Here is a 72,089-nt window from a genome sequence, read left to right as displayed (position 1 = left end):
CTACTACGTAAATGCAAGTGCAGTGTAGAGTTTCTATCAGTGAGATGTAGGTGTTACCTAAAGGCAAAAACAGGAAATGTTTTGTTCACAGATGTTGGTTTCACCTGCACCTGAGCTGGTTGGTACATGCCTTTAACAATTCATCAGAGCAGCACGTAACAATGCAGCAAAAAAAAGAATGTTGAGCTTTAATAAGTTGGGAAAAGTAGAGGCTAACAGTGCACACAGTCGCAGTCTGGTGGGGATGTGTGAGGAAAATGACACCGCATTTTAAAACATCCCTTTTGTTATTTCACAAACCTTTTTTTTGTTATTACACAGAGAGAAGTCAAGTTTACATGGTTTGATTTGATTAGGTTTGATTTCCTGTTTTAGAGATTTTTCAAAAGTCTTTAAAGATTTAAAGGCTGTGTAAGAATATGAATAAAGACAATGTAGTGCTGATAATAGGGACAATAGTCACCCTTGACGATAGGTACAATGGGCAGTTTTTAAAATGTATTTTCTTCACATGTGAATGGAAAAACAAAATGATTTTAAAAAATCAGTAAATCAATATAAACTAAGCACAAAAAGTAAGGAAATTTGTGTTTGGTAGAATATTTCTTTGTAACAATGCTTCTTGGCAATAAATCTTATACCGTTGGAAAGCCTGTTTAGTTTTTTTGTTTCAGCAGAGCTGAGTATGTGGGTTGCGCCTATGAAATATTTTTCATTCATTCATTCATTCATTCATTCAACCTTTATCTAATCTTGAGAAATCATTGAGGGACCGCCCTTATTTACAATGATGTCGAGAGCACAGTTACAACAGAATACATATGATAACAAAACAAAGCAAGAGCAAACATATACATATATACACATGCAAATACATATACACATAAACATAGGTAGACACAGGCTTGTCATCACTGGAGGCAATCTCAATGCAGAGAGATACGGAGATGAAATTCTGCAACCATTGGCAATCCCATATCTCCAGAGTCTGGGACCAAACTCTATCCTCAAAGATGACAACGCTCGCCCCCCTCAGAGCGGAGTTTATCAGAGACTACCTCTAGAATTTGGGAGTGGAGAGGATGGAATGGCTTGCAAGCAGTCCTGACCTCAACCCCATTGAACACTTGTGGGATCAGCTTGGGTGTGCTGTTCATGCCAGAGTGACCAACACAACCATGTTGGCTGACTTGCGACAAATGCTGGCTGAAGAATGAGATGCCATCCCACAGCAGTGTGTGACCAGGCTTGTGACCAGCATGAGGAGGAGGTGCCAGGCTGTTGTGGCTGTGTATGGTTTTCCACATGCTACTGAGGCTGCTGTTTGTTTAATGAAAAAATTGTTAGATTGCAACTTTCTTCAGACGTCAATCATCCAATCCACCAAAAAACACCAAACAAGAGTTAACAGCAAAAACAAAGCTGTTCGGCATTAGCAGAGAAGAGTTGGCAAATTTTTCATGGGCGCAACCCACATACTCACCCTGCTGCTCATCCCACAGATGCATGTTCCTCACAAATGTGGCACCATTTAAAAGGGAAATAAACAGGCTTTCCAACGGTATAAGATTTATTGCCAAGAAGCACTGTTACAACAAAGAATAATCTACCAAACACAAATTTCCTTACTTTTTGTGCTTAGTTTATTTGTCAGTATTGTGGTCTTGCCTGGTCCTGGATTAATGTACATATAGTACAGTAGTTGTTTGAGACTCACTGTTGAGGGTTATATTCTGTGGATGAGGCTGCTCTGTGATCAGGGAAAGCTAAACAGGTTTAATTTAACACTGACTTTACATAAATTCAAGGCCATTTAAACTAGTTGTTTCCAACTGGTCCACCCACAGAGTCCAGATTTCTCCTTATTCATTAGTTCAAGGTCTGTGCAGTTTAATATATTTCGCTTCATTCATGTGCTTGGTCATGTCATCAAGCTACTTTGCATCTCTGTTAAGTAGCTGTCAGTTAGTCACTCACTCTACAGCAGGAAACAGCACCTCTGTGCCAGAAATTTGCTGTACTTCAAAATAAAGGTGTTTTTTTTTACAAACTTGACACGTTTGCGTGTCACTTGCAGCCCGTTCAGAATGGACCCAAGACCCATCGGTTGGAAACCACTTAATTAAACAATGATCAAATGACTCACTGAAACATTATTTTGGTCTGTGTTGATGGTGGGCCAGTTTATTGAGTCCACATCCTGGCACATCAACTTTTATTTTTTCTGTTAATCACATCATCATATTAAAACTAACAATAACGTTGGTGCAATGATTTTGATTCTGTGCAATAACGAGGAAGCTAAGAACAAGATAGAATGATAGGTTGTCACAATGACAGAAGTTGCGTATTATAGCAGAATAATTTGTCATGTATTATTAACAAGAAAATGTGTCATTATTACTAGGGATGCACAATATATATCAGGCCGATTGATTATGGGAGATTTATATTATTATTCATTATTCTGATAATAAAATCATAGCCGATAAGCAGCTGATATTACAAAGCCAAATTGCTTTCATCAACTTAATTGACGCAGTACATTGCCAATAAACACAGAGGAGAAGAAGAAGAAGAAGAAGAAGAAGAAGAAGAAGAAGAAGAAGAAGAAGAGCGGCATGCTAACTAAAGAGGCAAACATGTTGTCAGCAGTATGGACATTTCTCACAGTTACAGAGGAAGCACGATTGTGCCGGGGGCCATGAGGAGTAGGTTATTATCGATTATTGGCTGAAAAAAAAATCCATATCGTGCATCCCTAATTATTACATGAAAATATCTTGTTGACACATGAACATTACGTTATGAGAATTTGTCTTGTTATAAACAGAAACTATTGTTTTTTTCATGGTGGCAGCAATACACTATTATACATGTCTTTCAAAACTCCACATAGTCAAACATGGTGCTATAGTAAATGATCAAACTGGAATGTAAATCTACATACTGTAGCTTAAACATGAGTAAGTGTTAAGTTTTTTTTCTACATAGTCAACCCGTTAAATGATCAAGGTGTACTGCACTTACTATGATATTGTGGCTTAATTATGTCAAAAGGTACCTCAGGGGGAAAAGAGCCAGAACTGAGGTAGTTGATTGCGGAGGGGAGGGTGCTCAGTACATCGGTAGGTAGGGAGGTACAGTTGGTATGAGATTTGCTTTGACTACATAATCTCTCTGCTCCATGAACTACAGTACTGTCCTTACTTGCTGGTCTTTTAAACCCATACTGGACATATGTAAGTCATCAGATGTTTAAAAAAATGGGAGGAACGTCCTGTCCTCCACCAAAGAGTGAGAGAAGTTTCTCAGTTCTCTGGGGTGAAATACTGTCTTGTATCCGAGGAGATTAAGAAGCGGTTGGCAGGCAGTCTGTGTGTAAGCCACCATGTCAAAGGACAACTTCACCCTCCAGTTCTCTGCATTAGCTGCTGAGTCACGAACGGTGGTGAACTTCTGCCGGGATGACAGATCGCTGGTACCCCGGGTGTTGTTAATGATCCAGTCCTCCACATTGTGGTCCAGAACTAGACCAAGGAAGCTGTAGAGCTCCCTGGTCTTCTGGAGAGGAAACCTGGCCAAATCTTCATACCTAACCAAGGACAGGAAAAGGAGATGTCTGTAACAACATGGATGCTTCACACACATCTTTAATCCCGCAGCACAGAAGCTCTATACAACCAGCACAGTTTCAAGGTGGGCACCCAAGATTAGTGTCACCAATTCAGTATCTGACCAAATGTCTCCCCTTCTGTTCCTGAGATATGACATTGAGTAATGGCCAGAAAAGCGTTTTATGCAGAACATTATGATGTCACAGTGAAGATGATGTTTGACTTTTTGGATATAAAATGTTGTCACTTCATTACTTTATCCTGTCAGACATGTGCATTAAGTTTTGTCATTTTGTTGAATTATGGCCAAAAATATATCTTTTGAGGTCACATTGACCTTGACCTTTGATCTTTGACCACAAAATTCAAATCAGTTTATTCTACAGTCCAAGTGACATTTGTGTCAAATTTAAAGACGTTCCCTTACCGTGTTCTTGACATATCATGTGAATGAGACAGATGCAAGATCATGCTGACCTTGACCTTTGACCACCAAAATCCAATCAGTTCATTGTCAAGTCCAAGTGCACATTTGCGCCAGATTTTAGGACATTCCCTCTTGGTGCTCTTGAGATATTGCATTTACGAGAATGAGATGGATGCAAGGTCACAGCAACCTTGACCTTTGACCCTTGACCACAAAAATCTTATCAGTTCATTCTCGAGTTCAAGTGGACATTTGTGCTAAATTTGAAGAAACTTCCTTCAAGGAGTTCTTGAGATATCACATGCACCAGAATGAGACAGACAGGGTCACAGTGACCTTGACCTTTGACCTATTACCACCAAAACGAATCAGTACACTGTTGAGTCCAAGTGGACATTTGTGCCAAATTTAAAGAAATTCCCTTGGGGTGTTCTTGAGATATCATGTTAACAAGGATGAGATGGTACAGACAGATGGACAACCCAAAAACATTATGCCCTGGCCATGACTATCGCCAGCACAGAGGCATAACAATGTGGGAGATCAAAAATGACTAAGAGAATTTTTAGGGCTAATCAAAATGTAATGTATCAACTCTCTCCAGAATATCTTTTAAAACTAGAATTAACACCTTATGATTGTACGCCTCTGTGAATCAGTCAAGTTGCACTTACAGTTTACATCCATGTATCTCCAGATCATGACAGTTGACAGTGCTTTGAATATACAAATATTGATATACAATGATTAATAAAGATAAATAACAGCAATAGTTACAGTGATCCCATTTCATATTTAAGGTTCTGCCTGCTATATTTTATAATTCATAATCAGTTTTTATTCTTTCAGCATTTCAACCTTCCTGTACAGTAACAAAAACATTTGTCATAATTAGCACATAAATTCTTGAGTTATGGCCACATTTTTTTGTTTTTTTGTTTTAGGTCACAGGGACCTTTGACCACCCCAAATCTAACTAGTTCATTCTTGAACCCAAGTGGACATTGGTGCCAAAATTAAAGAAATTCCATCAAGGCATTCTTTAGATATCTGGGACAGAAGGACATATGTGCGAATAGACAACCCGAAAACATAATGGCTCAGGCCACTGCTATCGCTGGCACAGCAGCATAAAAAGGTAAAAAAAAAAGCTTTCATTCAAAAAAATGGCCTCCCTGTCTCCTGGTTCAGATGTTTTGAGTCAAAACATATAGGAATGTATGAACCACATGTGACACTGTCTACACCAGAAACTGACCACCTGTAACCAAACTTGTTGTCATCTGACAGACAAACAGCCCCCCTGGTGAATGTGAATTCATCTGGGTAGTTCCTCACAACTGAGCACTGAGGTTTTCACAATGAACACAGACTGCTTGTCCATTAATATTCTCCCTATCCTTCTCACCTGAGCAGCATGTATCTCCCTCTGAGCCAGGCGGGTCTGGACAGGCCTGTGGACACAGACCTGAGGAAGTCCTCACACACAGTGTTGATCTGTCCCAGGTTCAGGTTGTGGGGTCTACGTCCAGTCGCTCTCCACAGACGCCACAAACGGTAAGTGTCTCGAAATGTCTCAATACGAGATGCCAGGATGCCACGTGGATCTCGAACAAGCTGGACAACCTGATGATAATGATCATGATGATGAATAATGAAACATATTCACCAAGAATACACTTAGGTTAGCAGCATGTGTTTAAAGGTTTCTGGGCGAGCTCAAAGCAACAACAATAATCTATAAGTGCAACAGTACTACTCATGGTCGCAGTGGAAGACGGTAGTAAGCTCATTTGAGATGAGCCAGACCTGCACAGAATCAATCACCAGCTCACTTGCGATCACTGCACAATGCATTCTGGTTTGATCTATATCCAAGTTGATCTCAACTTGCTCTGATGTCATGCACACGTTGGCAGCAATAACATCACAATATCGAGGCAGCCGCAGTTTTTAGAGCTGAGCACCGCAGCTGGTCTCCACCATGTGAAACACCCAGGGGATGATGGGAAATGCCTATCAAAGAGCTCAATGGCTCTTAGTTTAGTGTATGTATTGTGCAGGAGAGGTTAGAAGCCTAAAATGGCTTATGAAGATACCTCGGCCATTAAATAACAACAATCATACATAAAAAGGAAGAGATAAAAGCAAATTAGCATAATTGAGTATATAGCATAAAGAGTTCCAGACTAAGAAGCAATACAAAATTGTTAGATATACAATTTACAAAAAAACAAACAAGCAAATTAGAGTCCTTTTCAGATGTTTTTTGAATAACGATAATGTAGATGATGATTGTAGAGATGGAAGGAGGTTGTTCCAAAGAGATGGTGCTCTGTATTTCAGTGAATACTGATCAAGAGAAGTCCGACAATATGGATGATAAAAGTCCACAGAGTGTCTTGTGGAATATGAGTGAATGTCTGAGGAACACTCAAAACAGTACATATTTATACATGAATACACAAGTCTAGTACATGTTAACATTGAAAATTGATAAAAGTTGATATTTTCTAAGGAGAGAAAAAGATGATTTGCATTTTTTAGCAAAATTAGCTCTCGAAAATTTCTTCTGAATTAGAAAAATCGTATTGAGATAGGTGGGACATGTGGCAGCCCAAGCGGTATTACAATACACAATATGAGGGTAAATTAAGCTGTAATAAAAAGTTACAATACAGGAACAATTGACCAATAAATGAACTGTACTTAAGATACCAAGTGACTTCATTGTCTTTTTACAGACAAGTTCAATATGGTATTTCCAAGTTAGTTTTTCTTGTCTACTATGACTCAGAAAGACCCAGAAATTTAATATAAGGAACCTGACTTATTTCTATTTTGTCTGTGAATGTTGAGCTTTATCTTTGTTATATTCTACATTTTTGTTACAAAATATCATGAAGTTCAACTTTTCTATATTGAGAGAGAGTTTGTTCATCTGAAACCATTTAGAAACCCTGGTCCCTTTTACTAACCTGGTGTAGCTACACATTCACATACACAAATAAAGGCCTGTCTCAGTTGGAGGCCTGGTCTGGTTGCCAAGCAGTTCATTTTTTTTATAGACGTTCTTTAGATTGACTTAGACTTGTATAAAAGATGTATAAAAGCAGGTTGTTGGCTAACTCAAATTAAGTCTATTACCCTGTAAATTATTCATATTCCTTTCGTCTGTGAGGGTCCTCAGATCAAAAGAATCAAAATGGTTTTTCATAAAAATTAATCCAAGTTGTGAGTATTTTTTAACAGGATAAAGTAGTGTTGTGCCTTAATCCTTGAGTGCCGTAACTCACTCACTCTCTGATATGCTGTCTCTTGGAGCTAGATCAAATGAATGATTCATAATTCATATGTTATCTGAATTTGATTGTATTTCCTGATCTTTGCTGAACAGTTTTATGTGAAAGGAATTAAAGGCCTGTCCCATATATAAACCTGTTGATTTCAGTGATTTAAGCAAATAATAGCCTGGGCTATTACTTCAAGTTTTAAAGTAGATTATAGCTCTTCATTTGCCTCTCCAATAAGTGTGCTAAAATTTTCATGTGAAGATGCCAGACATGTATCATCAGCAAATAAAAAAATGCAGTACATGTTTGCAGACCCTAGGTAGATCATTTATATAAATCAAAAACAAAAGAGGTCCAAGAATGGAGCCCTGAGGTGCTCCACAAAGTAGCTTATCTCTATCTGAGTCATACCTATTAATAGAGACATACTGCTCTCTGTCCATTAAATAGTCAAGCAGCAATTCCAAAGCAATGAAAGCCATATTTATCTAATTCTGCAAATGAGACATTGTGAAGAAAATGGCAAGTGTAATTTCCTTGTTGTCAAACGTTGTATTGATTTCATTAGCAAGCTGCAAAAGAGCCACTTCTGTTGAAATTTTTTCTGTCCAAAAACCATATGATGGCTATTCAGTATGTTGCTCCCATTCATATACTTTTTTTTCATTCTGGAATGAACTAGTTTTCAGAACATTAGAAAAACATTGTAAAACAGATATAGGATAATTGTTAAATAAGCTGGCATCACCTGATTTGCTAAGCTACTTTCAGGTCACTTGCTGAAACACCTGTTCTGAGCGATAAAGTTAAGACATGCATGAGAGGCTCATTGATAGACAAAACTGCTTTCTTTATAAGGCTAGATTTTTTTGTGATCATGAAATAAGATCACAAACACTTGAAAATTGTAATTTTTTCTGTGCAATTACAAAATGTATGATGCCCAGCCAGCCAGGCCAATGCAGACACAGTCATTTTATAATACTGCCTATCACATCAGAGTGAGCACAACAAAGGCTACTGGCACAGCACCACCACTGTTCCGTGAGCCTGTGATGGGTCCATGTGTCTGTACATGTGTTTGGAGCATCACTGAGGACTGCAGTCATTTTCGATACATGTTCAGTCAATACTGTACTATTTTAGAACTGCATTGATTGGTCATCTAACCTTTCATAACCCTGCCAGCTAGTGAAGCTGGTGAAGTGCTGTTAAATGCTGCGGATAGGTTACAGCGGGTGAGTAAAATCATACAGGAAAATATTACTTACACGCTCTAAAATGTGAACATAGAAGAGCAGAGCTGCAAAGCTTCTGTCCACTGTCCATCTGTTTGTTATTAAGCAGGTTAGGCGGTTTTAATTGGTAGTTTTATCACTGAGCAAAAATCCCCTAATAACTGCTGATCATATTTTAATTTAAGTGGTCTGGGAGAAAACTTCTGCACCTTCTTTTGGCTCTGTTTTCAGGCTTTAGATAATCTAGCCAGTGATGGGAGAGTTTGGCCAGAGGGCATTCCTATTGGCTGTTCTACAAATCTAGATTCGTATGTACGTCCCAAATGGTGAAAGCCAGATTCAGTGGCTGAGGATTCTGTAGAAAAAATGTCTGTTACAGCATTGGCAAATACTGCCTACACTGCAAAGCAACCCAAAAAAGGAAGACGAACTGGTCAAAAAAGAATCTGAAAGAGAGTCTGACAATAAACCAAATAAACCGTGTCAATACTGATGAAGCGTTTCGGCAGCAGCTTCCCACTCTTTTCCGGGCAAAGCAGTAATAATGATAATAATAATAATAATGATAATAGTAATTGTTGTAATCATTTATCTACCTTCAAATTGAGTTTGGGGTCCTCAATCAACGCTCTTAGGTCACTGATTTGGGGAATCCGGACCGTCTTGATGGCTGCATGGCGCTTTGCTCTACAGGCATCAGCAGCCAACAACACATTGAGCGGTCCACACCTCCTCACACACTCCCCTTCATCAGTCAGCACCAGGCTCTGCTCCTCTGGGCCCAGAGAAGCCTCACATACAGGGCGGGTGCACAGAGACTGACCTAAAGAGAGGACACATACAATAAAAAAAACCATAACACGACATTGCAAAATCAGCTACATACATCAAATATTACTGTAGTATCAATACTGTTATGTCAAAGAAAGCAGGACAAGAGGACAGAGTCCTGACACGTGTCCCTTACTAGCTCCTCGTCTGAACAGCTTATCAGTGGAGTGGTTGGCAGGACGGGGCCGTATGTAACCCTCCAGACTTTTGAGGTGACAGTTGTACAAAGACCTCAGTAGGTCTCTGGCTGCTCCCAGCATCACTCTCCTTTCAGCCAAGTTTCGACTCTGCGACAGCCGGGGAAGCAGCGCCAACTGGACGTGGTACAGAGGCTCAAACAGGTAGAAGACCTGGGATATGAAAAAATATCAGACAATATGAAAGTTACAGTGGACCTCCACACACACAAACTGTGTAACAGGTTGTCGTTCCCAGGTGTACTCAATAGGGTAACCTGTCATCTACCTAATCAATTAGGTAGATGACAAAATTCTACCCTGGTGATGTCACAAGCTCATTCAGGAGTGTTGCAATTTTCTCTAGGAAGAAGGCTGAAACCCTTTTTTCCACTGACTGATCCCTTTCTCCACCACAGTATGTTTTGTGGCAAATGGTTTGGAGATTGGTAGGGCATTCAGTGAACTGACTTGGTCTGGTGCTAGGCCAGGCTTACTGTGGGCTGTAATGGGCCTAAGTTTATATGTATGTATATATACATATATCCCCCATGGAGGTGGTGGTGTGTCTTCCTCAAACTTGGGTTCTCTACCAGAGGCCTGGGAGTTTGAGGGTTCTGCGCAGTATCTTAGCTGTGCTTAAGAATGCACTTTTTTGGACAGAGACCTCAGATATTGTATCTGGAATCTAGCTCCTCTTTCAGCCCAGCCCTACATCTATATATATATATATATATATATATATATATATATATATATATATATATATATATATATATATATAATGTAGCAGCTCATGCAGCAGCAGAAAAAAAAACAGGTCTTAGAACATTTGGAACATTTATGTGCGACAGTTACCCTTACTTAAGTACTGCATTAAAGTAAATGATAGCCAGTGACCTCAGTGTATGAAGAACTAAATCAATGGTTAGCATCCACTGCTTAAAAAAGAGCTAAATAAGAATCTGTATTGTCGTGATGGCCTAGTGGTTTCAGGCAGATGTCCTGTCACTGCAAGGTCACAGCTTTGGATCCAGCTGGCATGTGCATGCTCCTGTTTCTCTCCACTGTTGTGAACGCTGTTTGCACACATTGACATTTATGCTTTGAAAGTTGTTTAATGCATATATGTCATAACAATGTGCTCAAGACCCCCTTTACTGCTGCTTGCAGCTTTATTTGTTTGGAACTATGCCCCACTAAAGCAAATAATCTTCTGAAATAATAAGGGCATTACTACGTGTGTTGCACCCCACAGGTTATTTTAGCCTAGAGTGTTAATCTAATCATGTCAGTCTGTGGCCGTTGTACAGCTTGACTTTAGCTCTGACCTACACCTCAACAGACATTTCTGGATTATTTCCAGTGAACTGCATAAAATAATAACGTTTTAGACGCTTGTGAAAGATGATCGAAAGGAACAAGATAATGGTTCTTAATACATTTTCTAACACTGACCTAACACTGAAGTAAAAAGTAAACTATGGGTGTTTTTTAAAAACAGTATTCTTTGATGACAATTTGATATAAAATGGGTAATGCGTATCCATGACATTCTAACCTCTGGATGCTGGTTGAACAGCTGACCCACAAATGAGGATCCGCTCCGCGTGGTGGCCAGAATGAGGATGTGGGTTCTCTTGCTGTTATTTTCGGAGGTAAAGGACAAGGACGGGGTGTGGGAGAGGATTTCACTGCAGCCTCGGTCCGTGCCCTCAGCTGTCTCCCGACCCAGTCGTGTCAAAACTTTTAGGCTGCAGTTGACAGCACCGTCTGTGGGTGCCAGGCCCACAGAGCTCAGCAGGCTCAAGGGCTTGGCGGAGAACGTGCGGATGGCCGTGTACTGGATGGCTATAGAGGCTAATGCTAGCAGCACCATGGACTTCCAAGAACACTGCATGGTGGCTGGACAAATGCATCAGGAGGCCACAGCACTGTCTGACGGAAAAGGGGATGGAAACATAAGGAGGACAGGAGACAAAGAGATATAAATATCGTTCTTTTTTTTTGCTATTTTGATTCCCTCTCACCATTTCATACCTCTGATAAAGCCACTGTACACTACTTGCCAAGCACCAAACAGCAGGCAAACTCAGTTAGCAGCTACTGTTGCTGGTGAACATAATGTCGCATTTAGCAGCTAATGAGCCTGGCATGTTTCTCAGGGGTTGGTTGAGATCAAACCAGAGCTAAAAGGGGAGTGAATATTGGACTGAAATCAATTAGGTGGACAAAAACACAACTCCAAATGAATGCTAATGTTTCTGTGTCTGCCGATTTGTAAGCTGTTAAAACTGACACAAGGTTTGTGTACTTTTTATGATAGACCCAATTCTGTTTTTTCAGCTTGTTTTGTCTTTCCTCAAGTAATATACAACATAATCAGTACTGCAGCTTTAAAGGGATTCACTGTAAACCCCAATCCATCCATGACACAAAGTTTTAATGAAAAGTCTACACAAATGCCCCAAATTGTCAAAATGACATCAGAACTTAAGTTCATTTGTCACAAATACTCATCCCTTGTGAGCTTGACTTAATTATTTCATGTTAAAACAACAATTTTTGAGTTAATTTTTCTAAAATCTGTAACGCTGATTTCACCTAATTAGTTTAAGGCCAGTAAACAACACTTCCACTGTGCGCCTAACATATTGTGGCATGTTGGGGCTTCCCAAGTTTCCCAGCATGCTGTGAGGCAATGCGTTTTAAGGTCACAAGCCAAAAACAACTGTTTAAACGTGCCCTTACTCACTCATGTTACCCATTACGCAGTGATTAATGTTCATGTATTTCACAATGGTTCTAATGGGTTACTGTTAATGTTGTAGTAAAAGACATTTTGTACCATGAGTTAAGTCGTACACACTGTTAGTAACCTCAGCAACAATGTTATGCTTAATGTGATGGTCTCACTCTCTACATTGGGGGTGTGTGTAAGCAGGTTGCTGGTTGGTCTGCTCTATGTTCCGGGTTCAGCAGAGGTGGGACTGTCATGAGGAGATGTGCTACACCTGGGCCCAGTGGAGTGCATTTATCCCCATGCTGGTTGAGACTCTTGTCTCACTCCATCCATGCTGTCAGAGGGGGGATGCATGTGTGTGAGTGTGCGAAACAAAAAGGAAAAACAGAGAGCACACTCTCACACATGCATCCACACCCGCCTACACTACTGATCACTGATACTGATCGTTTGCCTTATTTTACTATGTTTCAATAAACATGTCACTTTTGTATTGGAACTTCATCTCCCCTCCCGTTATTGGTTGCAGTCCCCGAGCCGGACTGTAACATTAAGGTGAAACAAAGAGAACTTCTTAGAGCAGAATTAATCTGTTAGCCTTATTTGCGTGAAACCTAAGCTCACCACAATACTCTTAGTATAGCACTTAAGCTGTTATTAATTGTTTTAGGTGGATAAAATACAATTTCTTGCTGACCCCTCCACAGCAGTACATTGCTTAGCTTCTGTGCCAGACTCCAGTCTGCCTCTCCAAACTGGGGGTGTGTCCATTGACATTTGCTGTATGTAATATATTGTCTATGGATAAGTAATCCTTACAACCCCACTTACAAAAAAAAACTGAACTATCCCTTTCAGTCCATTTTTCTACTAATAAGACTGTTAACAATGTACAGTATGAAGAGTAATATAATATATTTATTATCTAAATTTGCACCCACAAACCATTCACTATTATTACTATTATTAAATGTTTCTGTTTTACTCTCTGAGCCCTAAAATTGTTTTTTGTTTTATTTTGAGGGAAAAAAACAAAAACAAACAAAAAAAAAATCCAAATCTGACCTTCAGTGACCCAAGGTGTATTCACCTTATTATGGAAAAACTGTTTTTGCATGTGCTCTGAATGTATGTTGAAAATTAAATTTTGAATTTTAAATTTGTGAGCTGCACTGACAATGGCCACAGCCAATTGCTGTTGTCCACTATTTGGACTAATTAAAATGGATTAAAAGCAAATTACTACCGAAATTATAAAATTATACAGTGACAAATTAGCCCCATAACAAGACTAGAGAAAAAAAGATATTTGCTTGGTGAAATATCAGCATGCAAATACAGCTACTAGATTTACCAGGTAACAGATTGAGTTTCTCAAATGTAGCAATTTACTACCAGCACAAGAGTAATGAAACTTCACAGACTTTTTTCGAAATTTTGTAGTTTTTTTCTTCTTGTCAACAAACCCCATGTGCAGACCCAAAGCATCCATCAACTGATCCAACTAACAAGTACTGTCAGTGTATTAAAGCCTGCACTTTAGAAACCACTGCACTATCATTTTAAATGTGTGTAAATCCACTGCTGAAAATAGACCCCAACATATGCATTTCTTTTTGTTTGATTTTCTTTTAGTAAAATTACTAATTGGTTTTCAAAAATTAAACTATCTGGTAGCTATTTTATAAGATTTACATCTTAAGTTGGTTTTTGACCGTGTCTCAAATTAATCCCATGTTCACTCAAGCACTTTTTCCTACAAAAGCACTGGTCAGCGTACTCTGCATTGTAACAAATACATTTTTGCCACTTTTTAATTCACTTCGCCTAAGTACTAACAGGTATGTTGGTGTATGTAGTTTTTTTTATACTCATGACTTCAGTACTTCTAAAATCCTGGCTACAGCCCTGATTGTATTTTTAGTAGGGATGCACAATATTGGATTTTTTGCTGATATCTAATATGCTGATATGTAACAACTCATTTCACCAATAACCAATAACAATATCAATATATCCACTTTTTTCCCCACCTAATTTTAGTGATCATTAAGTCTCTTCTGTAGTGGAATTAACATCATATTATTCATGCATACTCTTATATACTCTTTATAGGAAAAAGCATGCTGGCCCATTCCAATAGTTCATTTTAAAGCCAACACTGGCTGATACCAGTGATGTGCCGATATTACCCTGCATCCCTAATTTTTAGCAAAGCAGCATACATGCTATGGTCAAAATCTTTTTATTACATTAAGGGAATTTTTGAGTACAATAATATTGTATGTTCTATAAGCAAAGTACTGTCGAAATAATACTTTTCAGTCATTGCTTAATTTGAATTGAATATTTCATTTTATATAATTGATCTGCACCAATTTAATTGATTTTTCACTCTTGTCGTGCATGCTAGTTAGTTGGTGCAATTGCTTTACTTTTCACCACAATTTAAATGAGACTCAGGGTAAAGTGATTTTGCTGAAATGTCACTATTCTAAGCTCAGATTTGGTCATGTTTTTTTCCTGATAGAACTGTTGGTTTCACGTGCTGTGTCCAAGAACCACTGGATATTTAAAAACCCAACATAATTTCTGTTTACAGGTTCTGGCTATGATAAATGATAAATTTCTTAAAAAATCTGTGGTAAAATAGCTTCACTTTAAACCCCAATTTGCTCACTCAACACTTATTTTTTTTTTTTAGAAACAGCTTGCACTCAAACCTTTTAGTTTAGTACAATACAGTAACATGTCGGTGAAGATTCTCAGTCATCCAGGTCATGGTGTTCATAAGTGCTATATTGTAGGCAACATGGACTGTTTGCCAAGTTGCAAGCCCAGTTGCCTATGATATGGCACTTATGATTATAGTAACATAAAAGTTTTGAGTACACCAGACACAAAATAAATGTGTCACATGACCCTTGTTTGACAGGAATTATATGTCACTTTAACATAATTGTTGTTGTTATTTGAGCCTTTAATTCTATGTCATGTGAACATAAAAACATTGAGTACACATTTTTTTTTTTTTTTTTTTAAAAGGGCAAGCTTAGGTTTGTCAATTGCTAGAATGTGGCAAACAAATAAATTCTGAACCAGGAAGTGCACTTTCTGTCATCTCAGGACAACTTTATGTTGTGTCTCTCACATCCACACAAGTGGGAGCTCATTAACTGTGTACTGTAACCATCTAAAAAAAATGTCAGTTTAAGTTTGTGCTTAAGCGCTGTTCTGAAAGTATCATGGTGATTTTAGGTTTCTCAACTGCACTAACAAGGTTGAAGGGACACTGTGTAACATTTTCAATTGTTTATTGGCAAAAATCGATGTCTGCATTCATAAATATGTCATCATTGGTGTACTATTACCTCCACCAATAATCTGACTTATTCTCGTAAAAGGCGAATTTTGTTTGTACATTGTGTGGGTAGGCCGTCTGGGGGGGGGCCGTCGAAGAGGTGTGTCTCGGCTCCCAGAGGGAAGAGGAGGAGGAGAGGGCAGCATTCCATTCAAGTGAAAGGACTTAATTTCATAAAGCGCCTTTCTACAAAGAAATTTACGTTAATTCCTCTCGTTTATTCATTCACACATGCACTAATATACTTGGGAAACAGTTAGGCACCAAAAATAATGTATTTGATCTTCTCAGATGGCTAAGATAAGAACTTTATTGATCCGACACAGGAGTAATTCACCTTACATCAGCTACAGAGAACAAGGTAGTGCTGAAAAACAATACACAGTACACATACATACACATATATATATGTATATATATACATATATACATATGTGTGTGTGTGTGTATTGTAGTGACCCTGCAGTAAATGTTCTGTTATAATGTCAATGTTCTGTGAGTTAATGGCATGTTTGGGATTGAATGAGTATAGGTAGGGGGGCAGGGTGCGAGTGTGATGGGAATGGGGGCCGCTGCGTGCTGGTGTGTGTAGGAACGAGCTGGAGGAGAGAGCAGGAGTGCACAGTTGGAGTTACAGCTACGTTCTTGTTTGTGGGTTGTTTTGGCGTGGTTACGGCCGATTACTGTTCAGTAGTAAACAGTGGTTTGCCCAATAACTGCGTCATCCTTTCCACACGTCCTGGCGGACACTACATTCATTCATTCATCTTCTAACCGCTTCATCCTCTTGAGGGTCGCGGGGGGGCTGGAGCCTATCCCAGCTACATCGGGCGAGAGGCAGGGTACACCCTGGACAGGTCGCCAGTCTATCGCAGGGCTGACACATAGAGACAAACAACCATTCACGCTCACATTCACACCTATGGACAATTTAGAGTTATCAATTAACCTAGTCCCCAGTCTGCATGTCTTTGGACTGTGGGAGGAAGCCGGAGTGCCCGGAGAGAACCCACGCTGACACGGGGAGAACATGCAAACTCTGCACAGAAGGGCTCCCACGCCCGGGATCGAACCAGCAACCCTCTTGCTGTGAGGCAAGAGTGCTAACCACCACACCACCGTGCCGCCCTGCGGCACTTTATGTAAGTCCATTTACAGCTCAGTGCTCGATGCGATGTCTGCGTATGTCTATGATAACGCCAAGGCTAGGATAACGTTAGCACGTAAACGTAGCTGTCACTCGAACTTAGACGAGAGGGAAAAGTAGTTGCAAACATGAAGCCAAAATGATTTTAAAACATCAGATTGAATTACCTGTCTAGCAGAAAGTAGGCAACCTCCGCATCCCTTGTGAAATCCTTCTCCTTCAGGATTTCTTTCCACCTGGAATAAGCAACGCCGATATTCACTCGCATTTTGTCCCGTCCTCGCTTATCTGATCTTTTTCTTTTATTTGGTGGCATGGTTTCACTCTTATGGGGCAAAACATGTGTGTGCTCCTCCATTTATAGTGCGACAGAATCATAAAAGCAGGTTCACGCAGAAGCGCCCCGGATTGATCTTCACCTTAACCATCTCCAGTGATGGCAAGTTCTAGGCGAAAGGCGAAGCGCGTATATCCCTTTCGGCCACTGTATTCAAATATGGCGACGCAAGAAAGCAGCCTTCAGCAGACCGCGCCCTGCCTGTGTATATATAGAGAAATCATTCTAAGCCTATGAGAAAGCTTCCATTTGTATGTGAATTGCATTACACTTTATTAAATATATATTTATGAAAGCAATAGTTGAGATTTGCTAATAAACAACCACGTAAATTACACATTGTAACTTTAAAACACATTAGCCCCTTTTACACTGCCAGATTTTCCGTGAATGTCGGGCCATTTTGCAGGCAAGCTGTGAGCGTTTAGACACACAGAGCCGGACTGGCGAGTTGATCCGAGGTGCCCAATTTTCCGCTGCATAGGAATGAGGTGCCCATCCCCATGGGAGGGGCTGTTGATGACTTGTGGGAGGAGCTGTTGATGACGCCGCACGTGCAGGAAACAGCTGATAGCAGGAATGAGCAGCTAGTAGCAAGAGGGAAATGCAAACCTGAAAGACACTGTATAGATGAGTAACTGGAACGACATGGAATTGCACTCCTTGCCCTCGCAAACAAAGAAGCCATTAACCCTCAAGTGACTGGAACACTGAAGGATGAGCCAACTTATGAGAGAACTGCTGAAGGTCTGACTAGCCGCAGCTTCCCTCGGAGTTCGTCACTGTTTACGTCACACGCTGAGCCACATGTTTTGTTACTTACTCACGCCCCCCTTGCCCCGAAAAAGGCACATTCTGTACGAACTAAAGTAGGCAGGCGGCATGTTTTTGAACGTTGAGTTTTTGTGTCAAGTGAACATAACATTTTTATGTCATTTTGACAATTTGGGCCATTTGTATAGACTTTACATTTAGATTTTGTGTCATGGATGGATCGAGGTTTACAGCGTACAAAATCCAACCATTTAAATTTGTATGCCCCTCCCCTAAGGCAAAGTAAAAAAACATATGTCGCTCCCCAGTGCTTAAAAAATTATTTGACATACCTTCCCCATTTTGCACCACCCCCTCCCCACTTAAAAGTAACCAACGGTCCCTAAGAAGCGCTTTCAATTTAGTTTGCCTGGAGATTTCCAAATCTTTACTTTACTTTTCTGTTTATTCAATTACATGGAGTCTGATGATCCTGATTCAGGGACAGCCTTAATACGTGGTAGAATAAAATGAAAATAGGCCAATCAAGTGAAGCACAATGACCTTAAAGCTGCTGTAGCCGGACTGAGATGAAATGAGAAAAATCTGGAAGCACGCGCGCACACACACACACACACACACACACACACACACACACACACACACACACTTCCCTATGGCATATGAAGCGAATGGGTTAATTATAGCCTAATAGCTACACTGCCTGTCTGCTTGCCTGTCAATATCTATCTATCTATCTATCTATCTATCTATACACAGTGATCCTGTGACAACACCAAATAGCACAACACAGCACGAACTAACCCAGTCGGTCTCTATCAGACACCTTCCTGCTCGCTGTAACGTTTTCTTTCCTCATAATGCCGCTTAATATCAGCTAACGCTGGCACATCGCGTTATTTCCAACCCCCACAGACCCGCTTCATCCCGAGCAGCAGACACACCGACGCTTCCCCCGGGCCCGACGGTACCCTCAGTTACCTTTCATGTGTGTTTGTGGCGTCAGCAGGAGGCGGCGGGCCGGCTGTGGCGGAGACATGATCTTGCTGCTGTGTGGTTCCGCCGATGGGGCAAACACCATCCTGCGTCTGTCTGTGAGCCACACAGGGAGGATGAGGACATGATGCCGCGGACAGGAGACAATCCAGATCCTAATATGACCTACACGAATCTTTCAGAAACCGTGACGACCGTCAGTCACATGCACATAAACGGGCTGGTGGACTGGTACATGACATAACGTGTAGCCTAAGGTACAGGTCGCTATCTCTGCATCAGCTCCCCCTCATCACTCTCCCCAGTCCCCTCCACCTCCCCCTTCCTCCCTCTTTATGCTTCACGTTTTAAAGTGTTCTCAAAACATTATTTACGTTCCTCTGTGTAGGCTACAGTTTAAGATTTATGAGTTGATCTAGCCTAATTATTCCTCATACATGGCAGTCACGCGTAAGAGATGGCGGACAAGAAAATCCACAGTCCACAGCGTCTGAGCAGACTGAATGAGGCAAAACGAACGGGCATTTTCCCGGGTTTGTCTTTTTAGTAAATTTCCTTTCATTTTCCTGACGGTGTTTCCCTGCTTCTGTGGAGGCAAAGTTAAAGAGAAATTTGGTCCTCTAACTTTTAAATGTAGCCTAGGTACAGCCTGTTTACTTTTGAGATGCTGACAGTGGTGCCCCCAGAATTTTTTTTTCACAGGGGTGGCCAAATGGGGCCGTTAAACATCTTGGGGTGGTAGCCTACACTGATCCTGTCTATACCTGTCCAGATATTTTTGTAAACAGATATTTTCCCTCTCCATTTAACAACCTCATTTTGCAAAATATCTCTGTCACCATTATAACGCTAAAACAACTCCCACGCACGCACTGCGCAGTGTTCACACAGACAGCTGCAGGACTGCCTGCTGCTGTAATCTACAACTGAAATATTACTCAGCATTAATAGAAGAAAATAAGAACAACCCCAGGTTTCTTTTCAGCACTGTAGCCAGGCTGACTGAGAGTCAAAGCTCTATTGAGCCTTGTATTCCTTTAGCCCTTAGCAGTAATGATTTTATGAGCTTTTTTAATGAAAAAAATTCTAACTATTAGAGGCAAAATTCATGACCTCCTGTCCTCAGATAGTACCTATCTAACCTCAAACACAGCTGTAAAACCTAATATATATTTAGATTGCTTCGCCCAAATTTCTCTTCAAGAATTGACCGCAGTGATTTCTTCATCTAAATCATCAACGTGTCTCTTAGACCCCATCCCAACTAGGCTACTTAAGGAGGTCTTACCTTTAGTTAACACTCACATATTAGATATGATCAATATATCCTTATTAACAGGCTATGTACCACGGTCTTTTAAGGTAGCTGTAATTAAACCTATTCTAAAAAAAGCCCACCCTGGATCCAGAGGTGTTAGCCAACTATAGACCAATATCTAATCTTCCCTTTATGTCAAAGATCCTTGAGAAAGTAGTCGCAGACCAGCTGTGTGATTTTCTCCATGATAATAATTTATTTAAGGAATTTCAGTCAGGATTTAGAGTGCATCATAGCACTGAGACAGCTCTAGTTAAAATTACAAATGACCTTCTGATTGCTTCAGACAAAGGACTCGTCTCTATGTTTTATTAGATCTTAGTGCGGCGTTTGACACAATTGACCATCAAATTCTACTGCAGAGACTGGAACACTTAATTGGCCTGAAAGGTTCCGCACTAAGCTGGTTTAAATCTTATTTATCTGATCATTTTCAGTTCATTCATGTTCATGATGAATCATCCTTACGTACTATTTTGGAGTTCCACAAGGTTCTGTACTCGATGTACTCTAGATGGCATTGCTCTGGCCTCTACCACTACCGTAAGAAACCTCGGCGTAACATTTGACCAAGATTTGTCTTGGAATTTAAATTGAATTGAATTTAAAATTGAATTTAAAATCCTACTCCTAACTCATAAAGCTCTAAATGGTCAGGCTCCGTTATATCTTAGAGAGCTCAGAGTGCCATATTATCCACCAGAACACTGTGCTCTGAGAACGCAGGGTTACTCGTGGTCCCTAAAGTCTCCAAAAGTAGATCAGGAGCCAGAGCCTTCAGCTATCAGGCTCCTCTCCTGTGGAATCATCTTCCTGTTACGGTCCGGGAGGCAGACACCGTCTCCGCATTTAAGACTAGATTTAAGACTTTCCTTTTTGATAAAGCTTATAGTTAGGGCTGGCTCAGGCTTGTCCTGTACCAGCCCCTAGTTAGGCTGACTTAGGCCTAGTCTGCCGGAGGACCTCCTATAATACACCGGGCACCTTCTTTCCTCTCTCTCTCTCTCTCTCTCTCCCCCTCTCTCCCCCCTTTGCTAACACTCATGTGCTGTTACTGCATCTTGCTAATTCGGCCATACTGCATGTCACTAACTCGGCTTCTTCTCTGAAGCCTTTGTGTTCCACTGTCTCTCAGGTTAACTCGTATTGCAGCGGTGCCTGGATAGTGTGACGTGTGTGGTTGTGCTGCTGCCGTGGTCTTGCCAGATGCCTCCTGCTGCTGCTGCCATCATTAGTCATACTTCCACTGTTATTATACACATATTAGTGGCACATATGTATACTATCAGATATTAATATATACTTTCAACGTATTGTACCACAATAGCCGTAATTATTATAATATTACTTTCATTAATGTTGTTGTAAGCTATTACCAATACCGTCTGTCCTTCATCTCTCTCTGTCTGTCTCTGTCTCTCTCATTGTCTCTGTTTCTCTTTCTGTCTTATTCTGTCATACGGATTACTGTTAATTCATCATGTTGATCTGTTCTGTACGACATCTATTGCACATCTGTCCATCCTGGAAGAGGGATCCCTCCTCAGTTGCTCTTCCTGAGGTTTCTACCATTTTTTTTATCCCCGTTAAAGTTTTTTTTTTTTTTTTTTTTTATCCACTGCGAGGACAGAGGGATGTCGTATGCTGTAAAGCCCTGTGAGGTAAATTGTGATTTGTGATATTGGGCTTTATAAATAAAATTGATTGATTGATTTGTCATAGGTGCTTTCTTTATGTCTATGTCATCCTTTGTTTGTTTTTGTTTTTTGTTTAGTTTCGATGGTGCCCTAAAAAATGTAAGATTTAACAAAGAGTAAACAGGCATGAACACCAAAAAAAGAACTAGGTCATAGACCGTGTTGTCTGACCACATCAGAAAGAAAAAAGAAAGAAAACAGAAAGTAACATAAAGTGATGAATGCCTTAGTTAAAAATAACTCAGCTTTGGCATTTGGTCTCCTGGGTCAAATTCCTGCGTTTGACCAATCCATCCACCCTGACCTCCTCCCTTCATGGACTTTGTTGCTCTTCTCTGGTCGTTATTATTACGGCCACTAGAGGTCGCTGCCTATCAATACATGAAAATATAAGCCGTAATAAGTTTCTACAAATCACCTATGTTGTATTTTGTAGGACAGTCTCAGTGATAAAAGTGTGTGTGTGTGTGTGTGTGCGTGTGAAAATGAGAATGCATATTCTTCACCGATGTCCTCAGTTTGCTGCTGTGTATAAGTCAGCTGAGCAGACCTTTCTCCATCACACAGTGTCCAAAATTAACTTTTTGACGCACCAGCAAGGTGGCTGGTAGATGAAAAAATACAAATACATACACATTTGTATTCAACAAACCTTATTATCTCAATGAAATGTACTGAAACAAACTAAAAGAAGAGGCCAGAGCAAAATGTGTAGCAAAATGATTTAAATGTATTCAACAACTCATCAGGAGCATTGTAGTCGGGGAAAAGTGGGACTGTGGGACCCCAAAAGGAGGGATGCCCTCAAAAAGCCTAGTATGAATACTTTGGTTGTGCTTGCAGTTTTTTATTTCTAAGTAATTAGTGTTATAATAATCAGTGTCTATTTTAGTAGTTGACTAATTGGAGTCATTTTTAAAAGTACTATAAAAGTACCCCAAAATACTCCTATTGCAGCTTTTTACGTTCACACATTGGCAGCTTTACACACTCTCCCATGACGGTGAACTAAAACCCTTAGGTGTGGGTACGAAACAAGACATAAGATGACATCATTTTGGGGTTTGGGAAGCACAGACCGACATTTTTCAACATTTTAACAAATTTTCGATAAAACGATTAGTCGACTAATCCAAGAAATAATCGACAGATTAGTCGACATTGAAAATAATCGTAAGTTGCAGCTCTGTTTGGTACTGAGTTAAAGATAGCGCACCAGGGCGTCTTCTGGTTCAAGTGATGATCAAGTAGCAAGGAAATAACAAATAAGAAATTTGGGATGTATCTCATGTTTCAAACAACCCTTTGTTCCTTTTGAATGCTTAATCAGCCATGCTGCTGCCCTGACAATAAGAAACTGCTACCGTCGTGGGCCTGGAGGTAGTGATCCTTCAAAAATGCCTTTATTTGGTTTCAAGAGGACAAACTGTACAGCAAAACAAATGCAAGACTTTAATATAAGAAAATACAAGAAAGAGCCAAATATACATGAGCAAGCAAAATATCAAACTACAAGAAAGCAGAGGTCCAGAATATATATATTTTTTTAAGTTTTTATTTCACAGTGATGGAAAAATCTTAAGGCAGCCAGTCATTTTGACAGATCTACGGTAATTTAAAGTAATTCACATCCCTGTCCAGTTGATGGCATGGGCATTTTAATTAGCTAACATCTAATCTTGTGTTAGATCTCACGTACATGTTCCCTTTGGCTAGCTGGGTTTGTCCGAAGAGGTGAACTCTTGGTACATTGGTAGATACCACTGCAAAATGTCACAGCAGCTGAGCGTTGGAAGCTTATTTAAAAAGCCCAATACTTTATAGCCTGGATAAACAAGGTGAATAAATAAGTCTGTCTGGTTAGCGTGTGCTAACACAGCAACAGCGAATGTCAGGCACTGAGCAGTCAAATGGTCTCAACAAACTCACACTGACACCAAAATGACTTAACTCTGTCATTAAATCTGTTAACCATTTGGTAATGTTAGCCATATGATTCTAACAGTTAGTCCCATCACCATGTGTGGGCCAAGTGTCCCTGTCACAGATCGCACATCTCTGCAGCAGTCTCGTGATTAACAGAGCAAGAGCAGGTTTAGGATGGGCCAAGCGAATCAATATGCTGTGGGCAGCTTTACAATGAAATAAGATTTTACCAACTTTAAGTTCAGCAACACCTCAGTGGCCAAAAGGCTGAGCATTTGCTGTTGATTACTAACGTTACCGAAACTTTGGAGACCAAAAAAACAGAAAAAAGAGGAACTGATGTGTTGGAATGACAAGCAGAAAATACTGACAACATTTACCAGCCAGCGGCAGCTAAGATTAAATTGCAACAACAGGGAATAAAGTCTAATGCAATGCGAGATTAGTATCAAACTATAATACACACTGATCTAGAGCAGCACAATTATCAAAAATGATAATCACAATTATTTTTATCAATATTGAGATCGCATTTATATATCATGATTATCTTTTGTTTTTAGGGACAAAGTATTTTTATTGTACTTTCACATTTAAATTAACAGAGGACTGTTTTCACCTCGCACCTAAATCTGAAATACTTCCAAACAATGGATAATGATGACTGATGACGGATTTATTTAGTTCAGCTCGTCTGCTGTTGCAAAGCTCAGGATAGTCTCTCACAGACTGCTGCTGCAGGATGAACGCGTCGCAGGCACTTGATTTAATATGCAGCAGTTTCCTATGTGCAGACCACACATATTAATTAAACATCAATATCCCAGTCGATCATTTAATTATGGGAAGCCGAAGTGTGCATGATTAATATTCAATTAAGTGTGCAGCCCTTCACTGATCGTCATACTATATACACACCTCTCCTAAACTACTTTTTCTCCTCCACCTTCTTCTGCTTATTAAGCTCTTTTGCCTTCTTCTCTATGAGATACTGCTCCCTCCTTTTCTGTCTCCGTTTCTCCTGCACATCTGGTTTTTGATGGTACCGCCTCCATCTTTTTTTAAGGTTTGCCTTGATAAAGTCTTTTGTGGAGACCCCACCACGAATCTCTGTGAGCCACTCCTCCACTGTCCTGCCCAAAGGGTCAGTGGCCTGGCAGAAGGACTGACGTGTGGCCTTGTGCACGCTGTGACCGGCGTCCCTTGTCATCCTCTTTTTGCACATGCTGCAGGTATGGTGCTTTTTTGGGGTTAGTATAACCCCGGCCATGATGGCCTCCTCCTGGACCTTCCACCTCCACCTGGTGGTTCTAGGCACATTTTTCTGTATCCACTCCTCCAGGGTGACCCCTTCGGATGTGGACTGGCAGAAAATCTTTTTTTTGTGCACAAAGTGGCCGAGGACCGACGTGGCTTTGCCACAAGCAGCGCACATACGGGGTGCTTTGCAGCTCCTTGAAGTCCCCGGCTGTGCATCCAAACTGACAGGAGCAGGATTAACTGTGGTGTTTGAGGTGTTGGAGGTCCCAAGGTCCATCCTGGTGCCCAGACTGTGTGGGTCAATCTTCACAGAGAAAAAGCACACAGGTTAATTAAAGTACAAAGAGACCAGTGTCTCCATACAAGAGTAAACATGTGTGAAACAACAGCAAATGGAACATATGTATTATTATTACATTTATGCTCTGATTTTTGGATCATTGTTTTGTACTAACACAGTAATAAAGTGCCACAATGTAATTTTTGAGTGCTCGTGTTGTGATGTGTTTTAAAAAACTAGTTTGAACTTTTTTCCTTTCTTTCTAGATTCCACCATTTACTTTATCTAACAGTGGTAATGTTCCTCTTTGGATTTCTCATTCAATCTAATTCTTGTCTATCAGCGATTTTCATTGATTGGTTTCACTTTTGTTTTTACGTTCTATTTCAGTAAGTTAAAGTTGGTTGCCTCTTGTTGGGGACACACTAAAGGTATCTACAGTTATTCAAAGTAATTCACATTCCTGTCCAGTTGCCAAATTGTCATTTCACCCACGTCTGGCTAGTTTGCTAGCCAGCTACTAATTCCATCACGCTTTTATGTGGTGGTTTTACGGTGGTGACATAAAATTAGCCGAACAAAGATGTCACTCATCTGAAGACAACAATGTGCTTTCTTACACCATGACACGAGTGTTAGTGAAGTATTAAGTTGTGAAATATCAATCATGTAGCTTGCTAACTCCCCTATGTTATCATGCTACACAGGCTAGAGAAAATGATTAATACTGTTAGTCTGTCAGCCTCTGTTCATTTATTTATTTTTTAAAACAGCAATGGCCAATGGGGAAGCACCAAAACTCATGTCATCACTCACTCTGAACAATGGTGTAACTTCATCATTCACTTACTCATAGTCAGACTTTGGCGTTTATAGGGCTGGCCTCGACCCTGCAGTCCAGCCAAAAATCTAAGTAAAAATGTGAAGTAAAGTAACTACTTCAATTACCTCATCAGAATTATGCAACTTTAAAGTTATGTAACTTTATTTACTTTTTGATTACTTTTCTAACAAATGTTTGCTGGGTGGTAAAGAAAGCCTATTCACAGACAGTAAATGTCTGGAAATAGGCTATGGCAAAGAAGGCATTCCTGCATGGCAAGAAGATGGAAAGCAACAGAGTCAGTGTTTTATTCTACTGTTTTTACTGAGAAGAAGTTATCCAGATGCAACCCTTTTGTTATCACCAACATTTTGATTAATTTTTTTTTTTTTGATTACATATTTTTTAATTTTCTTATCAGTGACTGTAACTGATTCTGACAACATTATTCTGTAATTTAATTACATGATTAATTACAACACGTTGTTATTCACAAGTGCTGACTGAAAGATCAAAGATCAAAGGTCAAAGGCATCAATATTGGTTTTCAGTTTTGTCCCTTATAATATTTTGATGATATTATGGATCGTAGATGGTGAAATCTCGAACTGTTTCCAACTGGCACTGAGAAATGTTTTTAAATTGTTGGACCATTTGCTTATGCAGTTTTTTGAGGTAAACCTCACGTTGTTCTTACTTACAAATAACTGAGCCTTTGGAGGACGCCCCTTTCATACCCAATAATGATCCTACCTAGGGCTGCAGCTATTGATTCTTTTAATAATCGAGCATTCTATCAATAGGCTCTGCGCATAAGCCTCGTGACGCACTTCTGATTTTCGCCAGTGAACGGCTATGGAGTTTCCGGTTCACTTCCCACTCCAGTCAATACGGTGGTAAAATCAATCAACATAAACACATGAGAGCTGTAACTGTACGGAAAAAGAAGAACTATAATGTCAGGGATGCTTTTAAAGATATTTTTTGGGCATTTTTTGCCTTTAATGGACAGGACAGTTAAGTGTGAAAGGGGGAGAGAGAGGGGGGATGACATGCAGCAAAGGGCTGCAGGCTGGACTCAAACCCGGGGCGCTGCGGCAACAGCCTTGTACATGGGGTGCCTGCTCTACCACTAAGCCACCGACGCCCCATGCCAGGCACTTTGTACTGGTTTAAGTTGCTATAGCGGCGAACTCAGCTTCCACCGCTTCCCGGAAGACACCAGACTTCGTGTACAGTGGCTGCACAAGATTCACGGGACGGGATTTTCGGTAACTCAGCATACGAAGGTATGCAGCCGACATTTCGAAAAAGTCCAAATTCATATTATTGCTAAGGGTAGACGGGTTTTAGCTGCTAACAGCAAGACACGGGCCAGTGTTTGGGAGCGCCGGACTTAACCGACATCAAGTACGTATCCAGGCCCAGTGGAGACACACACACTTTTGCTTCAGTTTTGATTTTAATAAAACAGTCATCTGATTCCATAAATGTGCTGCTATGTTAACACACTTTATTACACATTCAGCGTTACATCACAAATTTATACAAGTTCAAAATTAAAGATATTTACATTACACATAGTGACTGGATTTGAACACATCACATGCATTTCTGCATGTAGACATGGAAATAAAACCTGTCCACTTTCTCTTTGATGACATCTAACATGTCACTGTCCTTGTAAATTCTTTGAATTAGTATGTCTTCCTCAGTTGAGACAACAAAATCACACCAACTCATTCCTGTTATAAGCATCTGCCCTTGTACTTGTGAGTAATAATCATGTGTTTGTTTGAGCTCCAATTTGCCTGAACTCATTTTGAGATACGGGCAGTCAATATAGCTTTTCACATCCGGACACTTCATTTCAATCAAACCAAACTGACATGGCTCTGAAGGGTCAAAAATTAACCCATCTGGAGATGCCCCTAACCAAGGGGCGTCAGGGTGGATTACAAATCCACAGGGGTAGTGGTTGACCCTCTTCATCTGGCAATACTCCCAGATGGCATCTGCCTCCATTTCGAGCCCCCTCTTCATAGCTGCAGTCTGATGGGTCCCCTGCAGTATCCGGGCAGCCAGACTGTCTTCAGAGCTCTCTCTGACCTGACAGATCTCCCTGAACCATGAGGCAGTCAGTCTAGGCCTCTTTAACTGATGCCATTCACCACATAAACTTTGTGCTCTGGTAGCACACTCAAATTTGTGCGCCATGTCCCAAGTGACCTCAAGACTTTTAAGATGTAGCTGTTGTGGTTCACTACAGACAAACATGCAACTGGATGGCTGCAGGCTGTAATTCTGAAGAGGCATAGATGGAGGTGGTGGGGCAGCATGGAAGGACAGGTCTCTCTTCGCTGTTGCTGGTTGCTGGTAGGACAATGGACTTCCGGCTTGAACCAGGCCAAGGGCAGAGTCAGCCAGAGGAATTTCACAGCTGATGCCCATGCTGCATATCATCGGCGCCTCAGCTGCGGAGAAGTCCTTATACACCTCTGTCACCTAGGGATTAACAAATCATAATTATCTCACCATAAACATTCCCCATACTTTCAATGAGCAACATGTGGGCATGTTGATATTGTTATATCCCTACTCACCTGAAGGACGGAGCGATCAGGTAAATCCACACTGAGGCCTTTGTAGAGTATGCTCCTGTGTGAAGCATAAAACATACATAAGTTTCATACACATATTTTCTTTTTTTAAAGATTATTTTTTGGGCTTTTTGCCTTTAATTGACAGGACAGTGTGAAATGTGGAGAGAGAGAGAGTGGGGGGGACGGGGACGTGCAGCAAAGGGTTGCAAGCCAGAATCGAACCTGCGACCGCTTCATTCAAACAATCATGTAGAATATTGTAACAAATCTACAATATTCAGCTTTTACCTTACACCCTCTGTTGTTGCTCCACACTTTGGTTTAGCAGACAGCACAGCCATCCTGTCCACAGGACCTGGCTTTATACCCTATCAAGTTAAGCAGGATATAGTTTAGAAAATATCCCCAACCCGTGTATAATGACAGGCAACAGGTAAATATGCCTTGTTTCTTGACTTACCAAAGTTCTGTGCTCGTGCCATTGTTGTTCTCCCTCGGTACAGCTTAGCATACAGTGGTTGCATAAAGGTGCTCCAGCCACACATGTGCAGCTGTGATGAATCAGCTCCATGGGACTGGAATCTTTCAGTACCACCTGCAAAAGTAAAATGTCATAGTTCATACTTACTAATCTTGGTTTGTTTCATTGTTTAGTCATTCTTTTAGGACACAATCTGGGTTTTTAAATATTTCTTTATGTCTAATAGCCACTGAGCATGTATGTTAGAGTATTTTGTATAACATTTGAACTGCATTAGATCAATATCCCTAATCAATTTCATTTGATTCATGATAGCCTAATACCTACAACACCAGCTTGCACCTCATTCATTTACATCAAACATGAATGACTTTAGCTAAGTCCCCAGGAACATCAGGAACTGGGTTATAATAAAGTACCAGTAACAATATCATAACATGAAAAAAAAATGCATGCAGTAACCCAGTGGGTACCAGCAAGGAGAACCTACCTGTTATTTTAACCACTCTTCATTATGTGCAGATTTAAGAGTTAACATTGCATTAAACATGTATGACCTTAGCTAAGTCCCCAGGAACATTGGGAGCACTGGGTTATTGAAGCAACAGGCATATAACTGTTCTGTCTTATCGATCCTAGCTTCACCAATCACCATACATTCAAACTGTGAGGCTTCTCAGCTTTCTTCATGGATCTATAATGCCCAGACAACAACTTCACCTGTGCCCTGATCTTTGTCTGTCACTGAGAGGGACAGAAAATTAATACAGTTAGCACAATAACTAACAATTAAGAAAATGCGAAACAAACGCAAAGCTAAAAAATTAGCACGCTGCTAACGTTAGCTGGTCGGCTAACGTCACCATATAATCTACTTACCCTCATACTGGTGCAAGTAACTGGATATATACAGACGAAAACCCTTTTCCCGCTTGCTCTTGGGAGCAGGGGAGTTGGCATCCACCAGACGATGCACATAATTTAGTTATATTTTTTGGAAGATTTTGAAGACATCTTGTGAAATTCATGGTGACGCGGTGAAGCTCAAAGTTAACCGGAAACTCCTTTGCCGCTCACTGGCACAAATTGGAAGTACGTCACGAGTTTGTGCACAGAGCCTATAGTAATATATGAAAGAGAAAATAAGAAAAGTCTCTGAAATGAGAGAAATCAGCAACAACCTTTTTTCAAAGTCAGAGCATTTTACTATGCCGCAATCAGCATGAGATTCAGGCAAATGACTGGTTCCACACACACACTCTAGCTACACCACTATTTCTCATGCTGTAAAGAACAACCAGTGTTGGGCAGTAGTGTCAATACAAGTAGCAATCAGTACGTTTACATGCGCAGTTTAATTCCACTTTTAATCGGAATGAACGACCATTCCGATTAAAAGTGGTCATGTAAACAGTCATTCCGATTGAAAAATGGTCATTCCGATTGAAAATTAAATCCGATTAAAGGGGGCGGTTTATTCCGTTTGTCATTCCGAATGAAAGAATTTTGTGTGCATGTATACACTCATTCCTCAGTCTTTCTGCGCATGCTCGTTTCCTTGCCCTTCTGGTGCGATGACGTATATATAGCGCGCATAGCAACGGGCTGCATAGCAACAGGCTGAGCTAGAGCAGTCGGACTTGTTGCACTCACCGGTTTCCATTCGCCACAGCACGGTCTTCTACCTCCCTTCTCCTGCTCAACAGATGAAGCATTAGCAGAACAAGGTTGCTGTCGTACTGCTGCTTCAAGAATATAAGCAAAACAAGCCTGAAAAAGGCACTAAGAACGGCATCGTCAAGCATCTTGTTATCCGGAACGAGGACTACAGTGTTTTCTTCTGGTAAACGTAAACATGTAACATCCGCCCCGCCCCCTATCCAATCAGAAACCTTCCCTGACCCAAACCTTGCGCAGACCCGAATAAAAGCGATTGAACTGATCTCCCATGTAAACCCTCATTCGGAATGAATATTTCCCATGTAAACTACCTGGAAACACTTTAATTCTGAATGATTTCATTCAGATTTATTTCATTCCGAATGAGAAGCCATCATGTAACCGTAGCCAATGTTACAAATTTAACAGCATTCTCAGTAGCATGGTGGTAACGTCACTAGTTTCTGAGTCAAATAGCTTTTTAGTAGCGAAGTCGATTAATTGACCGAGTAGCACAGTAGTGCCCATAAAAGTGCACCAGACTCTTTTTCTGCTGAGGTCTGGCTAAAACTAAGGCTAGTAAAACTGAGGATAGGTAATGTGATTGACGCTAGCACCACACTGAGGCATGTAGATGATAGAATTGCCACCTGTCCCATATAATACAGGATTGTTCCATACTGAAAAAAAAATTGTACTGTCCCATACCAATTCAATAAGGGAAGCAGTTTCCTGTAATATTCCTGTGCACACAATGCCTAAACTATATTCTTCCATAAATGGGTAAAGATAGTATGCACATTCCAAAAGACTTAATGCTGGGTGCTGGACCAAAAAGTGAGAATGACATAAAAGATAGAGTCCGCACACCAGAAGCTGCTCCTTGAAGAAATTCTTCAAGGAGCAGCTTCTGGTGTGCAGACTCTATCTTTTACGTCATTCTAAACTATGTTCTTGACATGCTGGGAATGAACGATTAAACCAAAAGAGTTTCACGAGACATAGCAGAGAAATGCTGAATCAGAATTTGTGGAGGAGAATGTCAAATAATGGCATGTCTATCATTCAGCATCATCGTTGCTGTGGTTACAAAGACTCCACTCAGAACCACTTTAGGTCAGCTCAATGACCTGCTGGCTGCTTGATTAAGTTATTTGTAGGTCCCTTTTACTCCAGGATGGTAAACTTATGGAGCTTACGTAGTTATAAAGCCTCAAGTGCACTTGTATCTCTTTCATGTGGTGCTGGACGTGCATGCACAAGCTTTGTTTACACACCCACAGTCAGACAAATTGATGCAGAAACACCCTTCAATCGGTTTGCATAGCGATATCTGTGATATATTTGCCTCCAGGCAAATATTTTGCCTGTGTTGCCTGTGTTTCCCCTATATGCAACTACACACACAGTTGATGGCAGTACTGTGTAGCAGGGCTTTAATTAGATATGACTTCAGCTTTAATTCGCTCTCTCAGAGCCTGATGTCTCACATACTACCATGAAGTCTCAATGTGAACAGGTGCACAGTTATTTAAGCATTTAACACATTCACTTCAGAGTAGGGACACACGCACGCACGCCTCGGGCCGCATTTTCCTGACCAAAGCCGACCTGTCCCAAGTCTGAGACAATTATGACTGAGCACAGCACTAATGGAGCGGAGCCTGTGTTGCGTTCAGGCGTTGTCACGTAAATAACAAACTTCAGCACTTGAATAGGCCATTGCACAACACAGCAGCATGTCAAGTGGGCCGAACCCGTGCAAAATACCGTCAAACACTGTGATTTTTTTTAAAAACGCGATGTGAAAATTTTGTCATACCACCCAGCCCATTTTGGTTAGAAAAAAAGAAAGGAGCACCATGCAAAAGTCTGAGCACCCCAAGATATTTGCACTCTCAGACAACTTAGGGTCTCGGACCTTAATTAGCTTGTTAGGGCCATGGCTTGTTCACAATCATCATTAGGAAAGGCCAGGTGATGCAAATTTCAAAGCTTTATAAATACTCTGACTCCTGAAATCTTGTCCTAACAATCAGCAGCCATGGGCTCCTCTAAACAGCTGCCTAGCACTCTGAAAACTAAAATAACTGATGCCCACAAAGCAGGAGAAGGTTATAAGAAGGTGGTAAAATGTGTTCATCATGTAACTAAAAAATGGCCATTAACAGGAACTGTGGAGGTCAAGCTGAGGTCTGGAAAACTTTCAGAGAGCTGCTTGTAGGATTGTTAGAAAGGCAGATCAGAACCCCCATTTGCCTGCAAAAGACCTGCAGGAAGATCTATCAGACTCTGGAGTGCTGGTGCACTGTTCTACTGTGCAGTGACACCTCTACAAATATGACCTTCATGGAAGAGTCATCAGAAGAAAACCTTTCCTGTGTCCTCACCACAAATTCAGCGTGAGAAGTTTGCAAAGGAACATCTAAACAAGAAACAAGTCCTGTGGACTGATTAAGTTAAAATATAACTTTTTGCATGCAATGAGCAAAATTAAGTTTGGAGAAAAAAGGGTGCAAAATTTCACAGAACACCTGTCCATCTGTAAAACACGGGGGTGGATCGATCATGCTTTGGGCTTGTGTTGCAGCCAGTGGCACGGGGAACATCTCACAGGTAGAGGGAAGAATTCCATCAAATTCTGGAAACAAACATCATAGCATCTGTAAAAAAGCTGTATGAAGAGAGGATGGCTTCTACAACAGGACAATGATCCTAAACACACCTTGAAATCCACAATGGACTACCTCAAGAGGCACAAGCTGAAGGTTTTGCCATGGCCCTCACAGTCCCCCGACCTAAACATCATTAATAATCTGTGGATAGACCTCAAAAGTGCAGTGCATGCAGACAACCCAAGAATCTCACAGAGATAGAAGACTTTTGCAGGAAGAATGGGTGAAAAATCCACCAAACAAGAAACAAAAGACTCTTAGCTGGATACAAAGGGCATTTAAAGGCTGTGATACTTGCATGGTGCCCAAACTTTTGCTTCAACCCCTTTTTCTTTTTTGTTATTTAATTATTTTAATAACTGCAAACTTACTTGAAATATTGAAGAAATGTGTCATCATTAACTTTCTGCCTATTGGAAATCAGGTCATCCTTTACTTGCCTAGCCATTCACAACAAAATTTTGACCAAGAGTGCCCAAGCTTTTGCATGCAACTCTACAATATGAATGAGATAGACGACATGATAGCTGAATTTACTGATGATAAAAGATAAATAAAATACCATTTCCTCTGTTATTTCCTGTTTTCTGGAGGTGAGGCCAAAGGGTTTTGACGACCACAACTGGCGCGGGGGGCTGTAGGATCTTTGGGTCACTGTCCACTCCTCTTCTTCCTCTTTGATGTGCAGATCCTCTGTGACTTGCAGCTCCTCTTTAACTTGCAGATCATCTGTGACTTGCAGCTCTTCTTTAACTTGCAGCTCATCTGTGACTTGCAGCTCCTCTTTAACTTGCAGATCATCTGTGACTTGCAGCTCTTCTTTAACTTGCAGCTCATCTGTGACTTGCAGCTCCTCTTTAACTTGCAGCTCCTCTTTGACTTGCAGCTCATCTGTGACTTGCAGCTCATCTGTGACTTGCAGCTCCTCTTTGATTTGCAGCTCCTCTTTGATTTGCAGCTCCTCTTTGACTTGCAGCTCTATCATGGCCTTGTCTTCGTCCATCATGTCTGAATGAGGACAAAAAAGAAAGAGATTAATGCAATGCAAATGCAAAAACACTAAGATGTTGCAGCAGCATAGTCAAACAGCAGTTGTGAGAACTGAAATGTTTCTACAGCATTTCTACACCTCTCTGATCATCTTGTGTCGTCCAATTAGATCTGAACTGTGTGTGTGTCTGCTGTTCTTGTTCCATCTTTACATGTACATGCATGATCTCATTTGAAAGGCAGCACTCTGAAGTTTATTCCCCAGCAGTCAGAATCACTGTCATTGGTTATATAAGCTTCCAAATGCTGACATTTTTTGTTTTTGAATCTTTGCCTGAATTTCTTAAAGCCACAGTGTGTAGGAATTTCTTCCATCTAACGTTGAAATCATATATTGCATTCAAACGGATAGCGGATTCTCCTTCAGCAGCTCTTTCCACCTGGGAAAGGCTACCCCAATGTTGACCCTTGGTTTTTAAATTCGCTGGTCACATTGCTAGTCAGCTGCAATTATGGCTTGACTCTAAAAAATTCTAACAAAGGGTTTTTCAGTGGTTTATTGTAGTATTGGGTGTACTTAATAACATACTCAAAGTCTACTAAAGTCTGACTACTAGAAATGACCATTGCTCCTTACTATTTTTTAGAGACAAGCAATATTGGTGCCAAACCCCATGTTTTGGTGATAAAGGCATCCAATTAGAATATTTAAATTATAGTGAAGTTATAACAAGTACAAACTTAAAATAATCAGTTGGTTATGAACATATTTATGTTAAAAGTGAATAAAATTTACAATGTAATCGGACATTGCTCCTTTCTCCATTTCATATTATATTTACATATCGTATTTTAGTTTTGCGAATCAGGGGATTTTAATTTGAATTTTGACGTTAGATGTGCATCTAAACAAGCTGATGGAAACATTAGCCATGTTTCCATCAGCCTGACGTAGCGCACCTCTCTCCATGGTGATATCCACACTCCGGGTTGGGAAGGCAGTAATGCATTTACAAGCTGGTTACCAACCACCAGAAAACGTAGAAGAAGAAGAATGTGAGACTTGGGCTGCGGTCGGAAAGTCCCTCCTATCGTCTATTCCTAATCACTATTCCTTGACCTCGGTGAGAAACGTCACGAGGTCAAGGAAAGATGAGTAGGAGAATTCATAAGGACTTAGGAAAAGAGAACCCCGGAGCTGAGAAAATCTGACCGCACTTACGTTGGGCTATGTCATCATGCGACGGCGGATGTTATTGACGTGGGTCTGCTGTGGTGAAACTACAATGTTCTGAAGATGGACTACAAAATGCACACGATGAGAACATATGGGGCGTACGTTCTCATTGTGTTGTTTCATGCAGGATATATAAACATGGACAACACGGTGAAAAATACTGTTTCATTACTAAGGTCAGAATTGAATTAAAAAAAGGAATATAGGCTGCCAGCCACAAATTGAAATGAACTGTCACACTGAGAATGTTTGCTCACACTCACCCATCTGAATCCCATGTAGTAAAATGAATTAATGATATTACTAAAGGCTGGCAATACAACAATGCTCAAATGAATAAATGACTGATCCAAATTGCGCATATGTTACGGTGCGTGTCCCCTCCGTCTACAGCTGTGTTCAACTTGTTTGTTTTATAACAGGATAAACAAATATTAAATGCATTATTTTATTTTTCCGTGTGAATAAAAAAATGGAAATCCACGTGCTTTTTCCCATTTTCTTCTTCAAATGGGCAATTGGAGTAGAAATTAGACCACAACCAGTAATTAACTTGTGTTTGGCCTTTATTGTTACATCAATATTATGTGCTCCGACTGCATAGATAGACAGATAAATAATAATAATATTAATAATAAAAGGGACGCTGCTGTGCCTCGTGCGTAAATGCGCATATACTTGGCGTATCTGGAGATTTAAATAATCAATGAAGTTACTGCGTCCCACTTTTTATTCCCCTGTACAGTGTTTCCCTGCAGAGCTACAGTGGAAGGATCATAACAAAAAATACAAAAGACTGTGACGTTAAAAGATATCTGCCTGAGGTTATTAAATACCTGCAGCGAGCACCCCACCCCACCCCACAGCAGAAACAATAAGCACGTTTCCCCATAAAGAGAGACGCTGTGCGCTTTTACATTTACTTCATTGATTATCTATTTTTTTAGATTCAATTTTAGCAGGTCTAGATAATACTCTTGAATCTATCTATCTATCTATCTATCTATCTATCTATCTAAGCATAGCCAATGCCAATGTTTTGAGATGCAGTAGAGGCAGATAATATAGATATAACAATAAAGGCGAAAAACAAGTAGGTTTCTGGTTTTGGTTTAATTTCTATATCAGTTAGCCATTTGAAGACGAAAATGGGAAAAGCACATGGATTTCCGTTTTTTCTCATTCACACGAAAATTGGAAAATTAAAATGATGCATTGTATATTTGCATTTTTGTTTATCCTGTTATAAAACAAGTTAAACAAAGCTGTGGACGGAGGGTACACCAATAGTAGCGAAACGTTCATAGTTCGCATCTAAGTTTAACATAATGTTGAATGCTGAAAAAATATATATGTGAACAAGTTATGGCATGAGATGTATAATGCTTCATAAACAGCGGTAACTTAGAGGGTGATCTCCTTCCTTTCTCGGTCATGTTGATCTTTCTCTTTCCTAATCATTTGAGTATGTGAATGGTGCATAAATAATGCCGCCGCAATGACTTGTGGGATGGAATTATCTGCTTTCCTATCGCTTAGAAAGGTCCGATGTATCCTATGCTAAGGGAGATCTGAAAGGAAGCATTGAACCGCCTTTCCTTAGTGTTTAGAGAATTCGAACAGCTCTTATCATTGCGGCCGCTAAAATACTTCCGGGTCATTTCCAAGGCTATTCAAGAGAAGGCTGAGACACGGGGTCAAACATGGGGGGACTGCACATGCGCAGTGTAACTTGAGCTGCGATGCTGGAGGGTGACAGCAGGGGCGCTAGACAAAAAGCGCAGGATCCGCTCAGGCAATCAAGGAGTGCGCTTGGTGCGGTCTGCTTGGACTTTTGGATGGCGGCTGCCTGAAGTTGTCGGAATTGCATCTCTGTCATTCTCACCCACAACGCAGGCCACCAGTGACAGTCCAATAATAAGCTGTGAAAATGACATGCATGCACATCCCCTTTATTCCGCGGTCTCACGCCATCTACTGAGCCTTTGAGGAAGTGCAGACCAGATTTTACTGCGCATGTGCAATCCCCCCATGTTTGTGTCTCAGCAGAGATATTGGATGAAGCGAGATACCCCACTCAGCTCACTTTCTGATTCAGTGACGTCAGCGCCACGCCCCCCCTTAGGAGACTTGCTGCAGCTCTGAATGTATTGTCGTCAATGAGGAAAATGAACGTGATCACAATTTATGGTCAATTCTTTCGCCCTATAGTCACTAAAGTAAATATTGGGTTCATTTTCCACAAGCCACACATCTTACCAACATTCTGACACTAAAGCTGCATTTTTCATCCACACAGATCAAGAGAAAGTTAACTTTGTTTGAACCCTGTCCGTCTCAGAAAACAAGTTCTCGCGAGATCTTGTGATCTTGATAAACAGTCGGTAAAATCACAGTTAGCTTACAAACAGTTATTTACTGCTAGTAATAAATAAAAAATGCCCAAGCTTTGTGCAACAATAGGCTGCAATAATAGGAAGAATGTATTTTCATTCCACCTGCTTCTCGATCCGCATACACAGACATCCACAGATCCTCTGTTCAACACGGAGGTGAGAGCAGGGTCTGATTGGAGGGAGAGCTAACCACGCCCACTTAGGAGACAGGAAGAGTAACCGTTTTCTTAACATTGGATAAGCCTACGGTGGGGTATCTCCTTTATCCAATATCTCTGCCTTGGTCATTTCACTCAGCTAGGAACCTTCCTAAGCAGAAAAGACTTTCCGACCGCAGCCTTGTTTTGTTTGCAGAAAACTCGCGCGAGTTCGTAGTTTTCACCAAAGTCCGTACATTCAATGGAAACACACTGGATTCGTATTTCTTTTAATGCGCATTTCCCAATGATTCGAATCACTATTGGATGAAAACATACCTTCTGTAAGGTGTTAGGCCCTATCCATCTCCAGCAGGCGCCCCAACAATCCATTAGGATGCGGGGTATCAGGATCGCATCGTCCAAATCAGTTGCCAAAACAAAAATCTTAGCCTATGTGTCGGCTTAACGAAATTATGGTCGGCCCGCTGAATCTCACTCTAAGTTTTTTTTGTTGTTGTTGCTGTTGGCAACCCTGTGTTAAGCAGTGTTTAATGTGTGCTTTGAGTCAACAACAGAAACCCCACCACTAACTATTGTTTTGGAGGTAAAACTGGAGAGTGAAACAGAGACACCGCCGCAAAGCTATTGTTGGTTGGTTTGTATTCTGACACAATGTCCTGACGGTGAATACCACAAACACACACGACGCCCAAACAAAACGTGTTTCTAGTTTTCCCGGTGTTGACCGTTCCTGCTTCCGCTCTCAAACCGTGGTCATAAAGCAAGGGGAGATTTGTTTACCCCCTGGGCAGAAGTAACCTCGGTGTTAACCCCCCACACGCTTTTGCCAGCAGCTGGAAAGCAACACACATAATACTGTGACTTACATTTCACAATTACTGCTAACCTGACCACTTTATTGCGAACTGTGTACCCACGTTTTCCCACACTCAGCTCTGCTGCTTACACAGTCATCCAAATCACCCGCTCGCTCTCTCACTCCTCCATTCACTCCACGCGCACACACTGCCCTGCCTCTTGAGAGCCACGCTACTCTCGTAACACTGGTCGCCCCTGCTACTCAACCTCGTGACTGTTCCTGGTGTCATTTCCTCAAGAAACAGGCGGAGAATCTGCACCCCACAGCACGTGCACTACTCATGTGATCACAAGAAATATTTACACTTACTGAAGTTGAGCTCCAGCTGGACCGTAGTTCAAAACGAGACTGCTTATCCTCGGAATCTTCACAATGCCGTGTCCTTGCGCTGACCAACAGTATCACAGTCCTCCGCATCTGATGAGCTGGCCAAATTGTCGCCGGTGTCCTGAAACGTGGTCCCTGCACACCGCTTCACGGGCTTCCCTGAGTTATCTTGCAACCTGCAGCCCATCTGATCGCTGTGGGCGTTCTCACCGCACTACCCCGACAGGGAAACCAATCGACACCGAGAGAGTGAGAGTCATCGTCTGCTCATTACCATGTGAATGGTGGGGGGTGGGGTGTGTGTGTGTGTGTGTGTGTGTGGGGGGGGGGGGGATACTCAGGGCTCCATGTATTGTGTGTCTTAAACGTTTTATGTTTTGTCTAAATCGCGTTATTTTCAAACCATCTCATAAACATAAGAACATGTAAATGATGAGGTTTCTGTCAGTATTTTTGTCATGTTTGTCTGCTAAAAACATCTAAAGATAATAATCTAAATACATGGCATGTTTATCATAATGCCCAGAGGGTGAAAACCCCTTTAACTCTTGTAAAAGTCACTGAAATTCACCTACACAAGGCAGACCTAAGGTGAATCAAAAGCTGTTCTTGTTCCATTTTTAGTACCTGTACATGCATGGTCTCATTGGAAAGGCAGCACTCTGAATTCTTTCCCTATTAGTCAGAATCACTGCAAGTGCCTCTGTCATTGGCTTACTTAAGTTTCAACACACTGAAATAAAAGGAGTTTTTTGATCCTCTGAATATGTTTTATTAAGGCTTTGTCCAGGTGTTTTTCCAATAAAAGAGGATAATGTACTGAATGTGTGAATATGAGTGAAACACTAATCAGCAAAGACAGAAATGTCTCTTTAGGAGCTTATTGTGTATAAACCACTTATTGTGTGTAAAAACACTTCTGGAAAACCTACATTGATGAGAAATTGGTCAGTATTGGTTCAAATGAAGTGTCAGCAAAAAGGCCAGGGGTTTACCTCCACCATGGTCACCTGCAGTCTGGTTTCTTAGTAGGTGGAATGAAAGAAATTACCAAGATGTAGAGAAATAGAGTGTGTGCCAGGAATGTGTCCTAAAACCCTGAAACAGCTTAGTGTTTAACCACCCAACGTTCCCTCATCTCAATGTCAGTGGATTTTTTTGAAGGGGTTTTTGGTTATATGCCTGAAATTAGGTCTGTGGTTTGCACAGACTTATAGGAATTTCACAGTTGGCTCTACAGTATAAAATACGACCAAAACCCCCCCCCCCCGTCTTTATGATTCATAAAGGGCATAACAATTGTCTTATCCCTTATCCCTAATTTTGTTATTCCTGGAGCACTATATATGAAACAATGTAATGGCAGTTTGTGGATATCTGTGGATGTAATAATGGGTTTGGACAAACATTTCACTGGATTTAGATCATGTGGACCTCAGAGAGTGCATGAGATGAGGTGAATGCTGTGGAAGCTGTGGTTCAGTCTGGAAAATCTGATCTATGGGTTCTGATAAGGCTTTTTATGTGAGTTAAGACTGTTTATTTGTTTGTTTTTTCTGTGACAGAGGTGTTTATTGAACCTGCTGTGGTGATTGTAACTCCAAGTGGTCAATATAAATGGAACTAAAAGCCAACCCAAAAGAGGGAGGAAAAAGTGTTGCTTTTACATTTTTGTTCACTGTACATTATCTATTTATTACATGCTCTGGTGTTGTTGTAAAGTGTCAGTAAATGTAAGCAGTATCTTCAGAGTCACGTGACTTTTTTGACTTCAGCACAAGTTTAGCTACAATAATATCTATGTAGTATGTATTTCATGATTATACTTGAAAAAACAACAACAGGTACATTAAATATTTGTAAAAGTAAGTTTTAGAACTGTGTTAGAGTGTGTAAAAACATGATCTTACCCTAAGTGATGAATTTTTTAGGAGACTTGAGGTGATTTTGTCAAGTCCTAGGAATGTATGAAGCACTGACACTTTGATCTGTTCCACTGATTTGGAGCATGAAATGGTTATCCAAAAAAGTATGTCCTATTGTTTTGGGACAAAGAGTTGGCAGTGGTGTTATCAAATTTCCACTGAATATGCAAAACGTGCTGTTCACAGGTTAGGTCAGGTAAAGCCTCCACGCACACACTCTCACAGACACATCCTCTCTAATCCCTTTACAGAGTGTAAAGTCCTTTTGTGGCACTGATTTAAATCACCACACCCTTTACAGCGTATACACAGACACACATAGAATCATACTGTGATTCCAAAGTGTTGAATATTTTATATGTGTATAACCACACACTGAGTTACAATGTGTGCGTTTTGCTTGTTTGCTTTGTTTTCTTTCTTTTTTTTTAATGAATATGCAACATTTCCTCAATACTTTTCTATTTTCATTATACCAGCAGGGGCCACTGTGCACAGGCAGCCCAACCAGCCCAGCCAGCTCATACACAACCACGTGGCCCCTCCGAATACGCAGTTTCATCCTGGACTACCAGCTGGGGTCTAACCGAGTCCATCAGATACCCAGACTTAACTTGTTCAAATTGTTTTTCACTGAGGACACTGTCAGGACAGTGTGTGAGAACAGAAACGGACAGGCACTTACTCAGATCTCCCTCATCTGTAGATAACACTAGTTGCACTGAGCCGGGTGTGTGCTAGTACACATATAAAATATGGAACACTTTGAAATCATGGCCTGATTCTGCGTGTGAGTCTATGTATGTACTGTACATAGCATGGTGGTTTAAATCAATGCCACAAAAGAACTTTACCTGGCCTCACCTGTGAACACCTTTTGCATAATCAGAAAGGATCATTACCCCTCCCACTGCCAACTTTTTATCCCAAAACAATAGGACATACATTTTTAGAAAGACATTTAATTGTCCAAATTAATGGAGTGATGAATATGTTTGAGCTTCATACATTGCAAAGAATGAACAGAATCACCTCAAGTCACCTAAAAATTCACTACAATGACTAAAACTACTTTTTTTACAAATGTTTCATTTAGCCTACTGTACCTGCCTTGCCTTTGTAGGATTCTTCTTTGGAAAGACCCGTCCTACCAAGAAAAGATCCTTGAAAATCACCAACTGCCTACAAAAGCCATAAGCTATCGGGCTAATCACTGGCTGTTGATTGGCTCTGTAAACTAGGAAGTAAGGCAGGCCCCTCCTTTCAACACAGGCTCTCTTTGGCAAGCCTATGAGGAGAGCATGGTTATAGGCTATACTAGAGTAAACCCAGCATTTGGACAGTGATGAGTAAGCATATTTATATGAAAATGGGAGTTATCACGTACAATAAGAAGAGAGGGAGATTCTGAACATTTGAAATGATACAATGTGTTTGAACTAAATATTTCACTCGATTTGGATCCTCTTGACCTTTAGGAGTGTATGAGGACTGCTTTTGTTGGAATATAATCTATTTGTGAGTTATGACAAGGCATAATTGATTGATTCACCCTTGGTCCCTCCTGACCCTAACGACTCACATTGTGACCTTAACGATTCTGAAACTAAGAGCTGCAAGGGTTCCCACCCACACAGGGTTTAAAGCTTGCAACATCGTACCAGTCTTTTAGAACTGAAGAAGCTTCTCGGATGAGAGGCAAAACGTCTTCAAGAAACACAAGCAAGTCCAGTGGCCTACGATATAGCATTATTACATGAACTTTGTAATGCGTAAGATATATGAAATGATATGATGACAGTATTTAAAAAAGAACTGCAGATAATATAATCAAACATGCAATAATTGGTGCAATCATGCTTCAAATGCATGACATAATAATGCAGTCTAGGGAGAACTAATGCTACGACATGTATACAGTCACTGTTAACTGTCAAGACAACAAACAAAATAGACTGGCATAAATAAAAAAAATGTTTAAATGGGTCAAATGTTTGTAGTATTTCACATGAATTTAAACAAAATTTAGAATAAGAGGCAAACTCATTATATCTTCACTGTTACAGCAGGTTCTGCCACTAGATGTCACTATTGACCTTTGAGTTGACAAGGCGAGTCTGCACAGTCTCTGAAATATTTGCCTGTTCTGAATACAAGCCAAAGTTCTGCACCCTCTGTGAGACTATGCACCACAGAAATAACAAGCTCTGCCACTTTAGAGGTTATAGCTGCTTCACCACATGTCTGCAGACCCCTGTAGAGAATCAGCTATGTAGCTTACCCAGTCCACACTGATAAATATAGAAAGTGAATGTGTATGTATGCAGCTGCTAGGTGTATATAGTATAAATATTTAGACAACTCATACATAAGCTGGACAGACATTTCCCTGCTCATGTCTGTGGGCTTCAAGATTCCCCCTGGTGCTGATAGACAGAAACCTCCCAGCAAGGTGCACTTTGCATATGCAAAACACTTTTTTTTTCTTTTTTTGCACCAGCACTTTGTGTGTGCAAAAATAAAAATAAAATGTCCAAGGGATGCCCTTTTGTTCCAATTGAGCACCTGCCCAGCGAAATATCTGTGCACAGCACTCCTGGAGGGACTACTATACACTGCTGTATTTATTTAAGAAGTGAGGTTTTGTCTGGATCCCTGTTTTTGTACTTGTATTTGTGTTATATTTGAGTTTCCTGTGCTTTGTTCTGTGTGTTCCTTATGTGTTCCTGTATATGTATATGCATATGCAATGACGATAGTCCCTTGAGGACTGAAACGTTTGCTGCTTGTTTGCTGCTTGTGAAGATCCCCAGTAAAATTATCTTTCATTAAGACTCTTAGTCTACATTTGTTTTCTGTGTGCGAGTCCTTTTCCGCTTTTTGACTTTCATCTCTGACTACCGCACCAGAATTAAGAAGATTTTGGACTGATGTTGAGTGCGCAGCTTTTTTCTTGCTCATTACTTCCTGTAACCCTGCCCAGCATGTCTTCCTTGTACACCTGTTTTGCTTCTTGCCTCGTCAGCCCTGCCTTTGTGTTGCCAGTCATCTTTGTTTTGTTACCCAGTCATAATGTTTCCCTTATTTCAGGTTCCTGCCCACTCCAGCTTTTTTTGGTCTTCTGATTCGCTCCTTGCAGAGGTGTTGAGTTGAGTCACATGACTTGGACTTGATGCTGCATTCTATTGGTAGCCGGAACCGGGATTGATACGGTTTCCGGTCCGGAAAGGTACAAAAGAACACCCGTTCTACCTGGAGGTCTCGTCATCAAACTCGGGCAAGGTCCAGGTAGACTGAATCGGTAGAATTGACGTCACGACGAAGATGGCTGCGCACATTGTGAATGGTAAACAAAGTTATTTGTCCTCAATTTGTCCTCGTATATGCTGTTTAATTAAGCGTTTGTGTTGTAAAAATCATACAAGTACTTTGCAATGGCATTTCTATTTTCACTGTTGATTTGTTTTGGAAAAAAAGTCTGTGCAAGCCCGTTGTAGCCTAAAGTCATTTGAACCAGCAAAGTCTCCGGTGCTCAGCAACCATGCAAACAAAAACAAACTTACAGCGCGCCGCCATGTTTTCCGGACTTTTCCAATGAAACGCTTTCAGATCAGACGTGTCATACGGTCATATAAATCCGACAAGGAATGACCGACCTGGATTGCCAAACAAATGTGGCATAAGTCAGACCTTTAGTCACAAATTTGATGACTTCAGACGTGACTTGACAAGATGAAATGACTTGAGACCTTCCCCCAAACCCAAATATTAGAAAGTTATATTATTTATTATTTAGAATATTATTTCAAATGTTATGTTACTCTCGGTGGTGTGGTGGTTAGCACTCTCGCCTCACAGCAAGAGGGTTGCCGGTTCGATCCCGTGGGAGGGCGTGGGAGCCCTTCTGTGCGGAGTTTGCATGTTCTCCCTGTGTCAGCATGGGTTCTCTCCGGGCACTCCGGCTTCCTCCCACAGTCCAAAGACATGCAGATTGGGGACTAGGTTAATTGATAACTCTAAATTGTCCATAGGTGTGAATGTGAGCGTGAATGGTTGTCTGTCTCTATGTGTCAGCCCTGCGATAGTCTGGCGACCTGTCCAGGGTGTACCCTGCCTCTCACCCGATGTCAGCTGGGATAGGCTCCAGCCCCCCCGCGACCCTCAAGAGGATGAAGCGGTTAGAAGATGAATGAATGAATGAATGAATGAATGTTATGTTACTCAGTGTCAGAAGAAAAAAAATGGTACAACAGATAATTTTGTTTGTGTACAAAAACTACACAGTCGTCATCAAAAAACAAAAACTATGCAAAAAGTGCAGGTCAAAAATTACAGGCGGAGAAGCAACAACTTACAACTCTAACATTAACTGATTAGTGATCATTCTCTTTTGGTGCTGTCTGTATCCATTCCTGATAAGCTAACCAAAACTTAGAGATGGAGGCTTAACCCTACACTTTTAAAACAACCCGAACTGTGTACTTTCATCAGAGAACAGATTGACCTTTTATTGACCTTTGATTATCTGCTCCCAATAATTTCAGTTTTTGGGACACATTAAAAGCCTTTCTGAGGGGCCGAATTATATCTTATACAAAAGGATTCAAAAAGAAACACAGCGCTGAGCTTAATACTCTGGAACTACAAATTCATGCACTTGAGAAAACATACCAGAATGCCCCAACTAAGGACAGAGAATTGGTGAATCTGAAATTAAAATACAACGCTATGAATACATATCAAGCAGAGAGGGCATAACTAGGTCAAAACAACAATTCTGTGAACTTAGGGAGAAAGCATATAAAGTGCTAGCAGGGCAACTTAAAACTGAGGAAAGCAAACAAACAATTAATGCTGAAAGACTGTCCAAAGTTACAATTTGTAACCCCACCGAGATTAATGAGGCCTTTAAAAAGTATTAAATGGACCTTTATACATCACAATCTCATGGAGATTGATCTAAAATGGAGTCTTTCTTATCCTCTGTTGACTTGCCATGTTTATTAGAGGGAGACAGGGAGAGTCTGGAGAAGCCTTTTCTAGTACTTAATTGTTGGACACTATTAAATCACTTCCTGTAAATAAATCACCTGGGGATCATGGCTTTCCATATGAATTTTATAAAGAATTTCAGTAACCTTAAAAATCTCTACAAGCTCAATTTAGTTAGTTTGCTTCAGAAGGTGGGAGAAGATTTGAAAAGAAATGGGAGAAAAATTTACCTCCCACGTCTCCAGTTGAGTATCTGTGTCATGCTGGCCAACCATTATTTAGAACTATCTCAAGGGTGTATACAGCTCTTATGTCGACTTAATCAATACCAGATATGGATAGATCAAGGCTTAAATGGGAGACGGACCCAGGAATAAGTATTGAGGAGCAGTAATGGAGGAACTTGTGCAGAGATGGGGTCACCTGTACTTTAAATACTAGGTATAGGCTGATACAATTCAAATTTCTGCATCAGCTGTATATTACCCCGCATAAATTACACAAGTACAACTCCAATATATCACCTCTTTGTTTTAGATGTGGCACAGAAGAAGGAACATTCCTTCATTATACCCAGCAGTGTTCTAAACTTCAGGGGTTTTGGCAGGGCGTATGTGAAACTCTATCAAACATCCATGGGTTTACGTTTCCACTGGACCCTGTAATTTGTTTACTAGGGAACTTTACTCATTCTAGTCTTGAGACAAATTATGCTAAGAAACTTACAGAAATCCCTTTGACAACTGCTAAGAAATGTATTGCGATAAAGTGGAAATCAGACGCCCCCTTCCAAAAAAACCCAAACTAAAAATGGCTGTTCAGCAGTCCGCTAAAACCCTATCAAGCAGTTTTTGAGCATCACGTGAACTGCGGCCTTATACAACTTCCACACCGACCCCAATGTGCTGCAAACGGCGGATCTGAGGAACAGAGCAACCTGATGAGTAGTATGGCCCCAATGCTACCCGAGATTCAGTAGCGTGTCTCCTGGCCTGCCTCTATGACCACTTCTCTCTCAGCTGCTTTGGTTTAGTGTCTGCTGCAACCCATGTGCTCTCTTCCTGCTTCACCCTACCTCAATAAGTGCATCATGACTTGTTTGGGACTCGAAAAAGTTAAGGACTTGGGAATTGACTTTGGACTTGTCAATCTTGACTTGGGACTTGAGTGAAAAGACTTGAGACTTATTTGTAACTTGCAAAACAATGACTTGACTTGGTCCAACCTCTGGCTCTACTCTGTTAGTTCTTTGGCAGTGTGTTGTCATCATTCCCAGTGTTGAAGCCTCGTCTTGTGGTCACAGGCTCACTGGCTCAGGCCTTTATAAGACCACACACGAGGTCGTGGCCAGTGATGGTTGCTACGGGCATGGAATACCTGGAGTGTCGAAGCTGCAAGAGGAAGCTGCTCCTCCTGCTTCTGAGACATCCACCAGCATCCTAGTGGTAGGGTAAACACATACATGTATATGTATATGTGTGTATATATGTATATATATGTGTATATGTATTCTTACACACACACACACACACACACACACACACACACACACACACACACACACACACACACACACACACATTAAGCCTGATCAATACTGGAAAACAATGGTATTCAGTGCTCAGTGTGCATACAGGACCAGAGGCTAGTGGTGCTAGTATATACAGGAAACCAATAAATGAGATTAAATGCCCCTCAAAGAGTACTTTTCAACCTGGGCCCTATTTCCCCATGTGACATGTGTGCGTATGATTCATTGGTACAACTCGTGTTAAAATTGGTTCAGTATTGAGGGAGGTGGATGCAACCAGAGCCGCAAAACGAGCTAAAACGGTAACGGGGGCAAATGCGTCCCGTGTAAGTTTGCGCATTAAAAGTGCTTTTTATTGCCACTGACCGGTTAAGATCGCCAGTGCTATTTGTAAATAGCATACTAACCGTTTCGAACATTGTTTATATAACATTACCTCCACTGTGTCGAGTTGTACCTATGAATCATACGCACACATGTCACATGGGGAAATAGGGCCCAGGTTGAAAAATACCAAAGTTATCCTTTAAGCCCTTTTCTGCCAAGCACATGTATGCATGTTTTTTAAACATGGAAAAAAACTGCTTTACATAGTCTATACACTTCTTTACCATTGCCAGGAGACCAGCGCTGTGTACACTAGGGTTGGGCGGATCGACACTAAAATATCAATACTACAGATACTGCCTTTTTTTGTTTTGAAGATCGATTCTTGGGTCAATAGGATTGATACCAAAAGAGGGATAAGTTTCACTCCTCTGTGTTATATCCAATGGTATGTCAGGAGTAAAACTGCCTGCGCAAACAACATTCTGTTGTTGCGAACACATCTGTGTGCACAACAACATACGTGCTGCACACACGCAGTGCACCACAGCACGCACCCTGACTAGTTTAATTGTAAAAATTTTAATCTAAATCATAATTGAAATGATGGCTGAACAAAAGAGTAAAACAACAGAGAAAGACAACTGGGAGCTGCAACAGAAAAGAAGGGAGGAGAAGAGAAATGCGTCAACATCCAGACCTCTGACACAGAGACAGAGTTAGCTGACAGAGTCTGTTCAGAGAGGCTCAGGCAAGGAATATTTGGGTATACAGTAGTGAAATTTATATTTTAGATCAGATCTTCAGCATTGGTAATGTTACATTTTAAAACTGTAATCAGTCATCATCAGCTGTTACTTTAGCAGACTGATTAATCACCTCATAAATCATGACACACTGCTTTCCCCTACATGAAAGAACATAAGTTGCTTTTAATGATAAAATGTATTTTACTGGTATCAATATGGTGACTGTGGCCCTGGATTACTTGGAATTGGATTGAAACCACATTTTATGATATCATCCACTCCTAGTGTACACGGCACTGCAGCACGCCTTTCTGTTTTGTTTTGTGTTTTTCCATTACTGTTGTGCCATGCTCAACATCACAGACAGGCTGGAAAACAGTAGTGACCAGAAAGCAGCATGGAGGCCTGTAAAAACTTTGCAGTGGTTACTTCTTTTTTATAAATCTCTAACTTATTAAGTCTTTCTTTCAAACTCAGTGCAGACTAATTTGGAATGATGATTGAGCGCTGCTTCGGCAGAGATGGATGGTATTGTGGTGACACCAATTGCATCTCGCTGGTTAAGGGGGTAAAATTAGCGTGTTCACCTGGGTGTTGTATTTCCATCACTGCCAATCAGAGCCAATAAATACTGTGACTACTGCAGAGTCATTTGACTGATATAAAGTATGAATGCAGATTGTAACCTTTCCCATTGCATACAGAAGCAAGATGTTAGTGGGTTTTCTGTGCAGTGGGAAAGGGGCTTTCCTTTTACCTTAAGGACCAAAAAAATGTTTTACAGTTATAAGATGATGTAGTCATGATTGATGATCATTAGCTGTTTTGGTGCATCCTCCAGCACTTGATGCCCTGTGCACTGTGCCTGATGTATTTAAGTGAATGTGGCCAGACCTGTTCTTTCTCTATTAACCCTTTAAAACCTGGAGCAACATCGCCTTTCTAGTGCTGCTTTCAGATGCCTTTATTTAAATTTTTGAACCCTGAGCAAACTGGTGTGATTTCTTTCAAAAACAGGGGGGAAAAAAGGCAATGAGCAACTTAGTAAGAAATGTCCCACCAATTTCCCCAAAAACCAACCAACCAACCAACCAACCAAACAAACAAACAAAAAACAAATAGATTTAGAAAATTGTTTTCAAAAATATAGGGAAACGTTTGAAAAATATATTACAGAATTATTATGATTTTTAAGCATTCTTTCCAGGTCATTTGCTCCTTTATTTGTAACTTTCTTTATTTCTTTTTTTTTAAAAATTAATTTTCTTGTTTTTAATTTCCTTTTTTTTTTTTTTTTTTTACCAATTTCTTGCTAATTTTTTTTTAGGTCATTTCTTCTTTGTTGCTCATTGCTTTCTTCCCATGTTTTCAAAAGAAATCAAGCCAATTTGCTCAGATTGACAAGAGTTAATACAGGCACAGAGATAATCCAGAACAGTTCTGTTATTGTTGGTGCTCTATCTCATAACAAACCAGTAAAGTCACTGTTGACTTCAGACATTTTACAGAATAATAAATAGGCTCAAGCATGTGCTATTTGTTTGTTTGTTTGTTTTTTACTTAATTGCATCTGAAATTTGAAATATAATTATTGTGTTTGTGACTGATGCAAACAGAGAAATTCAGATTGCTCATTGAGTCCAGTGCCATTTGTTTATTTATTTCACTCCATCCTCTGAAATCAGATAATAGTATATTAAGATGATAATACAGTGTTGGTTTCTGAACAGAGGTCCCTGTTACCAACATCCAACTACAGTCTGCAGACACTCACTGACCTTTGGTGGATATAAAGTTTATTTACACAGGAGCAGAAAGATCTGATGTTTGTATCGGGGAACAATCGATCTCAAAGAGTTAAAGGATCAGATCTTTGGTACCAGGACAAATCCAGTGTCAGAGTGTGAATGGAACTACAGTAAGGTAACATTTAGGATAAAGGGAGGTCCAGACAGCAGAAACAGACTTGGGTAGATGGAGATGAACTGCAGAGACGCAGATGCATTAAGGATTGGCCAGTTCGTCTGATGTCACAGAAGAAGGCATGTTGTCCAAGGCTCCCATCTCTGTAGGCACACACACACATATGGATATCTTAGTGTTCAGAGATCATTACTATAGACATATGTGTCAGACAAGAGATTTGTCAGTTCAACCAATCAAAACTTTCTACTTGTGCACAATATATCTCCTATTCTAACAAGCAGAATGGCATGTCGTTTTTTGAGCCCATTCATGCAAAGATGCTGTTCTCTCTTATTTATTTTGTTTTTTTCTGTGTATATGTTCATGTTTTTGTTTTTGTGTTTTTATGCAGCGTTTCTCTCTAACACTTGCAAAATCCTCAGTATTTTATTCCATCTAACACTTTTGTATTGTGGGACATAACTGACATTGTAATGCTGGGTTCACACTACACAACATTTTTGTCTGTTCCAACAGTGACTATGTCAGATTAGGCACAGTGGAGTCTTAACCTTCTTGCTGTGACTTGGCCGACAGACATGACAGACTACATGCTGGTCCACGACCTATCATCCCTGGTCGTCTCTCTCACTGTGTGTGTTGTCTTTGTGTTATTCTTTTCCTATTTTACTATTATTATTATCATTATTATTATTTTTTCAGTCACTATGGCTGTTCACGTCCCAGCCGAAATGAGGAAATAACATTCTTTGCTAGCTTGATGCTAATGGCAGTATTTACAGTTGTACTGAAGTGCCTGTGCTCATTGATACTGTTGCTCTCTTATGAAAACTCTCTTTGGTCCGGAACAGGCCAGTAGACTTCTGACAACAGTCAACATTTGTATGCCGGCCCATGTGGGTAGTAAATGGGCTGGAAAATGGGCCATATATGGGATTGTTCATGGGTTATATATTGGCCCCATGCCAATTGCCCACATGTGTGGGTTTACCCAAGTGGGCCCCAGATAAGATGCCCTTTTTGGGCCCATACCCTCTTGGTACCCAGGTAGCACTAGCATAACCACGTGGGGCCCACTTAGGTTAGGCCATCGATGTGGGCAACTGGCATGGGGCCAACATGGAATCCATGAACAATCCCATATAGGGCCCATTTTTCAACCCATTTACTACCCACATGGGCCCCACATACAAATGCTGGCTGTGTCCTCACATTTGAGTTTGTTAAAACAGAAATGATGAGCATACCTTTAAGCTTTAGGTACGACAGGAAGTCAATGACAGTGTGGATGATGTCGCCATCTGCTATTCTCAGGGCACCTGTGGAGGCAAAGCAACAAAGTGCAGCCAGCCGTCATGTCACTGAGAGGTTACACAACAAATTCACAGAGTGTATATTTTAAGAGACAATAGCTGAAGATTGTTCTTTTTACTGTATGTGATAGACAGACCTGTTCTGAAGTCCTCCTCCTGGCCCATGTCCCTCTTGCCAGCCAGACCTGGCTTGTCTCCAAGTGTCCTGTGTCCATCTATGCCATCTGGACAATGAGGAGTGATCACAATCGATATAGTCATACAAACAGCAGCAGTGTTAACTGAGCATTTGATTTCACTGGTAGCAGCTCTAAGCTCAACTCACTTGAAATGATGAAAAGTTAAACTGCAGTTCAACTTGATAGAAGTATCATAACAGCTATTAAGTTAAAACAGTTTCATTTTCAAGAAAATCTTTTCCAGCTCATCCAGGTGTTCCCATATTTCAGCTGGGAATGAAAATCTTTTATATTTGCTTGACAAAAAAAAGATTTGACTTTATCAAGCTCAAGCTGTTGTGTGCTACATTAACATAGTATCAGCTGAAAACACACACACACACACACACACACACACACACACACACACACACACACACACATATCCTAATTATCCCACTGTTAAACAAGTATCATACATTAGACACACATACATACACAGTGTACACACGGCACACCTCTACCTAATCTCGTAATCAGAGCTAAAGGACATTGTTGTACACTTGGTTATTTCAGCATGGTATTTGGTTTGTAATGGTTTGGTTCAATTTCCAAAGTTTTACAGACCACCTGCAGGGCTTGGCTCATGGAATTGCAGTAAAACAGAGATTTGACCAATAGAGGAAATAAAAAATGAGACATCTAAACAAGATGGACTGCAGTTTGAACACACACGGAAATGCATTAAAAATAATAATAACAATGAAAAACTGAAAATAAAAAAGAAATGGAAAAGCAAAGTGATTAGCCACGGTGGAGGGTGCATCATTAGCTCTCAGTGTATTCCTTTGGGCCTTTCACAGTGACATGTCTTTGACAGAGTTAAGTCCTCATCCTATGAGCTCTCCAACATTTACAAATTTGCAAACACCTTTTTTAATGCATTAAAGTGGTCCATGGTAGCTCTACCATGGAACAGATCAGAACACACTGGTCAAAACAAACATGTTAACCAGTGATGTTTTTACAGTATCATACCAGAATGCTTAGACTGACACTGAATATTGCCCATTGGAAGAGGGGGAGAGACATTGTTTTAGCCTGCCGAGCTAACGCTCACAAATGAATGCAAAAATAAAGCTCCAGCTCTCGGGGTGGGGTCAAGTCTCACTTAAGCAGTACCAGTTGGGTGCTGAGTTGGGTCTTAAAGACAAGGGCACAGGAAGGGGTCAGGTTTCAGAACTCCTCAGTACAGATAGGTCTGTGTGAAGCCTGCTTGGTAGACAATGTTGGGGGTAATGCCTTACAGTAGTATATTATCTTCTAGCAGTAATAAAGTAATATAACATGTTCCCAACAGGATTTTGTGTAATATTATTACATTAACGATGTTAAATGTTTTCATTTTTCATTCAACCACACTGCTCCACACTGCACACAACTTGTCATGTTATTATATGCTATATCATAGAAGGGTGCCGGTGATCGACACATCTGGGTCATGTTGTACTGTGCATTATCATGGTCATTGCGTGTTTCCATTAACACACCTGCAATGTCTAAAACGCATCTTTTTCTGCTTTTGCATCCTATAGGCTGCTAGAAAGCAGCGGGGATAAAGAGCTGGCCTCCGGTTTATTTTTTCCGCATCCCAGTGATCAGCACATCTGGGTGATGTTAGTACCCTACTCATACCCCCTACACCTGCAGAGCAACACCGGTACACAGTCCCATTGTATGCATACCTCTCTCTCTGGTGTAGCACTGTGCAAACACCCAGTGCCTGCTCGTATGTGCTCTTCTTTCTTCTCTGAAAACGTAATGTGCGCTCACATTATATATGATCCAGAGGTTTAGGAGGTTTTTACCAGGAGCTGAATTATCCACAGAGGTCTCCTCCTCTCCAAAACAAACTGACGAGGTGATTCAAACCGGTACAAACACAGAATAAAGCAGTTTCATGTTACAAATCAGTGTTTCTCTGATGCTGTTTGGCACATTGGAGACAGGCTGCCAGACTAGCCGCTGCTAATAGATGCTCACCTTTTTTCTCTGATAACTTAAAATTCAGACGTTCAGGAGGGTTTTTTTTATCAGAGGCCAAATTATCTGCAGAGGTCTGCAGCTGCACCTGTTTCATGTTAAAAAAAATATGTGTTTTTTCACGATGTTGCCTGTTGGAAAGGGGCTTCTAACTGTGGTGGCCAACACAAAAAACGAGGATGACCCTATTGAAAGCCAGTGTTAGAGTTGTTTGTGTTCTGGGTGAATGATTCTTAATTTTGATTCTTGTTTTCAGGTGAAAACAATAACATTAAACATTGAAGAAAATATACTTTTTATATTACATTCAATCTCTGCCAGTATATCTCCCCAAATGCTACAAACTGGACCCTTAAAGACTCTTCTCACCATCTAGATAAAATACATACAGCATAGGTATATTTTAACAAGTAGGTATGTAATGGCTACCTGGATAGAATATAGAGTTGCAAGTTAGAAAACAGATCCTGGTAATATCTTCAAACAGCACTAAGTGATGTTACAGGAAATGGCCTGTTTTTGTTCCTTCAGAAAAACAGATGCTTCATTCTGTGACTCTAATTTAATAATAACACAGCAGGTGTCTACAAACTGGAGCTCACAAAGAATCTTTTCAGGCTTTTCTGCTGATGATACATGACAATGGATTTTCACGAAACTGCAGGAAATATCTCCCTTACCTGTTTTGTTTGACTTTGCAGCATTACTCACTAGTGTTTTTCAAGTATATGTCTTTATCTTTACGTTCACACACTCAATACACAACTTTAAATTATGAGTGGTCACAATGTGTGGTGGTTGAAGAGGAAGGACATTAAGTGCCTGGAAGTGTTTGACTCATCTTAATGGCTTCCTCATTAGCTAAAGTAGTGCTTGAGGTTATGTTGAACTATAAGTCCAATTAAAATACATGACATTGGAGTCACCCAAAGGAGGGTAAACAGTGCATTTTATTTTAATGGTTTTGTGTTTCAAGTATAAACTACTCCTCCTTTATATTAATTTGCATTATATATATCCTGCAATGTTTTATGCCATGTGTTTTACCATCAAAATTATTATGCAGTATGTCTGTAGCATGTAGCATGTTTGGTTAAAAATTCAAAACTTCTTATTTATTTCATAATTAGTCAAATAACACTGTCCTTATCAGTGTCAGTTAGCAAATTACTGTAAAAATCCACAATAAAACAGTATATAAAACAATAAAAAGCTGGACTGAAAATGCCTTTGTTTGTTAATGTCATATATGGCTGAACTATGGGTCTGTAGGAGCCAACACCCTGGAAATGTGTCACTGCCATAATAACATTTAACTGCATTGTAGCTCTGTATATGCAACGCAGCTGTTTTTCCTCACACTGTTATATTTCAAAATAACAGCACCAATGGTTTCACAGAGGGACTCTAAATTAAAAATTCTACTAAATATGCAACAACCAACAAATAAAATTCACTCAAGGATAAACAATTAAAGTTTTTTATGGAGAAAATGCTCAATTTTTCATTCCAAGTCCCGTGAAGAATTTAGTGGGGTTTGTATGTAGCCATTTTGAAATAGTTTAATCTAACATTAAGTTGTCTTAACTTCCCCTATTAGCGATTTCTGACATTAAAATAAACTATCAAGCTGATGTACACATTTTTGCTGTGGAAACAAAAAGCTAGCATATTCCTCAGAGATGTGAGCGCAGGTAAAACGAGGGTGGGCTATTTAATGTAAGAGGCCTTACTACAGGTCCATTACAAAGCTGCCTTTCAACAGTCTAATTTCAACATGATCTCACTCCAAACTCATCAAATATGACAGCTTGGTGAGTGGCCCTACACTTCAAACTAGACTTAGGCAGTATCACGGTATTACGGTTTACTAGTTTATTTAGAGATCTGGATGGTTTAATTTTCAATATTTTCAAAAATACAGATGACCTCTTTCTATTAAACTCATATGCAGATGCTATGACAAGGATGTATTGTATGTAGAGCACGTCATGCGCCACCAGAGGTCAGTCTTTACTGGTGCAACAGCCAGCTGAGCTGAGACATAAGGCAATTGTCATTGGTGGGGATAATATTACTGGACTCTAAGCAGTCAGCCAGCAACAACAGAGAGAGACCGTGGAGAAAAATGGCATATTTTCACATCTAGCTCGGTGAATTAAGGTATTATTAAGGGATTTCGGTGATTGTTGGAGCAATGGTCTAACTAACTGGATGACTAAAAGACAAGCTGAGATGATTCTGGTGGTTGGCCTTATTTGTCAAGTCTGAATGAGTTAATGAGGCAATTAAGCTGGTATTAGTTCAGCTGAATTTAAATTCAGAAGGTTGGCAGCTGTGGGCTATTTCTCCATGTAATGAGGAAAATAGGTAAAAGAATATTTCCTTTTTTGACTTTTTTTTTAATTTATATGGTTTACCATCATATATCATATACCTGGGTGAAATTTCACATAAGTATGAAGAAAATAAATTCCACCCAAGGCTATTTCAAACTACAACGCTCTAGGTACCCCTCTAGCATCAGTTTTGGTTGCTCAAAGACAACACGTCAATCTGCTCATTACATGTATAGAGTCTCTTCAAAATAAGTGCCCATGTTCACAGGAAATGTAGATTTCGTCAACAAAATGACTTGTTTAAATTCAGAAAATAAGTTCTTATTTTAGGTTGAAATAGGTACGTTTGTTAGATAACTTCACTTAAGTAAGTTCACATGCATGTCATGTGTCTTAGACTCCAACAACAAAACACAAACTCAACATCTAACACAGGTTATGAACACTTGTCACTAGGTGAAAGTCCTGTGTTTGTTTGACCCATCATCCCCTCATCCTCTATCCCTCCCCTCTGTCCTACGTGGACTTTCTCACTCTTTATACTGTATCATTGCCGCGGGTGGGTTTACACTGGGCTTAGCTGATAGCCTGGTGCATTTCATAAAGAGGCTCAAGGGGGCCTTGTGTCTTGAAATCAGATGCTGATGGCATCATGATGGAATTAATTTTTCCCCAGAAGTTTGAACCACCTTTCAGGTCAGTTCCTGTTTTTTTCTGTGACATTTTTAAAATGCAGCTAGATCTGGTATTATACCGTGTTGATATCATACGTAATGGAATTACAAGCAAACCAACAGCCAAAAAACTTTCAAGTTTGCTGGAGACTTTCTGACAGTTATGAAACTTCCTACTGTCAACAATCTGTGGCAAAATGGCTGCCATGTAACCTTCATTGGCAGTTTCATCTAAATGAAATCCATTTTTAATATTGACATAATCACCTCAGCTAATAACTGTTCATATGTGGCAGGGGGCCAGATTAGGGGGGCGGGGGCCAGCTGCTTCTCACTTCATACTGGTTGTGAAAGAAAAAAAAAAGCAAGACAAATGCAATTGTTTCATCTTTCTTTGAAAATGTATTCAACTTTCCACCACTCCTGAAAGTGGTGGAAAGTTGAACTGTTGACTAATGCCTCTTTGCCATGGCCATGTCTGCGTGGACAGTCCTGCCATTGTGAGTTGAACAGAAAAAAATGCAGAGTGATCTGAATAACCAATATTGTGTGGTGGGCTACATATATAATATTTTGAAAATCAAACCGCACACCACCTAAAATTGGTCTGCAGGCCACAATTGGCCCCTGAGCCGGACTTTGGACATGCCTTATATACGATAACTAACCATTTCTACCACTTAAGGCATTTTAATCTAGTGTACTAAATGTTTAGGGTTGTGATCTTTTTAAAATAATGTGTGAATGCTCACAAGAGATTTTCCTGTTATTCCAATTCGGTCTTCATTACGGAAACACAGTCGAGCCCACTGTGCCACACCTTTCCAACAGACACTCTGAGATCAACATGCGTTTCTTTGCTCTTAGCACAGAGGGAAAGCAATGTTTGGATGCGAAAGCACAGACAGCAGTAGGAAGACGGATGTCCTCTCTTGATGAGTGACAGAAGCAGTTATGAGGCGGGATGTTTGTAGAGCAATTCCTGGCCTGACACCAAGGCCCTGCAGCGGCCGTACGTTTCTATCTTACATTGATTGACCAGCTCGTCTCTGCCTCTTGCACTGGGAGAATCCTTTATCTGAATAAGGTGATCAATACGACCTGAAACACAGGATGAGGCAGGAGCAACCTTTACCTGGGCTTCACACAAACACACACACAAACACACACACACGCACACACAAAGGACAAACATTTTCAGGGTTCCTGTTGTGGACTGATTTGAACCCTACAATGGGTATGAACATACACACACATACACACATGGAAACCATCTGGATAGCTAGTGTTCACGGTAATGAGGCTATCTTTAAATTACACTAAATGAGCTAACACAGTGGAGACAGTGGACAGGGACAAAGAAACAGAACAACATTGATTCACAGAAGATGAGTTTGACCTTTTCTGTTGTAAGTCATGTTACCCAGGCATCATTTTCAAACAATACAGATGAGCTCAGACTCTATAATTGTGAAAGATATATTACATTTCTGGGTCTGGAACAAAGACTTCTATCCACCCCCCACTTTAGGTTAAAGCTACTAATGAACATCTTTATGTTGAAACAAAATTTGATATTTTGGGAAAAAGGCTTATTCACTTTCTTGCTGAGAGTTAGTTGAGAAGATTGATATGACCACCATATCTGTCGATTTTAAAAAAGTATGTTATTTTGAGACCGCTGCAGCAGCATTCCAGGTTATATGTAATAATCCCTGCGGGCAATTGTGCCCATTCAAAGAAATGCAGTTTTTAGCAGTTTTTGGTTTTGTTTTTCAGTCTCAGAGGTTGCTGCTTGAGTTCACTGCACACTGGCAAAAAATCAAAAACTGCTTGACTTGAAGCAATCTCAGTCAACTGAGGGGTCTCTGACTGATGATTTGAATATCTGACTTTAAGGGTGCTATTTCTCTTTAATGTCCTTCCTGTAATGTTGTCAGACATCTATAATAATAATCTCAGCCTGTCAGTGGCAAAAGCAAAGGCTCTCGCCGAAATCATTCCCTCATTCACCACTCCCTACTCACTATGCGCGTTCTATGTAGAGCACCATATAGTGAACTCAAATGCAACACAAAGGTCATTTTCTTTGCGCTTGTAATTATGTCATTGCTATTGTTAAATTAAAAGGTCATATTAACATCAGCTGCTGAACCATCCATTACAAATACTGACATTCATATTTGTGATAAAAACATGAAATTATACTGAGCATATTCTCCCAAATTAATAAATAACATTACAACATACTTTGTACCCGTGTGTTGTGCTATGAGATGCACTGCTCTCAAGGCTGTAGCCATGGAGTCAACACTGGGGGGGGGGGCAAATCTGCACGCCCCCCCCAAACACACACACCCTTACTTCCTGTCATTGAAATTCTAAAGTAAAATATGTACAAATTCACTAATATATCTTGGACAAACCACACACAGAAGTGCAATACTTGAACCAATAGTAATAAGAACTATTAACACTACTTAATGTGTGTTTTGAATCAACTTAACTTTACAATACTTCACAGAAACCCTACTGCTGACTAGTGTTTTGGAGGTATAACTGCAGAGTAACACAGACATGCCACTGCACAACTATAAACCTGCCTTTAGCCTCCAAATGTGAGTGTTAATTTGCAACCCCACAGCTTTTTCCAGTGGCTTTTCAGCCCCCAAATATGGGTGTTTTTTTGCAACCCCTGAAACCGAGACATTGTTGATTTTCCAGAGGGGATTGTGCCCCCAAAATGGGGTACGTTGAGTCAAAACATGATAGTATCCCAACCATAACCAAGTGGTTTTGGTGCCTAACTCTAACCACACATTAAGCACAGCATTCTTGACATGTAAAATTTCAACATTTGTATTACATATCATCATGCAAATGTAACACATCTGTGGGTTGAGGAAACGTACAATGGCAACCTTTTTTCTGACGATTGGGTTGAATATGACAGAAAAACATTTGGACATACTGGAAGCACATGATGATTGCTGTGAAAGCACATGATGATTATCACAAAGTCTCATCCCAAAACTACATTTCCAGATCTCTTGAAGTGAATTTTTGGATAATAACTGATTACTGATGCAGTGTGAAGTCAGTACTTACGGGGACCTAACAGGTAGCCAGCGCTGTTCAGTGTCCAACCACGTTTCTCCTTCGCCTGCAGACACACAGTGATCAGATTATGAACAAGGACACACAGACACACAAAGGTTAATTATGTAATGTTGATTATTTTATGTTTTCTTAAAATAGAAATATGCTCATATTCAGAGTACATTTGAAGATGGATTAGTAAAGTCAATAAATGAACTTTAGATGTAGCCTACCAACTAGGAATGCACGATAATATCGGCACATCATTGGTATCAGCCAATATTGGCTTTAAAACGAAGTATCAGAATCAGCCAACCGGCTTTTTCTATTTTTTTTTGTTTGTTTGTTTGTTTTTACAATGAATGAATATTACATACACTGAAAACATTCTATTTCATTTCTCCATCTGCTAGTGGGCCATCAGGATAAATGTGTGCATGCATAATATGATGTTAATTCCACTACAGAAGAGACTTGATGATCACTAAAACTAGGTGGGAAAAAGGTGGATATATTGACATCGGTATTGGTTATCTGTCGAATGAGTTGTTATATATTGGCATATTGGATATCAGCAAAAAATCCAACATCGTGCATCCCTACAATCTACCATCATTCTCTCACACATTGTGCACATATCTTAGCACAAACCGAACAGCCAGAGTGTGTATTATTCTATCAACTCTCATATTAACTTAACTTAATTGTAAATGTCATACTTTCACATTATTATTATTAAGAATATACTATATTATATCATAGTTTTATATCGCAAATTTCATGCAGAGATGCGCTAGAAGTGCTTAACAAGACAAGATCAGATGGAAATAAATCGTATGGAGAACGGGGCACAACCTATGGTAAGTGGTTACACAGGATCGATCCTTTTATGCTTCCAGACAGTTGACCACAATACCACCAAACAGTGACCCGTGAGACTGGACGTGTCTCGGTGGAGTTCAGTGACAAAGAGTTCTTTCCGCCAAATTAATGCATCTCTTTGACATATTTGTTTTTTGACAACAGAGCTGTCTGTGTAAGTCAGCTAAAACAACCATATATCATCTTATTAACTGTCTTTTTGCCTAATACATAGCACTGTTTTGAACTAGAGGAGAGCGGGGCACAACCTAACACATTTTAGTTTTAGCTAAATGTTATTTTTTTTAAAAATCAGATTTTGTTTTGTGATATTCTAACAACATGCACATCTCTGCTACAAATGAACAGTTGTTTTATTCTAGAACTTACCTTTCTTTAACAATTGCACTTGGAAGTGGTAGGAGTGAAATGTTACCCCATGGGTGGGGTCAACCGTAACAGGTTATTTGTAACACTTGCTGGAAAAGTCTGTTTAACACAATTAGTTGAGGTCAATCTATATACTATAGATTGATACTGTTTATGGCAGTGTTATTATGAAATTATAACGTTCTCACAATATGTTTTATGTAATCTTGTAGAATGTAGTTTTTGGTGGGACACTTCAATAAATCCAGCTGTTTGACCGAGAAATGTGTTGATGTTTTCACACACAGCACTATAAAATAGATATTAAGGAGAGAGGTGTGATGTATCATGTATTGCAAAAAGGCTTAATGCTTATTTTCTTCAAGGTTGTTTCATAAATGTGTATTATTGAATTTGTGCTCATTCTAAGGAAGTGTAACGAAGAAGTGAATGACTTTAAAACTGTTCATTTACTTTTTTTATAGTTTAGATTTCTGTCTTTCCCTGGGACAAAAGAAGACTAAATAAAATTAAAAACCTAAAGAAACACCAATATAGAAACATCGCTGTTGGTTGTCTGCAAAATTGTTAATTTCAACACTGGTATCAGTATCAGCCCAGAATTTCAAAATTGATGCATGTGTAGTTCAATTAGAAAGTTAATTTGTACATTTTATTATAATTCTACAATAACATATATTCATTTATTGTTTATTCTTCTTAACAAGTAAATTTGTAATTCTTTTTTTATTGAATATTGATTTATATTATCATTCTAACATGTGTACACATATTTGTATCATATTTGGGGAGGGGCTAGGGCAGCTACCACTGCTTTTTGGATTTCCAAACATCTATCCATCCCTCATCTAACCGCCAATGCTTCATGAATGGAGAGGAAAAATCAGCCCAAAGTTATGTGTATATATTATATTTTTCTCTTTTCATCCGTGATAGATTGATGAATAGATGTATGTAGATACCTATCTCTCCATCTACATCAGGGGAAGGATTCTCAATACATGTATCCATCTGTTAGTCTATATGAGTATAAACTATGATAAAGTATGAGTACTCAATGTATGAATATTGACAAGACTGTGAAACTGTGTCAGTAACATACCTGACAAATTAAAAATACAAAGTTTCTCATTTAATTGAGGCCATTAGTTCAAACTGAGGTGCAAAAACATAAAATGCGCTATAGATGGCTGAGTTAACGCCGCATTTCAACAACGAACATCGCTGTGTGGAAATGTATCCGTCAACAAACTTTATCAGTGTTACCAATACACTTGACGCGAACTGAAAGCCGAATTAAAAAGATGGGTCTTTAATCTCTTTTAAAAATTCTAAGGGAGTTTGCCGTTCTCAGATCCATTGTAATTTTATATTGTGTATTTGCCTTTTTTACATTGGTATCTTAGATTGTGTTTTAATATATCTGAATAATGCGACACCTTATTGGATATACAACACACGGTAACAATAAAGCTGTGCTGAATGTTAAATTTAAACATCTTACCGCAATGACCAAGCCGATGGTCTCTGACAGAGTTGCGCAAAAGATGAGCGACACGCAAAAAATCCCAAAGCACCTCTGCATCTAAGAAAGAGAAAAAAGAAACCATCAGCTTCAACAGCAAAGTGTTTGGATACGTTTTTACTGAAGATGAATGTCATCAGCGAACATGCAGGACAACTTTCTCCATCATATGTGTGCGGTTTAGTCGACACTTTTCCAGAGAATAAAAAGAAGAAAGTAAAGGAGTGACTTACCTTTGATGTGACTGTCCCGTCTGTTCCACTCTGAAGTCAGCGGCACAAGTTGGCTGGTGTGTGTAACACTCAGTGGTTCGGATGAAACGAGGACTCCATCCACCTTTTATGTCTTTCCAGCCCGACCCTGCTGCTGTCAGCTGGCGTCAGCAGCTCCCTCCTGCAGACAGGATGAGCAGGTCACGAACACAACGCATAATGAAATTCAATAATATCATATAATGCCATCATCAGATTTTTCTATGTCGCCTTTGGAGACTTTGGATTGAATTTAAAAAAGGGGGGAAATACGTCTGCGCTGTTTTTCTGTCCTGATCTGATGTGTGACTTTAACAAGCATGTTCCAGCTGCAGCCTCTGAAGGAGCAGACGATCAATAAAACTGTGAGTCAATAATCATCATTGATTTTATGGCTCCTGTTTTTTTTTTTCTTTTTAATTATAATTTCATGATTAGTTTCTTGTTTTTATATCTTTCACAGTTTGCTTTTGGTGCAGATTTTGTTGAATATTATACATCAACTTTTGTAAATAGTGTGACACTTGTAGCACACCAGTAGCAATACAGATGTTTAATACAGATGGATAATAACAGTATAACCGGGCCTTACTGTCATAGACCTAATATTACTACACGAAGTGACACCCATAGGACAAGAAGGTAACAAAGACCTGCCAGAGGACTCTGGACCATCACAGCCTCCAAAGGCCTGATCAGTTTTTAGCATGACTCGTGCAGATCACAGAACACAAATTTACAAAAGAATAAGCATATAGCCAGAGAGGATAGAATTTGGATATGAGGCCATCACATAGTCTCTCATGTTTAAGGACACTTTGCAGAAAAATTCCATCAATTTCACTTGTGCAAAACACACGATGTCACATGTGATCTCGTGTGAAATATGTTGAAGACATGATTTTCATAGGGGAAACTTAACATAATGGAAACGTGGTGGAATGTGTGAGGCCCATGTAAATTCCCATGTGAAACCTATGGTGACATGTTTTCCACATAAAACTGACACTTGGGCAGTGACTTCCAGTGTCAGACCGTGGCCGGTCACCATCATCAGGGGGAAACGCGGTGGAACAACAATAAAAATTAAGGTGGTGGCAGTCAGTGTAGGGCAGGCAGGAGGGGTGGTCGATGGGTCCAACGACCACCAACTTTCAGTTGGGAGGCTGGTGTTTGCTTCCTGTAAGATTGTAAAGCCAAACCCTGTTCTTTTGTCCTAAACCATTTGCTTTTGTTGCCTAAATCCAACCGTGTGCGTGCTGAAGGAAAAAAATAGCATTTTGCAGGGTTGTAACAACGTAGTGCATTTATTTTGAAAGAGACTGTATGCAAACTGTACATTTCTTGTGAAAACAGCAGTGTATTTTGAAAACAGACAAAGCATGCGTCCCAGACTGTCAACAACCAACGCACCCAGGGTACCTAGCACGTCATATCTCGATGTGATAAGTCCATGACCAAACGTCAATACGTGACAAGGTTGGAGTGAGAATGTGTTGCACGACATGTTGCAACATGTGCCTGCATTTGATCATTTGTGTAACCTGCATGTGATCTTTGTGTAACTCCGTGGAAGTGATCCATGTAACCGATGATTCAGTACCTTGGACACCGCAGAAGGTATTGAATTAGATTGATTAACATGTGGTTAGATTTAAGTTCAAAACCACTTGGTTATGGTTCGGGAATGATCATGTTCAGGCTTAAAAACAAACAGTTCTGGTGGCAAAATTCCAGCTGGGAGCACAGAGATGTCTTGATAAAAAACAGTCGGTTTCTGGCTGCCATCCCATCAGGAAACACAGCAACAGGTAGCTAAAACGCCACTGGAAACAGAGTGATGACTTGCTGAAAATCACCCAGTGGTCTCGAACAGTGGTCTGAAGCTTGTCAGGCGTCTAGTCTAGGTATCACGCCATCCACCATCCCCTCCACCTCCACATGAAAAAGTAGCTGATATACTACATTATGAAACATACAAATGTAACATATTAGCGGTTTGTAGAACCACACAATGCCAACATTTTCTTCTGCAGACTGAGCGGAAGGTCCAGTATTCTGCTGATAATCCCTGCTCTAATGGTCTGTGTAGGGAGGCCATGGTTCAGCACCACGGACAGACTCAAAGCTATTTTTCATGAAAGGGGCCGAAAGCTGTGTCCAAAATCACGCAGTGTAATCTGTTAGTGAATCATCATCATTTTGTGCCATTTTCACATTTATAAATCCAACATACTGCACTGTGGCATTGTTAGCAGAAAGAAGTGTACATTTAATAGACACTACATGTTTAGATCCACTGCAGGAGTTTTTGAAGGTAGTATATAGAGCATGAATTTCACATTCAAACACAATTTGAACAGAGAAAGAAAGAGAGAGAGTATACATAGTGCAGTGTAGTTATTTCAGACACACCTTCTGTGAGCCCACTTAATGGTTCAATGACATGTGTAGAGTCAGGTCTAATGGTCCATGATAGGAGCCAGTGTGGCCCCTGACAAAGTTTCAGGCCTATAGACCAGAGAACAGGAAAGCTGTGTTGTGGGCAGGAAAAGATGCATTGCTTGCAAATCAAGGAGTAACAAGTACTCAAACTTTACAGGTACTAAACTTTACAAGTTTGAGTATAAGTGAGTGGATGGGGTGGGGTATGTTTGCTGAAATAATACTGCATGCTAAATAAGCATCATAGTTTAAGTCCACATTTTAAAACTGAATGGTTCATAACAGATTACTTTTTTTTTTTTTAAATTCAAATTTTTATTTGGAACAAGGTTGGTACATGTTATACACTACAGCATGTTTACATCATGTCCCTGTTTTTGATATAAGGGTAAGAAAACAAAAAGAAGACAAATCAATCCTAAAGAAACCATTTTACTTGCTTCTTTCTTAGTATCATAGCAATGAAAGAGAGGGGGAAAAAAGGGGGGGGCTAGTTGCTTACATGTACTCCTGAGACAATATAGCACTTGGAACATCACAGAATCAAAATATAAAAAGCAACAATGGAGTAGCTTAAGAACTTAGGGGAGTTAGTGGATTAGTCTCGTCTATTAAAGATTACCTAAAGTCCAATCTAAAGGAGGATACATATTCAATCCATGACTTCCAGCAGTCTTCAAACTTTTCCTATTCAAGTCTGAGTACAAATGTCAGTTTTTCCATGATTACATTGATCCAGTCCTCAACAGTGGGAGTTTCAGTTTTCAACCACTTTCTCGTGAGAGCCTTCTTACTCGCCAACAACAAAATATTGAACATATACCTATTTTCAAAACCCTTAACAGTAACTGGTCTCAAACCCAAGTACAATATTTCGAAGCAGAATGGGATTGTTGCTTTCAATACCTTTTTTTCAATACCATAACAGTTTTAATTTGTCCCCAATATTGCCTGAGCAGTGAGCAACCCCAGAACACATGCTAGTGATTCGCCTGGTCCTCTCCACAGGACCTCCAACAAGAAATGTCTCTGTTTAAAAACCGTTGTTGTGCTGGTGTCTTAAAAAACCTTATTATATTTTTCCATCCAAATTCTCTCCAGGAGAGGGCCGCTGTACTTTTCCACTGTTGTTTGTTCAATTTTTCCCATAATTCCAATTGCATTGTGAAATTCCCTTCCCTTTCCCATTTTTCTTTGATATAAATTGTGTCCTCACCCATTCATTCAGTTAGTGTGGTATACAACTTTGAAATACTTTTATGACCTGGGTCCGATTTATATCCCTTTAAAAAAACATTCAAAATACCTGAGTCTGTCTTATCTAAAGCCTCCTTTCTTATTATCTTCTTAGTATAATGTCTGATTTGTATAAATCTGTATCGTCCAAATTTGTTAGGTCATGTCGGACTTTTAATTCCTCAAAGTTTCTGAAAACTCTGTCTACATAGAGGTCACTATATTTAACCATGCCATAAGCTATCCTTTTTTTAAATCCAGTATCTATCGTGTTGGGGGTAAAATCTGGATCATAGGCTATCAATTTTATTAGCTGATAGGGTTCTTTGGCCTGATGTTCTCTAATGATTTGAAACCAGATTTTGAGTTAAGTCTTTATCCATGGGTTAGGTTCTTTTAGATAATTAATTAATGCACTATCACCTATTATAGCTTGCAGTGAAATATCGCTTGATATCTGGCATTCTATCTCTTTCCACTGTGCCTTGTAGGATGGGTTGCATATGTGGACTAGAGTTTTTATCTGTGCTGCCCGGTAATAATTTTTAATATTTGGCAGGGAGAGACCTCCTTTCTCTTTGGGTAATTGTAATGTCCTATACCTTATCCTAGGCCTCTTTCCCTGCCAAATAAAGCTTGAAATCATCTTATCTAATTCGTGAAATTTCCCATTTGGGTATTAAGCTGGTATGGTCTGAAAGAGATATAAAATTCATGGTAATAAATTCATTTTTATTGCTTCTACTCTTCGTGCTAAACCGAGAAAGGGAACTAAATTCCATATGGCCAGATCAGACTTGAATTTAGAAATGAAAGGACTGTAGTTTAGTTGTATCATTTTGTCAGTTTCTTTTGAATATTCACCCCCAGATATTTCATGGCTTCTAGATCCCAATTTATTTTAAATTGGTCTCTAACAGGTGAGCTGGGTATGTAGTTAAAAGACAGTACTTGGGATTTGTGAGTATTTAATCTGTAACCCGATAATGATCCATATTCTGTTAAAGTTGTAATTAAGTCAGGGGAGGAAGTGTTTGGGCACTCCAAGTATAATAAAATGTCATCCGCAAATAAAGCTATTTTTTGCTCACCTTGGGCCAGTCTAATTCCATGTATTTTCTCATTTTGCCTTATCCACTGACTCAAGGGCTCTATGAAAATTGCAAACAGAAGCGGGGACAAGGGGCAGCCTTGTCGACATCCCCGTTCTAGCTCAAAAGAGTTCGATAATCCACCATTAATCCGTATCTTCGCTGTTGGTTTGTTATATAATGCTTTTATTGTCTCAACAAATTTTTCATGAAAGTGAAATCTAAATAAGACTCTAAATAAAAAAAACAATCTACAGAATCAAATGCCTTTTAAGCGTCTAGTCCTAATATAACTGCTTCTATATTGTTCATTTTGATATGGTTGACTATATGTAGGGTACGTCGTATATTGCCCTGGGTTTGCCTCTGTCTAATGAAACTGGTCTGATCCAAATTAATAATATCTGGGAGTATATTTTCTAGCCTCCTAGCTAAAATTGAGGTAAAGAGTTTGTAGTCCTGGTTTAGAACACTAATTGGCCTATAATTGGAGCAGTCCAACCTATCCCTCCCCTCCTTTGGTATCACTGCAATGACCGCTTCCCGCCAGGATGGAGGAATCTCACCTTTTTCAAATACCCAGTTGAATGTTCTCTGAAGCAATGGTATTTGTGTGTCTTAAAGGGCCAGTGTATAATATTTGGCATGATTTACTGTCAAATCTGAATCTGAATCTGAATATTCTACCCATTAATATGTTTATATAAGTGTAATAATCGCTATAAAATAAAATTTGTTTGGTTTTCATAGCCTTATAATTATGCTTTTATAAATATATATAGCAAGGGCCTTGCTTTAGAGAGGTTGCCATCTTGTGCCGCCATGTATGTACGGCAGACCGAGCAGACAATCCAGCCAGCCAGAGAACGCGTTTTGCGTGTATAAATAAACCAACGAAGACAGCAGAAGGAAGGAAGAAGGAGGAGAAAACAGCACAGAGTGTTAGTAGTTCGTCAATAGAGAGTAGTGAAAAGTTTTTTTAGTTATAAAGTTTGCAAATGGACCACACTTAGCACACAACAGGAGAGAATGAACCCGAACCGTCGTCTGCGAGGAAAAGAAGACGCAACTTCACTCCTTGTGATGCACTCTCTGCGGCGCTTTTCCTCCTGGTGATATATCTCCCCAGCGATGGTAGCACCGAATCCCATTCTGTGCATTCAGCCTCTCTTCTCGCCCGCTCAGCATCAAACACATGGAGTTCCTCATCTGTATGCTCCGACTCAAACAGGTATGGCTCTGGGTGTGTGTCCGCTACAAGAAACTCTTCAAAATCGCGTTCAAAGTCGTCCATTGCAGTTGCTATAGTCCAGAGATATTGCTAGGCTAAATAAACAGCTGAGCTCTGTTTACCGGCTATGCTGTCAGTCAGTGTGCGGGCTGGAGGTTGGTGGAGCAGAGAGGGGAGGGGGTGCCTGCTAGGTATCGTAAACGAGAATGTGTGTATGGAGTGTGTGTTACACTAGAAGAGTCAGAGTTTGGGACAGAGTCTTTTACCCCCTGGAGTGTTACCGGAGTTTTTGGAGTGCTCAAATAAGCTGGCCTTTTTCCCGAACGCTACTCTGGTCTCCTGCTCGTGAAGGATTCATTACAATATCGTAACATGGTTTAGATTTCTAAATAAATATTCACCTCGTTGCTAGATAGACCTACTCCTGAAAAACTCATGTCTGCGCAAGGCTTTTTGTCCCTACGAGGCCACCGTCATATACCCGACGGGAGGGGTGAGCGAGTGAGCCCTGCAATCTAGAATTTGACCACTGATGTCACTGTTATCAACCCATTTTACACACTGGCCCTTTAAGACTGCTTTGCAGTTGTCCCATAATATAGGAAGAGAGACTTCCCCATTATCATTTTCCTCCAGATAAGTTTGGATTTCATCCTGCAATTCTAGTTTCATTGCTCCTTTAAGTATGCTTGAGTTCAATCTCCATGAGAAAGTATGTGTCTTGCTTTTGATGTCCAAGTCCATGTAAACAGGGCTATGATCAGACAAGTCCATCATTCCAATTCTACATGACTTAATTCTGCAAATATCCTTATTATACAAAAAAAAAATAGTCAATTCTAGAGTAAGTTGAATGGGGTGAAGAATGAAATGTGTAATCCCTAGTAGTGGGGTTAAATTCCCTCCACACATCACAAATTCCCATTTCCTTAAGCATCTCTCTCATTTTTTTACTCAAACTATTATTCTGGTTATGGCTGGGTCCTGAAGCGTCCCAACTCGGATTTAACCTTAAATTAAAATCATCCCCACATATCACTATTCCTTGTGCTTTGGATATCATCAAATCAAAAATGTGCTTATAAAATAACCATTTCGCACCTGGTGGAGCATATACATTCAGCAGAGTGACTTTGATTCCTTCCAATCTTCCAATAACCATATTGTATCTTCCCTCCTTATCTTTAAATTCTGATAATTTTTCATAAACAATCTTACCAGATATTAATGTTGCCACACCTCTCCTGTGTCCTAACTTGTATGATGATGAAAAAACTTGATTAAAGCTCTGCCTACAAAGTTTGGCATTTTCTTGTTCAGATAAATTAGTTTCTTGTAAATATACTATTCCTGCCTTATCCTTTCTCATTTTACCTAAAATTTTACTCCTTTTTATCGGGTTGAGGACCCCTTTCATATTGTAGGTCACTAAGCTAATTGAAGCTTTCTTTTCCTCCATGTAATCTTGAACTTGTGAGTCATTTTCCTCCATGATCTTCCCCTTTTGCTACTCAAACTTTTAAAGAACACAAACAAAACAGAACGATTAAAACATGAACGATTTTAGTGTTACAACTGTAAAGTAGTAAGTCTCTTGTAATGAGATCGTCTTTGTGACCTTATAGGAGCCAAGATGGTGTGACGGCTCGGAGGGATAATTTCCACACCGCTCTGGTTGTGGAGGGCCCTCCCTAACAATTCCAACACGGTACATGCTTTCACTCACTCCTTCAAGTCCCGATCAGATGAGCCATAAACAATAGTGACATTATCAAGTCCCGAGGGAAACGTCAGTACATCGTTGCCTCGCTGTATGTTTCACTACCAACAGAAAGTTTCAGTTTTTATCCCATCTGGGGATGTATTACACAAATCAAAAGGTAATGTTACATGGGTGTAGTGAATTTCCAGCTTTTAAACCAAGCATGCCCGCATGTCACTCTCTCCTGAAAGCATTTTCTTATATCCCGATCGCTGAGTTTTGGCAGGTTTTTCTCCTCCTTTTGGCGCCTGGGCGGAGTGCCACATCAAAGTCTTAATCCTGTCCGACCAGCTCGCTGGAGGCTTGAGTACTGTCACCGGGAGACCTCGCCTCGCCATGTCCTTCATGGCTTCTTCTGCCAAGTTATACACACGTCTCCCCCTTGTAGAAAACCCTCAGTCTCGCCGGGAAAGGTGTTTGAAAACGTAGCTTTTTCTCCCGCAACACTCTCTTTGCCTCGGCGTATTCCCACCGCTTCCTGAGGACATCCGGAGCATAGTCGTGGTCCAAAATCACCTTTTTCTCCTGATGTATGAACCCCTTCTTCTGCCAGGCTAACCTCAAAATTTCTTCTTTAGTTTTAAAACTA

At 40.2% G+C, this 72,089-nt stretch overlaps 3 protein-coding genes across 7 annotated transcripts; all 3 read right to left on the bottom strand.

Annotated features, from left to right (window-relative positions):
- Positions 1-2,009: 2,009 nt before the first annotated feature.
- LOC125887549 (carbohydrate sulfotransferase 1-like) lies at positions 2,010-19,256 on the bottom strand. Of its 2 annotated transcripts, none has more exons than XM_049574484.1 (6): positions 18,926-19,256; positions 11,144-11,520; positions 9,543-9,756; positions 9,172-9,398; positions 5,453-5,670; positions 2,010-3,595 (listed from the first exon to the last, which is right to left on the bottom strand). In XM_049574484.1, the coding sequence occupies exons 2-6, from the start codon at positions 11,480-11,482 to the stop codon at positions 3,259-3,261; spliced, it is 1,335 nt and encodes a 444-aa protein (XP_049430441.1). In that variant the 5' UTR covers positions 11,483-11,520; positions 18,926-19,256; the 3' UTR covers positions 2,010-3,258. The 2 variants fall into 2 exon arrangements, with proteins under 2 accessions (XP_049430441.1, XP_049430442.1); XM_049574485.1 differs by having other exon boundaries at positions 11,144-11,516.
- A 4,286-nt stretch (positions 19,257-23,542) lies between these two features.
- LOC125887541 (uncharacterized) lies at positions 23,543-39,842 on the bottom strand. 3 transcript variants are annotated; one of them, XM_049574460.1, is made up of 6 exons: positions 39,615-39,842; positions 34,225-34,670; positions 29,308-29,442; positions 29,136-29,215; positions 28,848-28,902; positions 27,412-28,749 (listed from the first exon to the last, which is right to left on the bottom strand). In XM_049574460.1, the coding sequence occupies exons 2-6, from the start codon at positions 34,666-34,668 to the stop codon at positions 27,847-27,849; spliced, it is 1,617 nt and encodes a 538-aa protein (XP_049430417.1). In that variant the 5' UTR covers positions 34,669-34,670; positions 39,615-39,842; the 3' UTR covers positions 27,412-27,846. The 3 variants fall into 3 exon arrangements, with proteins under 3 accessions (XP_049430418.1, XP_049430419.1, XP_049430417.1); XM_049574461.1 differs by lacking the exons at positions 27,412-28,749; positions 28,848-28,902; positions 29,136-29,215; positions 29,308-29,442 and adding exons at positions 23,543-25,445; positions 30,982-31,023; XM_049574462.1 differs by lacking the exons at positions 27,412-28,749; positions 28,848-28,902; positions 29,136-29,215; positions 29,308-29,442 and adding an exon at positions 23,543-25,445.
- A 10,960-nt stretch (positions 39,843-50,802) lies between these two features.
- Positions 50,803-64,005, bottom strand: gal (galanin/GMAP prepropeptide). 2 transcript variants are annotated; one of them, XM_049574532.1, is made up of 7 exons: positions 63,718-64,005; positions 63,464-63,544; positions 60,718-60,772; positions 58,639-58,710; positions 52,533-52,619; positions 52,330-52,401; positions 50,803-51,222 (listed from the first exon to the last, which is right to left on the bottom strand). In XM_049574532.1, exons 2-7 carry the CDS (start codon positions 63,542-63,544, stop codon positions 51,161-51,163), a joined length of 429 nt encoding a protein of 142 aa, XP_049430489.1. In that variant the 5' UTR covers positions 63,718-64,005; the 3' UTR covers positions 50,803-51,160. The 2 variants fall into 2 exon arrangements, with proteins under 2 accessions (XP_049430489.1, XP_049430490.1); XM_049574533.1 differs by lacking the exon at positions 58,639-58,710 and having other exon boundaries at positions 63,718-63,992.
- Positions 64,006-72,089: the final 8,084 nt, after the last annotated feature.

Source organism: Epinephelus fuscoguttatus, linkage group LG4 (assembly GCF_011397635.1).
Source record: "Epinephelus fuscoguttatus linkage group LG4, E.fuscoguttatus.final_Chr_v1".
Classification (NCBI taxonomy): Eukaryota; Metazoa; Chordata; class Actinopteri; order Perciformes; family Serranidae; genus Epinephelus; species Epinephelus fuscoguttatus.
Note: the sequence above shows the minus strand (reverse complement) of the source record. Positions and strands in the feature narration are given on the sequence as shown.

Excerpts from the sequence above, each read along its gene's own strand:
- LOC125887549 (XM_049574484.1), bottom strand. The coding sequence starts at position 11,482 with ATGCAGTGTTCTTGGAAGTCCATGGTGCTGCTAGCATTAGCCTCTATA. Across the intron at positions 9,399-9,542 it reads GCTGTTCAGACGAGGAGCTA|GTCAGTCTCTGTGCACCCGC; the intron begins GTAAGGGACACG and ends TCCTCTCTTTAG. Across the intron at positions 5,671-9,171 it reads ACCCCAAACTCAATTTGAAG|GTTGTCCAGCTTGTTCGAGA; the intron begins GTAGATAAATGA and ends CATTATCATCAG.
- LOC125887541 (XM_049574460.1), bottom strand. The coding sequence starts at position 34,668 with ATGATGGACGAAGACAAGGCCATGATAGAGCTGCAAGTCAAAGAGGAG. Across the intron at positions 28,903-29,135 it reads GCAACAACAGAGGGTGTAAG|GAGCATACTCTACAAAGGCC; the intron begins GTAAAAGCTGAA and ends TGCTTCACACAG. Across the intron at positions 28,750-28,847 it reads CTGATCGCTCCGTCCTTCAG|GTGACAGAGGTGTATAAGGA; the intron begins GTGAGTAGGGAT and ends GTTAATCCCTAG.
- gal (XM_049574532.1), bottom strand. The coding sequence starts at position 63,544 with ATGCAGAGGTGCTTTGGGATTTTTTGCGTGTCGCTCATCTTTTGCGCA. Across the intron at positions 60,773-63,463 it reads CCATCGGCTTGGTCATTGCG|GCGAAGGAGAAACGTGGTTG; the intron begins GTAAGATGTTTA and ends GTGTGTCTGCAG. Across the intron at positions 51,223-52,329 it reads GTCGTACCTAAAGCTTAAAG|AGATGGGAGCCTTGGACAAC; the intron begins GTATGCTCATCA and ends GTGTGCCTACAG.